General features: G+C 33.5%; 4 protein-coding genes, 1 long non-coding RNA gene and 1 other non-coding gene across 11 annotated transcripts in view; 1 reads left to right on the top strand and 5 right to left on the bottom strand.

Moving 5' to 3' along the window:
- LOC110012285 (uncharacterized) overlaps window positions 1–1,074 on the bottom strand; it is a 3,149-nt gene extending 2,075 nt beyond the window's left edge. Inside the window, exon 1 of the long non-coding RNA XR_002287381.2 lies at window positions 1–1,074. This exon is cut by the window's left edge and continues 1,611 nt beyond it. This is a non-coding gene — a long non-coding RNA (uncharacterized LOC110012285).
- A 9,562-nt stretch (window positions 1,075–10,636) lies between these two features.
- LOC148787561 (U6 spliceosomal RNA) lies at window positions 10,637–10,744 on the top strand. The gene has a single exon (XR_016066549.1). It is a non-coding gene; the product is annotated as a U6 spliceosomal RNA (small nuclear RNA).
- Window positions 10,745–25,757: 15,013 nt separating this feature from the next.
- Window positions 25,758–30,906, bottom strand: LOC105166455 (putative galactinol--sucrose galactosyltransferase 6). The gene is made up of 6 exons (XM_011085817.3): window positions 30,700–30,906; window positions 30,266–30,373; window positions 27,713–29,085; window positions 27,153–27,362; window positions 26,923–27,057; window positions 25,758–26,679 (listed from the first exon to the last, which is right to left on the bottom strand). Exons 3-6 carry the CDS (start codon window positions 29,035–29,037, stop codon window positions 26,076–26,078), a joined length of 2,274 nt encoding a protein of 757 aa, XP_011084119.1. The 5' UTR covers window positions 29,038–29,085; window positions 30,266–30,373; window positions 30,700–30,906; the 3' UTR covers window positions 25,758–26,075.
- Window positions 30,907–36,542: 5,636 nt separating this feature from the next.
- Window positions 36,543–42,805, bottom strand: PAP15 (purple acid phosphatase 15). Of its 6 annotated transcripts, none has more exons than XM_088882772.1 (9): window positions 41,801–42,805; window positions 41,215–41,406; window positions 40,272–40,605; window positions 39,608–39,825; window positions 39,305–39,495; window positions 38,230–38,514; window positions 37,553–37,669; window positions 36,795–36,882; window positions 36,543–36,691 (listed from the first exon to the last, which is right to left on the bottom strand). In XM_088882772.1, the coding sequence occupies exons 1-8, from the start codon at window positions 42,066–42,068 to the stop codon at window positions 36,838–36,840; spliced, it is 1,650 nt and encodes a 549-aa protein (XP_088738898.1). In that variant the 5' UTR covers window positions 42,069–42,805; the 3' UTR covers window positions 36,543–36,691; window positions 36,795–36,837. The 6 variants fall into 6 exon arrangements, with proteins under 6 accessions (XP_088738898.1, XP_088738899.1, XP_020551050.1 ...); XM_088882773.1 differs by having other exon boundaries at window positions 36,805–36,882; XM_020695391.2 differs by having other exon boundaries at window positions 36,795–36,847; window positions 41,801–42,804.
- A 10,932-nt stretch (window positions 42,806–53,737) lies between these two features.
- LOC105166453 (maltase-glucoamylase, intestinal protein) lies at window positions 53,738–57,402 on the bottom strand. The gene is made up of 5 exons (XM_011085809.3): window positions 57,166–57,402; window positions 56,065–56,170; window positions 55,661–55,913; window positions 55,366–55,421; window positions 53,738–54,061 (listed from the first exon to the last, which is right to left on the bottom strand). Exons 2-5 carry the CDS (start codon window positions 56,146–56,148, stop codon window positions 53,894–53,896), a joined length of 561 nt encoding a protein of 186 aa, XP_011084111.1. The 5' UTR covers window positions 56,149–56,170; window positions 57,166–57,402; the 3' UTR covers window positions 53,738–53,893.
- A 3,135-nt stretch (window positions 57,403–60,537) lies between these two features.
- LOC105166452 (putative galactinol--sucrose galactosyltransferase 6) lies at window positions 60,538–64,058 on the bottom strand. The gene is made up of 5 exons (XM_011085808.3): window positions 63,921–64,058; window positions 62,335–63,718; window positions 61,856–62,065; window positions 61,622–61,756; window positions 60,538–61,374 (listed from the first exon to the last, which is right to left on the bottom strand). The coding sequence occupies exons 2-5, from the start codon at window positions 63,657–63,659 to the stop codon at window positions 60,771–60,773; spliced, it is 2,274 nt and encodes a 757-aa protein (XP_011084110.1). The 5' UTR covers window positions 63,660–63,718; window positions 63,921–64,058; the 3' UTR covers window positions 60,538–60,770.
- Window positions 64,059–72,089: the final 8,031 nt, after the last annotated feature.

Here is a 72,089-nt window from a genome sequence, read left to right as displayed (position 1 = left end):
ATCTGTGATTTATCCAAAAAGTTGCATGCCTATAGGGAATCCCAAATATATCCCTACCTGACAATTACATATTTTTCCCCTCAAGGTTACGATGTAGGAACTTCAAACTCATGCTCCCCAGCCACTAAGAGGTGACATCTCCTTGACTCCTCCTGAATACTGTTCAATTCCTTCACTGCATTAGGTACAAGAATACAATCCTTTTTCCGCCCTTCTCTTTTTTTTTTTTTATACAATCTACACATTATTTTGGCCTTCAATCCATCCACCAATGCCAAGATTAGTTTAATTCTAAGTTCCCCCACCCAATAGTTAAAGAACACATTAAAAATTGGATTGTAAAAAGAAAGGAGTCAAAGTTCTAGTTTAGAAAGTTAAGATCGAAAAACAGAGCTCAAATGGATGAATGCACAAGTTAGTGATGTTGATACACAAGATCAAACTCTTCCACACATTTATACTGCAATTTACATTCAGTAACCAATCAAGATAAGTCATTTCACTTAAAAGGCACAATCTTTATACATATCAAAATTTTGCATTACTCCATCCTAAAAAATAGACAATATAAATCAATTTCTTTCATCAAATAAACTAACATTTGCATGTATGACGCACGAATCAAGATACTACACATGAAAAACAAGATTTGTTTCTTAATTTTGTACAAAAAAAATCATCCACATCGATACAAAAGAAACCAAAAAACTTAAAACTCTCAAATTTGGACGTCATGTTTGGTTTCAAAGTACACAAATAATATGATTTTTATCGTAAAATGCAGAAATCCTACTCGAATAAATTGAAACCTCTACAAAGATAAGAAAAACCGAGATGAGAGAATGGGAGAGGAGCATACATACCTTTTTTTCGATTAAGTCGTCGAAATTCACTTCTCCTGTCTTCAAACACCTTTTCCACTGCAAAATATAAGATTAGGAACAGAATCAAATCGGATTTGAAGAGATTTAGAAGTTTTGATTGGAGATAAAACTAGTGCAACACTAGGGTTTGTTACAAATGGAGAAGAGAAGAAGAGAAGACCCGGGAGAAAGGCAATATAAATATTTTACATCGAGGGGCAATAATATTATTTTGCCTAGCCTAATTTTTTATAACATTTTTTTTTTAAAAAAAAGGGATAAAAAAGACAATTCCAAACCTCTGGTAAAAAATTACAAACGTTAGAGGGTATTTACAATTTTTTAAAAAGCAAAAAAATATTTAAAATTATACCAAATTTTAATAGAGATCACTATAATTTACCCAAATTTTAATAAAATGTATATCATTATCTATTTAACTCCATGTAACAAAATAATAACAACAAAAAAGCGCATAACAATTTATGTAATTAAATAGATTGGAGTTACACGTACGTAGGGAGGTGCATCGTAGATATAGAAAGGGTGTCCGCAACAAGCATACCCGACAGGGAGACCTCACTCCGGGAAAAACGGGGTGTATGTCATCTTTCACACTGTGGGTCACCCTCACATGCCACCCCGTGTGTGGATCCTATGTTTCTCTCTTTTCTTACACTAAAACAAACATTGCACTATAAACTATTCTTTGTTATAATGGGATTCAAATGACTTTTTTAATTGAATTAAATGCAATGTGTTACTCACGAAAGAATGAGTTTTTTTTTGTTTTTTTATAAAAAAACTAATATTTAGGGCTAATTTTGCTGTGTTTTCTTTAAGGCTTTGGCTATGGACAAAGAGAGTATTAGCAAGAAAAAATTAATTTATAATATTAAAATTGTTATTAATTATATATATATTGAGGGGTTAAGTTCATTTTGACTTCATGTGATATATAAAAAACTCCTACGAAATTTTAATATAAAAAAATAATCCATATGTTATGAATAAATAATCACATTACCCCCTGGTCAATTTGAGCCTATTGTTTTGAAAACGATAACTAAAATACACCTCATAGTCAAACGGTCAAATTAGACTTATTAATTATAATTATTTTAAATTATAATACATATAATTTATAATTATTAAAATATACTTATAATATATAATTACAATTTATAAAAAAAATTTAAACTAATAATTATAACCAACCCCCACTCCACCCCAACTGCTTCGCCTCCACCAATCTCCACCTCCCCGAGAACTTTGGCCCGATGATCAGGGTAGTGGGAGGCGTGAGGGAGATACCAACTATTGGAATAGAATCAGAGTAGGAGCCTCTAGAATCATAGGCGAAAGAGAACTCAGAAGGGACGGAATTAAAGGTGGAAGACTCAGCCAATGCCTTAACGATGAGTTGTCAACGGTGTTGGATGGTTTTGTTGGAGCTACCGTCGGCGCCATCTCTATGTATTTCTGTGTGTGTGTGTGGACAGAAGAGGAAGAAGATGAATGAGGAAGAGAGATGATAAGGAATGAGGCGCCAATCCCCGCCTCCCCCCCCCCCCCCCCCTCCTTCCCACCGCCCGTCTCAAATAGAAAAGGAGGGTGACTGCCGTTGCCCAGGGGTGGCGCGCCTTCCTCTTCAGTAGCAGCGGCGAACTGCATTTCTTAAAATATATAAATTAATTTTTAATTAATTTAATTAAAATAATATTTTATTATATTAATCAAATAATATTTTATTCTTAATAAATATATATTATTTTAATTAAATAATAATTATATAAAATAATATTTTATTATTAACAAATATATACAATATTATATACATTAGATGTGAGAAAAGGACAAAAATATTAAAAAAAAAAGATACTTTCATAATCAATTTGCAGTTGTGTAGCCCAATTTCTGTATTAAGGGATTTTTTTAACTTCAATTTATATTAAAGGTGGGGGGGGGGTGGTGTATTTGATATTTTGATTTTCAAAGAGGATTTTTTGAATATTCCTATTATCACAGGGGTTCTCTAGATTTTTGAATATTTAGTTCTTAGTGAATCATTTCTTGTTCCGACGGTAGGGATGGTCCGAGGGAGGAACTGTTTGTGGTAGTCAAAGTAGCACACTCTCCTACCATTCTATAAGTAGAATGCACATGTGTCTTTCATATAAACTGAACAACCCATAACACTAGCGGAACTCCATCCAGACGCCATCCCATAAGCGGGTAGGTCGTTCAAAGTCCACATCAACGCGACGCGCATTGAAAATGTCTTGTTCTTCGCACTTTTCTCATCAGTACACCCTCATCAATCAGCGGCTCCAAGTAAACAACGATGAGATATTTCGAATTAAAGGGACCTGGGATCAGCATCGTCAGGAATATATACTTAGAACTCATGCACATCTCCGGGGGATAATTGTATGGTGTAAGTATAACAGTCCAACACGAGTACGTACCACCATACTGCCCTTGCGGTGTAAACCTATCTCTGCTGCAAAATCGAGATATGTCTGGTCAAAATGCCTCCATGCCTCTGCATTAGACGGATGACACATGGACTCTTCCTCCATCTGATGGTTGGCATGCCATGTCATTTGCTCGGCAGCCACTTTCGAAGCATACAACCTTTGCAGGTAAGGGGTAATTGGTAAGTACCTAAGAATGGCATACGGTGTCTTCTTGCGATTAGGATTTTGCTTCCTGGTCGACTTATAAGCTTCTCTACAAAACTTACAGTAGTCCAGATCAATGTCCTCCTTTCAGTACAACATGCAACCATTCTTACACGCATCAATCTTCTCAACATGTAAGCCCAATTGTCTTATCAATTTCTTTGTACTATAGTAATTCTGGTACAGGGTGTGGTCGCCTGGCAATATATGATTAGCCCACTGCGATATTCGATCATATATATGCTGAGAAATATAGTTCTCGACTTTGATATTTACCAACTCCGCTACAGCCCCCAATTGAGATTGAATGCAATCATTCCACAACGGCTACTCGGCGGATGTACTACATTGTGAAATCGATCTGCCAAGTAGATACATAATCGTAGGGGCCCCCACCGTAATATGAACTAGGCCCTGCATCAGTGGGACATAACTTCGTACCATCATCAGATACACCATCCTAAGTATAATTAGAAGACCAAACAGCCGGCCCTGACTGCATCAACTACGGGACCCAACATCACATGTTGGGTAGTCGACCATTCCCCCCATCAATCACCGCTCCCCTAGCCCGTCCTACGTGCAACCACCACCACCATCAATTTTGAGTGCATATGTTACCCTCTTCGACGCGTGGGTAAGGAAAATAAATTTCTTGCACGGGAGACACGACTAGGTAGTCCACCAAAGAAGATGAAACTCTTCTCCAAATGTTATAAGCAGAAAGCCAAGGGTAACAAGCGGGCTGAGGGCAGAACAGGTAGCGGTAAGTACATCAAATAAATAATATGCTTATTATATGTTTGATCAAGTAGGAAAGGTTCCCTAGGTCAGATCATGAGACATTTAGAGTACGAACAATAATTGCCCAGTCAAATATGGGAACCAACATCCAATTTTTATGCCCTAGACTAAGGCAGAAGACGATCAACGAAAGAACCATACCTGTATGGAACTCGAAGTCTAAATGTTTACACCGACATTCACATTGTCTCTAATACCATGAATTGTTGCTAGATGGCCACCCATGGTAATGAACATTTCTTGTTATGGGATAATTGAAAATAATTAAGTTACATTTAATCAATTTTATTGATCACAAGCTCAAATCTAGTTAACGGTGAATCTAAAGAGTCACACACAAATTATTGTGGAAGTGATGGAATTAATTTATAATTAATTCCGAAAAAATAAATTAATTTGATTTGATTAAATTTATTCATGAAGAAAAATAAATAATTGGATAATTTATTTGGAATAATCTATTAGATAGATGGCCCAAACATTTAATTAATTGGATCAATGAAATTATAGCATAGCTTGTTTAAATTAATTGAATTAATGTAATAAGGCCTGGACTAATTAATTAGTAGATGAGTTTATCTAATTAATGAATTAGACTAATTAATTAGTGGAGATTGGCCAAAAATAAATAGTTGGACAAATTATGTGTTTGGGCTTGATTGAATAAATTTGATTTATTAATTAAGTATATTTGCACTTGTGTATATTTAATTAAATTAAATATTCACATGGGCTTGATTTAATTAGTATTTTATTTAATACGAGTAAGTATGAAACTCAATAGATCAATTATCGGGCTTGATTTAATTTATTGGATAAATTAAAATAAATTAAATCCAAATAATCAAACTCTAGCCAATTTAGGAAAGAGACCTAGTCAAGGGAAGTTGCACTTTCCTGTTTGGTGGAAGAGGGGCCGAGTGGTACTCTTAGGAAGAGCCCCACATAATAGTTTTAGGATTATTTCACTTTTCATACCCAATATATGCCTCTTTCTCAATTTTAGTACCCCAAATTTTCAAGTCATCAAACTTAGTACCTAAAGTACTTAACTTTCTCTGTCTGAGTTCTTTCATTAAGTTAACCGTTAAAACAAATGGTCAACCTAATTTTAGAGGGAAAATTAGGTGGGAATTTGTCTATATAAGGGCATATTTGGCTTCCATTTTATTCACATACAAAAAAATTCTATTTTAATTCATTTTGATTTCAATTTCACAATTGAGGATAATAATTTTTTAAAAAAATATTTAATCCAATTTTTGTCAACATATACCAATTTTACTGAGAAAAAGCACATTTGTTTTCTTTTTTTCTTTTTTTCTTGGCGACAGTGCAAATGTTATCATACTCTATTTATCGAGGGTTTTGCTATAATTTTCTTAATTTTTAATATATTTATAAATAAAATTCTCTCAACCAAAAGAAAAATTGAAATGTGTTTTTTATTTTGTGCACAAACGACGAAATAATAAATCAAAGTATGGATATGTAATTTTATTTGACTCACAAGTACATTGACACCCTTTCAGTGACTTATTTGATTTTTCTCTATTTATTTTTCAAGAACAATGCGAATGGTGATTGAACAGAAGACTTCTGTTAGTTTTCTTGAATTATTACTAGGCAATTATCTCTATATTACTCCGCATGTAGCATGTATTTTTATTTTCATAATGATTTGAATTGGGAGAAAATATTTGAATTGGTATTTCCATAACAATTTGATTTTTTAATAGAAATTGGGTGAAAAGATTCTTTTTTTAATATTATTGTCCGTAACTATAAAATTGAAATCAAAATAGAATTTCTTTTTGTGCTGAATAAAATGGTAGCCAGACATGCTCTTATATAGACAAGGTCATGCCTAATTTTTCTCCAACATTGGGTTGACCTTTGTTATAACGGTCAACCTAACGGAAGGTACACAGGCATATGAAAGTTAAAAACTTTGGGTACCAAGTATGATGACTTGGATACCTGGATACTAAAATTGAAAAAACAATATACTTTAGGTACCAAAAATAAAATTATTCCTAATAGTTTCCTACTAGAGTTGTGTGTATACGAACTGTCTTGGGTATAGTTAGTAAGATACAAGTTTGAAAATTAGATTTTCCAACACAACAACTTTCCCTATAACCTAGGACTCTTGGCTCTCTCCTTTTTCATCCATAGGCCACAAAATTTCCTCTCCAATTATCCATGTTTGAGTTCTCCTTGAAGGATATCCAAGTAGAAAACAAGAAAAAATCGTTTAAACTACTTAATACTACCAAACGGTTCCGTTTTCTTCCATCGATCAAGTTCTTACTAACAAGAGAATTAGATTTACTTACATGGGTGTGGTATGAACTAGTTTTAGAGGGATTATACGTTTAGTCCTCTTGTGGACCAGTAGAGTAGATACTGGAATCAACACTTGAAGCCGAATAGAAAAACTAGAATATGTATTTTTCGTGGTTATTTTTCTGTCCTTGTATTTTGCTCCTTAGCCACTCTTTCAAAGCATATTATTTTATGTTGTTCTGCATTTTAATATGTATCGAATGGTTGAGAACGAATGATCTGATTATTTTACATTATTTCTTTTAATTACCTTTTCCATGCTTGCACCTGGTTCCTCAACAGGTCCACAACCTTTCACTAGTGACGTGTCCACCACCAGCGCGCCACAGGAGCTGTGGTTGACTGTAGCAGGTGGATAGAAGAAGGGTCGAGTACCTGGGATGGGTTCCGAGACCCATTCCATATTCATGAGCCACTCGAGAATGTAAACTATTATAAATGTCGACTCCAAGTCCGAGCATAGGGTTGACTATCGGGTCGATGAGCTGCGATCGCTCATTAATCATATGATGGAACAACTGGGGATCCTGGAACCACCAACCACAACTGCTACACCACCAGGGGAGTTGCCGTCAGCCTTGGTGAAAAAGGTGGACGCAATAGACTACAAAGGACCCAACACTGTAGTCTCTTAATGACAATAAAGAGGCCACATGCCTAGATAAGGATTATTTTAAATTTAACATTTATTGTATTGTTTATTAAATTTCTTACTAACTGTCATTTATAATTGCATTTAAAAAATTAAGAAAATATTGCAATTTAAGCATAATAAAAAAAAATAAAAAAACTTTTTGGGCGGAATTGGGAAGGTCAAAGAAAGTCGCACAAGAAAATGCAATTCTAGTTGAGATCATTATAAAATAATAATCAGTTGCAAACATCCCATTTTTGCTACGGGTCTTTCCATTGTTACATAAACAACAACCACTCGCACAATTTTGTAATCTCCGAAGTCGCAAATTCTGTCATATGACTTGCACAACCCAAAAAAATGTAATTTTAATTTTGTAAATTATAAATATGGTAATTTTTATTCTTTTTTATCAATTTGGCAAAAAATTTCACGTTATCAGTCATATTAACACCTAAATTGAGTCTTTTGGTGACGTGGCAATCCAGCATGTTTTTTTTAAATTATAACTTGGTAAAATTAAAGAAAATTACCACTTGATGATATAATTGATGATGTGGAATGTACTGAAAATGCTAGACTACCATGCCATTAAGTTCACTAGAAGTCTAAATACATGTGCTGAAATGACTGATTATATGAAATTTTTCGGCCAAATTGATTGAAAAAGACTAAAAATTGCTACAATTTTTAACATTACAAGACCAAATTATGAATTTTAATTGAGCAGGACGAAAACTATCATTCCTTAACTTACAGGACTATAATTATAATTTTTCCTGCACAAACATCACCATTTTGCAACAAATCCGTCCCAAAACTTCAATGTCATTACGACAAAAAACACATCCAAAGCCCGTTGTAAAAAAATTGGGTGTTTGCAACAGTTTCGCACCTATTGCAAAACTGCAACTGAATCATTTGGCCATTGCAAATAGTTTGCAACAGGGTCTCCCATGAGTTCCATTTAACTGTCGCTTTGTCCGTCATAAATTTATTATGATGGAATTTTTATGTAATCCATCACAACTATCCGTCACAGAGACTTTTTCTGTATTTTGGTAGTGATGGCCAGTACAAAAAAGAATGCGGAATTTGTACCGGATTTAGGAACAATTCTTTTACCTTTTGAAACGGTTCAAAATCGAAGAAATTAATTTGAATTAAAATTTGGAACGGTTTACGTTCCGTCATTATAGAAGACGTTCCTAAAATATAGGAATGGTTGGTGTAGGACTGTTTCCAACGTGGAACGGGTATTGTACCACATTGTTCTTAACTGTTCATAATAGTATACTTGAATATTAAAATTTGATTTATTTGATTGGAACACATTGGATAAGTTTTGGAATGGTTATATAAATAAATTTGGGATAATTTTGGAACAGTTTCTAGAAAATGCTTGGCTGAAATATTGACCTGTTGTTATTTATGATGGTGACACATTTAAGAACGATCATTGAAATTGTATGGTGCATATTTTTTGGAGTACTTTTAGGCATGATTTATTATATATTTGGAACGCTCTCTTGTAATTGTTTTAGAATTATTATTTGGAACACATTAAGGTGTATGCATTAGTTTGAGTTGGGTTATATTTATGAACGATTAATCCGTTTTAGGAATACTTTTTTAGAACTATTTCCGCAATGATGTGTGGAACGGTGGTGTTATTGAAATTTTTAATATTTTATTTACAATTACTAAAATCCTTCTTAATTTTTTTAATTATATAATTTTAAATAATAATTGAATATTTGCAATTAATTATTAAATTTAATTATATGTATGAAGTTTTGACTAAATTCAACCGAATTGCAACTAATTTATATATGCAATTTGCCCCTAATTTTTTTGTTTTAAATCTTAGACTAATTTTATTTGAAGGGTTAATTGTATTTAGACCCCTGCTAAAAATATAAAAATATTTTTCTCCCGAAAACTTCTAAAATTTAGCTTACATTCCCTCCAAAAATTTACCATTTATACCTGATTCCTTTTATTATTGTTGGGATGAGAACTGCTACTTTTAGCAAAAAGAAAAAAAGATACATCAATTTTTAATTTTATCCTCATTTAATATTTTTATGTTATAATTTTGTATTTATAAGAAAAAAATATAAATATTACATTTATCCCCTTACAAGTACAAAAATATATATTGAAATATTGAATGAGGGGCAAAAAATGGATGATTTTATGTAATTTTATTTGTTATTAATGTTAGCATATTTTGTCTAAACCCTAAAAAAGGGGTTCAAGTATAAATAGAGAATTTTTAGAGGGGTATAAATAAATATAATTTTGTAACTTCTTCAAAAAAAAAATTTAATTTTTCATTTTCAGATGAAGTTTCAGTATAACTAGCCCTATTTGATGAATTATCCAACCAATTATCATTTGATTAATCAAAATCTACCATATAGACCTGATCAATTTCTTATAATATTTCTCATTTTATCAATATTTGTCATTTGATTAAAAATAACAATATGATATATATTATTAGCTAGATAAACAGTATTTTTGGTCCCTTAAATTAGACTTGTCGCACTTTCGATCCTACTCATTACGGTACTAACAATTTTAATCTTATAACTTACAAAAAATAATATAATTTTTTGTCCTCATCCACTTGTTTCTTATTTTTTAAATGGTGACAGCCACGTGCTCAGTATTGGGCCATTAATTATTTTTGGCTGGGGAAAGATTGACTTAATAGTTGTGTTTAGGATTAGAAACCTCTAATTTGACCTAAATCAAATACAACCCCAATTCTCAAAAGTTTCAAACTCAAAATTACCTAAAAAATAATCCACAATGAAAATCTTGAAGAAAGGCAAAATTCCTACATTGGAGAAGTAGAAAGCAGCAAGGATAGTTGAAGAGATGTGCTAGCGAGACCCCAAGTTCAACGGAAATCCCCCTCCATTCAACCCGGTTGGTTCACTTTGGAAGACATGATTCTTTATTAGCTTCTATTTCTCTTAAGGATACAACAATATGAGAGGGGTGGGATTGAATTTTTATGATAGACAAGAGAAATCCTCTTTTCTTACCCTAATTTATTTAAATCTTAATTCTTTGCCCTCAATGGTAGTTATATTTCCTCCCAATAATGTTACCAAATTAGAAAAGATGCTAATTTTCCTTCCAAAAAAAGAAAAGTTATAGTCATATGCCGAGCACATGGCTATCGACTTTAAAGACTAACAGAAAAGTGGAAAAAGATCAACAGTAGTATTTTTATAAATTATGGGATTAAAATTACCAATCTCATAATAAATAAGATCAAAAGTGAAGTGGATCTAAGGACAACATATATAAAATTGGAACGTTACAGAGAAGATTAACTTCATGATCCTTGCACGAGAATAACACGCATAAATCGAAAAATAATCGTTATTAGCTATATATATATCTACCATAACTTCTACGAATGTTTATAGAAATATGCACGATTTTTTTCATTTTAAAGTCTCATCCAACGTCTTGAATAGAGTGAAAATATATATATCTCTATACCTTATAATAATTAAAAAGCACCGTATTGGTGTCTCAACTTTTTTTATATGTCGTTTGTTTATTTTTTAAATTAGAGTGAAATACATTGTATTTATTTGAACTATTCTTTATATAATATTTACCCACCTAAACTAATAAATATAACACTTACATTCTTGGTTGGACAAAAATGCCTCTCATACTTTGAATAATTATATTGTTCTCAATATATTTTAGTATTTTACACATTAATATATATAGTAGATACACAATAAATATAATATAACTAACATCTCATATATCCTTTTCAAAAGAAATTGACAAATCTATATACTTAACCAAAAGTTAAATATTTTTAGAAAAAATGAATAAATATAAATATTTTATCATATTTTTAAAGAAAAATATATCAAAAAAATCAATATGTAATTACTCATTTTTATCTAAAAGAATAAATAGTTAATAACTTAATTTTACTACCAAATTAATAAAATCTTTTTCATAATTTTTTTTATGTATTTATTTTATTGATCATTCACTACTTAACTTTGAGTCGATAAAATATAAAAAAATGCAAATCATTTAACTCACTAATTATATTCAAATAAATGCTAACTTTGAGTGCACCCAGAAATAAACCTTCCATGTTAAATAATTGAACTATCAAATCACATCATTTGATATTCAATTGGACTTCAATATTTGCTCAAACTTAGAGTTGTAAATGATTTGGGTTGAGATAAATATATTATTGTTTGAGCTTATTTCAACTAATATCAAGCTTGAAAATTTTTATTTGAATTTATTTTGATTATTTCTCTAATCAAGTTCAAAACAGTCTTATTTGAATTAAACTTTAGTCGAGTTTGAGTAGTTTTATATATTTAAGTATATTTTATTATTTTTAGATTAATTTAATCAAATTTAAAAACTTATTGAATACATCTTTTTATTTAAATTTTAATTTTACTAAATTTAATAAATATAAACGAATTTATATCTATTGATTTTAATTAAGTTTCGTGTATTTAGTTTAGTTTTCAGCCGTATTGGATACTGTTATAACTAGGGTCTAGATCATCGAAGTCATTACATCAACATTTTTCTAGAAAATTAAAATGTGTATTTACCAAATTGCATTCCTAGCTATCTAGGAAGGGACAGATCTAGGTAGGGACTCTCCTAATGTACCCTATAATGGCCAACACCACCGTTGGATCCGCTAGATTGCATCCTAACCGCACGTAATATAATGATGATGCATATATGTGCTCCAAAATTTTGCACTACTTATGATGCTCATATTTTTACCATAGTTTGATATGTTAATTGGATCAAATGCAGTCAGTCTTTTTAATAGGCCAATATTCTTCTCGGGATTGGTGGAAAAGACTTCCAATCTTCCTATAAATATTGCCCTCTCTTCTACACTTAAACCTACACTTGCTATTCTCTCTCTCCTCCCCTTCCTCTCTCTCTCTCTCTCATATGTATATATATGTGTATGTATTTGTTTCAAGAAACCCTATTTAGGGTTGCAGCAGATGATGCTTTTGAAGGGCCTTCAGAAATGGCTCTTTTCGTGTTCTTCCACAGCTTTCTTGAACAGCAAACTGCAGATAACTGTACGTATGGCCTCCTACCGGAGATGATTGATGCCTTTTGCGGTTCAATAAAGCTGTGGGAGGATATGGGGAGGGCCAGGGAGAAATTCAAACTCTTAACAGTGTTTGGCTTTTACTATTGAATTATCTTCTTTTATTTACCATCCTCGCTGTTTATTATTTTATTTTCTTAACCTTTTGAAACTGCATTTGATCGGACGGATGAAATTCATAGTTGTGCTGTTGGAAGACTAGATCTGGTGAGGACCCTTTTGAATTTACTTCATATTTTTCAGTAAAACCAAGAGAAATTTCATTTCTGCTGTATGGATCGATCAACTGAGAATTTTCCCATTTTTTTTTTTTTTTGATCAATTTAATATTTTTGTTTAGAGATATGATGTCCGGTCTCCAATCCCCTTCCTCAACCACAGGCAGAGGATAAGAAGAGATTGGTTTGCTATTTTGTTTCAGATCTTTTGATTCACAAAATACAAAAAAAGAATGTGTAAATGGAAGGAAGAACAGTTGTTTTACCCACCATGATTGGTGGGGACTGATATAATTCCCTGATAATTATAGTATATATATAAACATATATATATATATTTTGTGTTCTAAGGTTTTCCGTACATACATATAACCCTCAACCAATTTAATCTACAGATCTATATATACAATAACGTCATGTTTGGATTAACGGATTTGAACTTATAAATTTCATCAAGTGAAAAATTTCAAATCTTGCGTCTTTCTAACTACAATTTCTTTTTAAATATCAATCAATTCCGCATACTTTCGACATAGAGTCGTTTGAATTTTGTAATTATTGCTTCGAATTTAAAATTTTCGATCCAAATGTAGACATTTCTGATAATGAATTGCATGAATGAAGTGGTGTACATACATACATATATTTAGTATGGTAAATTTGTAATGTGTATTGATTGTTTATAAAGGCTGTATTTTGCATAATTAATATAGGGGTTGGAATTGCTTATTTAAATAGGAGGAAATTGAAGTATATATAATAAGGTTGCATAAATAGTCCATAATTGCTTTGGGTGGAATGTAGATGGACCACATAGTTTGCATTGCCTTTTGTGATATGCAACCACCCCACAAAGCCATTTATATAGATTAGGTGAAGCATGTTTCTGAAAGAGGATGCAGGAAGGGAATTTGTTAGCAAGCCTTTTTACCACTGTGATTTCACCTAGGGAAAGAGGGACAAAAATACATCATTCATTATTGCATTTTTCTTTTTTCTTTTTCTTTTTTTGGAACGCTCAACTCTTATTAATTGAAATAATTTGATTACGATGATTCTTGTCAAATATCAATAGTTAATAGTTATAACAATCATAATTTGATCAACAATACTTGTTAAATGAAATGTAAATAACGTCTACTAATATAGCTCAGTTTCGGTAATTGGGCTAAGTCTCATTGACTAACATTATAAGAAAATTCGATATTATTGACGAAATATCAAGTGATAATTTTAAAGTTCTCATTAAAGATATATATTAGGTGACAATAATTTTATTTTGTCACTAGATTGTCACTCTACGTGAGTCACTAATTGTATACATTGACAATTTTGTGCACATTGCTTTAATAACAATATTTATAAAATAATAGTAAGTATTAAAATAATGAAATTCATTAGTGTGACAAAATAAACATTCTTGTCACTTTAGGCCCTTTTTACTTAAAATTAGGTTTGAGTTTGATATCCCTGTCAATTAAAGTCTATTTTTTATTTACTTCATTTAGCCCAAGCTCGGTATTAATGTGGTTGGCCGTCATTAATTATGATAAAAGTATGATTCAAATAATAAAAATATCTGTCATCTTAATTCCATTGTACAAATTAAATATATTTAATTAGTGACAATACTAAAGTTGTCACTTGAATTTTCTTGTCACTGATTTTGTATCTTTTTGTAGTGTAATTGTTGCATGTTATTCCCTATAAATTTATTAATACCTGCTATCGGAGTACACTTAATGTGTATGTATAAATTTAAATTTTTGTTGTATTTATTTAATTTTGTAAAGGAGAATATGTTGATAAAATTATTAATTACTTAATTATCAAAATTATTGAAATATTTGAACTTTAAATGTGCTTGCGCAGAAAATTAATCTAGAGTAAAATCAAAGAGAATTTAGCTTGTGGAATATCAAAGTAAATGTATTTGAGGGTATTTTAGTCAATGCACATTTAGCTAATCAAAATTAATTACTTCAAGGCCCTCGCACTTGATAAATTGTACTAATATACGTAGCATATATACATGCTGGTATATAATCAAACTTTTTACTGTACTTACTGAATTAAATGAAAATGATTTAATAGGTGGGATTATTTTATGTGGAAAACAAAAAGTACCTGACCGTATTTTAGGTCAAATATATACTGCGAACAAAATTAATTTAATTAGGGTTCCTACTTCTGCTGCTTTTTTTTTTTTTTTAAGAAGTTCGGGGGTTGCCACATTTTATTTTTATTTTTTTCTTTTAATACTTTTATACAAGAATTTTATTATAAAAAAATATGATAATTTACTATGATTAATTATCATGGTTAAAAGTAAACAAAAAATATAACAGATACTAATTAACAATGGTTGCGTAACATCTATGAGTTGTTTTTGTAAGCAAATCATAATTTACGGCAAATATTTTGACTATAAATAAAATGATGCGAATGTTGATTAAATGTCTTGAAGTTTGAGTTTTCGTAACGATTTTATGTTATTATAATAGATAATATTGATTTGGTATAATTTTAAATTGTAATGATCTATAATATAGAAAATAATTGATTTTGTCGTAGTGCTGGTCGCATATAATATTTAAAAAGTTTTGCAGAAGAAAACGGAACAAATGCAGGAAAACTAGGGAGGGAGCCCCCCACCCCCCCTCCCCCACCTCAACCACCCCAGAGGTAAAAGACATTCTGGTAGGAAGAAACAGAACAATGTTGTTTTGTCTTTTTAAAGCTGTAACGCCTCAAGATGAGATCCTGATGTTCCTGCATGCCTCCTTTCTTTGGATGGTACGGCCAACATGTTATGTATTACTTTTTTATTTAATAATAATTAATACATAAGTGCTCAAGGTGGTTGCCTCCAATTCAAGACCACTCAGCTGCTCTGCATTAATTTTTATATATATATATATATGTATGTATATATATATAACACTAAGTTAAAGTAGCAAATTTGATTAACTTTTATTTATATATATTAAAATACCCCCTGCTTGTTAATCCTCTTCAATATTCTCTAGTGCATGTGCTCCTATCTTTCTTCTTTTGGATTTAATATTCTTGAATTTGCACCAAAATTTCTTACCTATTTCCTTGTAATTTGCAGCATTTTTTTGGTATTTTTTCCTTTGAAGTTCTTATTTGTAGTGGGATTATTTCTCTTTGTGCATTTATTTAATTTCACATTCAATTGTATTTTTAGTCCTATAATTATATATCTTTGACATTTTAATCATATAACTTGTTAGGATTGTAAAATAGTCCTTAACCCTTTTCTCTTTTTGCATTTTTTCCTTGATTTAGAGTTCTTATTTGTAGTGGGATTACTTCTCTTTGTGCATTTATTAAATTTAATATTTAATTGTATTTTTAGTCCTGTACATCCCTTTGATATTTTAATCCTGCGACTTGTTAAGATTGTAAAATAGCCCTCAACCCTTTTTCTTTTTTTGCCTTTATTCCTTGATTTTAAGTTCTTATTTGTTGTGGGATTAATTCTCTTTTTGCATTTATTAAATTTAATACTTAATTGTATTTTTGGTCCTGTAATTGTATTCCTTTGGCATTTTAGTCCTGTAGTTTGTTAGGATTGTGAAATGCCCACAACCCTTTTTAATTTCATAACTTTAGAATAAATTAAATTGGCAAAAAACTTCTAACATTGACCAGAAAGTGAAATCATAACTCCAAACAATTTTGTCCTAAAGTTGTGATATTGGAAAAGGTGAAGGATCATTTTATAATTCTAACAAATAACCGAACTCAAATGCCAAATAACTATAATTATAGAATTAAAAATGCAATTAAGTCTTAATTTAAATCAAGATCTCGAGATCTTTTTTTTTTAAATTTAAATCCATAAAATAAAAAACAGAAACATTAAAAAAAAACATATTATATTTTTATTTAAATTAAAATAAGTGCATCATTCTTTTATTTCAATTAACCAACTTATTTTATTTTTATTGGAGATAAATTAATTTCCTACTAAGTGGAATGAATTGATACCCAAATCAGACAACTCTAAAGCGATAATATTGAAAACCAGGTTGGCTTTGATGAAGTCAAAAAGGTATGAATATACAAACATATATGTATCAGCTGTGAAGCTTTCTGGCTATAAAGAGTGTTGAAAAGCAAATCCATCTTTGCTCTTTGTCCATTTATGGAGTAGGAAACCATTTAAAAAGTAGAAATTAAGAGACAAGAAAAAGCTATGATTTGATCCAAAGCTATCTGCTTCTTGATTTCGCTGTCCTTCATCCACTAATCAAAATTATTAATGTTATAATTAAATAACTCCATATACATAAACTACCCAAAAATATAATAATTATTTCCTACTTTATAAATAGGGAAAAAAGTGCAATTTTAATGCTGTAATTTACAGGGGTGGTAATTTTTATCCTGCACAAATTGATTTTTGCAATTAGTCTTGTAACTTAAAAATTTTGGCAGTTTTCATCATTTTTTGGCCAAATTTGGTCAGAAAATTGCATGTAATTTGCACACGATCCAATTAAATTACAATTTTAGTCCTCTAACTTAAGGGCGTTGGTATTTTTAGGCCTATAACTTAGAAGAGTTGGCAATTCTGGTCCTTCATGTATTTATTTACAGGACTAAAATTGCAAGTAAATTGCAATTTCAGATCAAATTAGCCAAAAGAATGACTAAATTGTCAAAATTATAAAGTTACATGACTAAATTGCCAAAATCAATTTGTACATGACTTAAAAATGCCACCCCCTAAGTTAAAGGCCATTATAAATAAGTACTGCTCAAAAATCATAATAAATCAATATCATTTACTATTGTCAGATAAAATCAATACGAAAAATTTAAGTTTTGACCATGATTAATCAAAAGTCTTTGTAGTTTACCTATAGCCAAAATATTTACAACAATTTTTACCTTATCAAATGTTTTAGCCTTGATTGTAGAAACAACGATCAATAGGCGTTACATAGCTGTGGTTAGTTAGTATTTGCCATAAGTTTTTAATTTTTTCATGGTATTTAGCCATAATTTATATTCATATTTCTGTTAGTATATATATACACTATGAAAAAAATTGAATTTGCGCTATATTATAAATAATCACCGCTTAAAAATCATTGTATATCACTACTATTAACCACAATTAAGCAAAATCAAAGTAAAAATTAATTTTTTTACCACGTCCAATCAATATTATATTCATCGTAGTTTTTAGCCATAGCCAAAACATTTGCTATGGTTTTGGCCATAACTAATGTTCTGGTCACGCTTGCAGAAATAATGATTAATACCCATTGCGAATCCTTAGTTAATTTGTATTTGTCATGATTATTTTCTTTTGACTATGGTAATTAATTGTTGCAAAAAATCATATTTTTTTCTATTGATATAAAAATAATCAATCCCACTGTTAAATGTGTGGCATCAAACTGTAATTTATCTTTGTCCATCTGTGATTACAATTTGTGAATTATTACTAGCTAAAAAGATCAAAAGTAAAGTTAAATTAAATTAAATCTTTTGACGTTACGTCTATAAATTAAATATATATATTTATTTAATTTTTGCGCATGCACATCAAATTTCACATCTATCAAATGGTCCACAACTTTCACATCAAAAACATATATATATATATAGATTTATGGTTGAAGTTTTCCAATGAGTAGATGCCAATAGCGACACGACGACGACTATTGCGATGTTCCATCTCATAGGGGGATGGCATTATTGCCTTGCTATTGGCGTTTCTCCCTCTTTCCCGGATGCTGCGCCCTTGCAGAGCTTTTAATTCTCCTCGGATTCATTTGTTTTGTACCATGTAAGACTCACCCAAGGCCACTACGGTGGACTACTCCTTTCTTCTAAAAATAAGTCCCTATGCTTTAAATTCCATTATTGTGGGTATATATATATATATATATATATATATATATATATATATATTTATTTATTTAATATTATTTATTAGTTATTGATAATTGATATGTTCATTATTGATGATTTAAATTTGTAATATAAATAGTAATACAAAAATATATTTTAATTCGACGTCCGACATTCATAGCTATTACTAATGGACTATTAGAAGGTTTTTAGACGGATATCATGTGATACCATAACATTGTGCTAAAACCATCGGAAAGTTGTTACAAAAAAGTAGGAACGGAATGTCTAGAACTTCAGTGCAAATTTGACGGGGGGGATATATGTATATAGAAGCGGGAAAAGAAGAGAAGTGAGAATGAGGGTTTTGATTGGTCAAAGTAGCGGGAAAAGTGAAGGGGAAGAGAGAGAAGAAATGACGAGAGGGAAAAGAGGGAGGAAAAGTAAAAAATAAATTAGAAAGTGAGGGAAATGTGGAGGGAGATACTGCGGTGTTAATTTTGATAGAAATTAAAAAAAATAATTTAATTTTTCCTTTCGATTAATATTGTTTTTATAAGTTTTTACGAAATTATTTTATCTTTTTAATTAATAGTTTTATTGCAAGGTTTTTTAAAAAATAATTTATCTCGGTATTCATATATTTTCTTTTACATGCACAATCAATACTTATGTTACTTAATTTATTTTTTTACATTATCAAAATAATTGTATTTTTTAAATAGATAAAATATATTTAAATAAGGAACATTGTAACAAAGCATTAAAAAAATATTAGATGAGACACGGTGTCTAATCAATCATATAAAAATCATAATAATTATCATTGGCTTTATAATTTTTAAAACTATCTTTTTCATATTCATCATTAGTAAATTTTTCGTCGTCTGCTCTAACTCGCACAGGGTTATATGAATTAATAAAAAAATATACCAAATAGAATCGACCTCATCCTCTTGAAATGTTGTCTCAGCCCACCTTGATTCAACAGTTTTGTCTAACTTCTATTCTACGTATAGTCATCGAATCTAGTTTATGTCTTCTTAAATAAGGATATTGGACGTAGTACATTTGGGTAGTTTGTTATGCTAGGATAATTGGTTCATTGTTTTTGGTACAAATGTTTCCGATTTACATGATACCGAGACTGCATCTTAACTTATTTGATAGGATCAATCCACCTACACTTAGAACACCATGCATATTCTAATGTTCAAATGCAAATTCAAATTGTATTTACCATATTGTTCATGAGGGACAAACCATCAACACAATGACTGCATATAAATATGTTAGCATAAGCTTTTGTACTAACCATAACGTAAGCTAGCTAAACTTGCAAATATGTGACATGTTTTACCGGCGTGATCACCAACAGTTGAATAGCAAAATAAAGATGAAAAATAAGTAGAGTAAAAGGAATTAAAGAGTAGTTAGAAGAGGTGTGAACGGATATAAAAATAAGAATGAAGTATGATGGAAGTATTCTTTCATTAATCGTTTGCTGTGTATTTTGCCATGAAATTTAAATTCGTTGCAAATTCTGTTGCAAAAAATAAATAAATAAAATAAAGTAACTTGAAGGTCGTTGCAAAAGCCATTGTGAAAAAAATTGTAAGAGTTGCAACGACTATATTCGTCTGCAATTGCCGTTGAAAAAATTATTAAATTGGAAGGCCTTTGGTTTGTTGTAGCTTTTGTTGAAAAATACTTGCAATGGATATAATTTTAAATTCTGTTGCGAAATTTGTCTCGAAATTGATGCGATGCAAAATGCATTGTAAATTTGCAACGGAAGTAGTCTGTGGCAAAATGTAGCAACGGATTTTGCAACGACCATCTTATTTAAAAAATATAATTTCAAAGTTGTTGCAAACCCATGGCAAAAGAATTTATTAAATTGCAACTGACTTTGTACTGTTGCAATATCCATTGCAAAACTTGCCGTGAAAATCATCTATTGCAAAATGCATTGGAAATTGCAATGGAATCATGCCATGACAAAATTTACCACTTGTGATGAAAGTGGACCACTCTAAAGTTGACCAACTTTCGCAACGAAACATTGCAACGGTTAGTCGTTGGAAAAGTTTTTCGCTGGTTTGTCATGAAATTTGAAAATCTATTGCAAAGTCATCGAAAATTTCATGGTAAATTTGCCATAGAAAATTCCATTGCTAAAAATCCATTGTTATGAGCTTGTTCTTTTGAAATGATGATTGGGTATATAAATTAAAATATTATTATAAAACTATTTTAAACCCCTATAATTAACAACATGAGAATAAGTAAGATATCTAGGCTACCACAAAATTAAAACATTATAATAAAAATGATATTATATGAAAATGTATAAATAAAATATTATTTAATTAATCACAACCCTAAAAGTTTTATCATAATATAATATCCAAAATTACAATGTATTAGTTTATAAATATGTTAACTTCTCAAATAAGTTAGCAACAGGGATAAATGCTTTTTTGGTCCTCAAATATAGTCATTAGTGCGATTTGGTCCTGAAACTTTAATTTTTTTGGCACTTTTGGCCATTCTATTAACTTTTTCGTTAAACTTATCGAAAATTTCATTTTAAAGTGAAAAAAATTGCTATTTTCCTTCCATTTTGTAGTGCTTTTCAAGTTGTAATCCAATACATCTATTTTTTCTATTTTTCTTCAGACTTCAAAAGCGAATAAACAAAAAGAAATAAATTTAAGCAATAAATTTTCTAAAATATGAACATCTTTTTGTTAAGATTATTTAGAAAATTTGTGGCTTAAATTTATTTATTTCTTCTCTTTTGAAGTTTAAAGAAAAATAGGAAATATGAGTGCATTGTATTACAACTTGAAAAACACCATAAAATTGGGGGGGAGGGGCGGGGGGAGAATTAATTGTTTTTCACTTTATATGAAATTTTCGTTATGTTTAACAGAAAAGTTAACGGAAGGACCAAAGTGCCAAAAAAATTAAAGTTTGAGAACCAAATTGTTTGAGATCCAAAATCCCGTTGGCAACCATAGATTCTTAATATTTTTTCTTCAATTTTTATCTTAGTGTTTATGATTGGGAGATATAATTTAAAACATATATATATAACTATATATTAAATTCCTTTAACCAACATGAGAATTAGTACATTAGTACATAATCATTCAAAAAAAAGTTTATGTATATCTTTTTCTCTACTAATTTAAATAAAGAAACACGACAACATCAAATTACAAATTATACTAGAAGAAAATTATATTAAAAAGATATCAACAACAAGTTATTAATTACTTTTTCTTTCTTTTCCTTTTATCATTTATCTTTTTTTATATTTTCTACACCTTATTGAATAGCCTAATCAAGATAAAATATGAAAAAGAAAATGTAATAGTACAAAACAATTACCTTTCTTGCTTTTCTCTTTGTTTTTTTTTTTTAAAAAGCTAAAGTTAAAATAAAGTAGTTTTATTTACTTTTTCAGGGATCATGAATATGTATTGTTACAAATTTAGTTAATATTAAATTAATTATTGAATTATTCAAGTAAATAAATATATAGTAAATAAAAGCTTCAACTAAACTAGTTTAATTTAGTTGATTCTCAAGTTAAAAGCTTCAACTAAATTAATTTAATTTAGTTATCTCTCAAGTTAAAAGTTTCAACTAAACTAATTTAACTGGCAAGTTAAAAGATTCAATCAAACTAATTTAATTTAGTTAACAATTACCAGGTTAAAAGATTCAATTAAACTAATTTGACTAATCTCAAGTTAAAAATTTCAACTAGACCAATTTTAATTTAATTTTAACGCAATATTGCAACTACTTTCGTTGCAAATATTGTTGCAAACAAAAAATGATTATGCAATAAAATTGTTATCAACTTTGTCGTGAATATACCATCATAAAAGTCCTTGCACAATATTAAAAAGTTAAATCTTTTAGCATTGCAATTTGTGACTAAAATTGGCACGAACTGAATCCGTGGCAAAATGTTGCAACATCCGAAAACAACTATTGCATTATATACCAGTGCACCTATAGCTACGAAAAATATTTTATCGCAAAATTGGTGGCTAATTAGTTTTGCAATAGATTTTTTTATGAAATCTGTTGCAAAATTCAGTTGCTATAAGCCTTTCATTTTAATGCACTAGCCGTTGTGGCATGTCGTTCTTACGTGTATATAATAAATAATCTTTCACGCTTTAAAATATATTATTAATAAAAGTAAAATATATATACATTAATGAAAAGAAAGAAAGAAAAAGAATAATAATTTATCAATTAATATAAAATTTGAAAAATTGAATAAGTTAGTTTTATCATGAATGATATTTTTTACTTCATAAAAAATCAAAGAGCCGATGTCATTAACCGCCATTTGTAAGTGTGGAAGGACTTTTCTTTTTATACTAGCCGTTGTCGCACATCGTTCGTACGTGCACATAATAAATAATCTTTTACGCTTTAAATCGACATTATACTAAAAAAAGAAATAAATGAAAAGAAAACTAACTTATTAGTTAATGTATGATTCGAAATTTTGAATAAGGTAGTTATCTTATTAGTTGAAGGGCATTTTTGACTTCACAAAAAATTGGTACAACAATGTCATAAACTGTCATTTGTGAGTATGGATGTCATTTTCTTTTTATATTAGTATAAATAAAAGACTATAATAAGGATTAATATGGAATTAAAAGGATAAATATGCCAAAGTAATGATATTATTGAGATGGCACGAATAACGTGCAATGCACGTGCTTCGGACTATTACAAAAAAATAAATAAATAAAATTAATAAGTAACCAAAATATTTTGTAGTGTGTATACAGTATGCAATGTGATGTGCATATAATGATATTATAAAATAAATAATAATATAAATTATATATACGACAACATGTTCATATGAAACTTGCAATTAATTACACATATAAATGTAGTATCAACAAAATTTTATAACTTACCTTACTTTTTCCTAACTCTTGTATACAAGGTCATTCTCTCTGTTTTACAGGTAATGTGTAGAAGTTCTGATAATGATGAGTACTAAATCTGACCTTTGGGCCTTGTCCCTTTTTTGGGCCATGGACCAAGGAGGCAAATGTTAATTTTGGCCCACGACCCAACTCAGCAAGGCCCCTCATTGGATGGCAGCCCACTTGCTACCGCCCATCACCCAACCCGACACGTTGACCTGACCCACTTCCATGACCTGGCTACTTAATTTCCTAACCGTAATCCTTTCTTCCAAAGCCCCTCATTTTCAGCCGATTGTTTCCTTTTTCTTTCTTCTTAAATTCTCTCTTCCTTGATTCTCTAAATTCCAATTTCCATGGCTTTGGAAAATCCTCCACCGCTTTCGTATTTAATGTCCGACCACTATAAAACTCTTACCCTCATTTCTGGTTTGTGAAGAACCAGACAAGAACAAGAAAAAAAGAAAACCTTCTTTGTGAAATTCTTTGTGAGAATATCTTCTTTGTGAAGAACAAAATACTTAGTATTTTCTGAGTGATTCTTAGTGAAGCCTAAGTGGATCTTTGTGGGTCTTAATGTCTTGGTGGCTTTGTGAATTTTGCAACCGTGAGGGTTGTTGGCCGGTGGTGGAGCTTGGGCATTCGATTGTCGGATCTGGCTCCTGAGCCATTTATTTTACTGCTTTCATATTGTATTATTTATCTATTATTTTGTTCGTTATTTATCTTTAAATTATTGTAAGAATTTTATGAATTCATCATTATTTCTGAAATTATCGATTAATTTGGGCTCATCATTTATTAATGTGATATCAACTCTCCCTACTTTAATTCGGACCTAATTTGTCTGATCTCAAAGAAAGAAAATTGTATTGAGGAAAAGGAGAAAGAAAGTACGCAGCCATAGCATCTGCTGTCTCAATTAACATGCACGGAAAGCTCTCTTTCCTATATATTGGAGTTCTGTACATGTCTCTGACTCTCTGTTAGTGCGTGCATGTGTGTCTGAGAGAGAGAGAGAGAGAGAGAGAGAGAGGTCATTTTGTGTTAGCTAGCTTGTATTAAAAGTACTATTACACTATATTTCGTCCATCAATTTAGTGACATGGAGGTCCTTGTCCTCTACATTTCTTGAGGTCGGCTATCCCTGAGGACATTTGTACAAGTTACTCCTTATTCATCATGGCAACAAGAATAGAATGGACTTGCCATGTTTGAGTTGTCATTTATCTTACCCTCTATGGAGGATTGATAGACAATAGCGACTTGGTTTTACATGGGGCAATTGGAAGTGATGCCCGAAACGTTGATGTAGGTGGAAGAGATGAGAACTAGAGATTGTCTCACAGAGCATGTCAAAATTTTACTTAGATAAATTTCGAGTCCGCTAAATATTATTACCTAAATAGAACATATGAACAAATTAAATTATGAATTTAATGTAAAATGGCTACATGTTTTCACCTAATTGTTTGATTTTTCTAATAAATCTCTGAAAACGTTTTGGAAAACAAAACTATCCCTATTTCTTCCATTTAAACTGCGACCTCAAGGTTGGACATATTCTTAAATCGTATGAGTAATCTTCTCTGAACGTGCGTGAGAAAAGTACAAGTTAGTTTAAAATTTTGTATCAATGCTTTCAAGAGCTTGATGTCAAGGAAGATGTAGAATAGCTCTTAGTTGTAGGCGAGAGCTTTGGATTTAATTCGTTGAGTGTGTCTTGACTTGACTTATGTTTTGACTTGACTTATTGTTTATCTAACTGTTTGTTTTGTAAACCCTTTCATAAGCATAAGTTAGAGCTTAGGCGGCTTGGAGCTCACTTTTAGGGCACTTGGATACCATTAACTTTAATTCAAATTATTTACCTAATTAATAGTTGATATTCAGACATGCTCGGTTCAATTAACCAATTTAGATTAAAAGAATTGTATTTTATTTTGGATTACTCCATTTAAAAGATTCATAATGACCAAGTTGGTATAAACTTCAATGTGAGACCTAATTAATAATCAATTTTGGTGGCATTTTAATTGCTAATTTATCCCAAAATTTTGATATTAACAATACTCCAAAGAAAAGCTAAGTGCAGTGATGACTAACTATTTGGATCAATCTTAATATTAATTCAAGGGATACTCATAATTGATATGCTCTCACTACTGCATTGCAAAAAAAAGCCTAAATTTATTAATTCTTAATGATCATAACATATACCATCAAAGCACGTACATTACTCCCCATAAGAAGGGAGAACTATGATACACTCCACATCTGATCACCATAATTCATCTATATGAGCTTCCCAGAAAGAATATCAATTAAGGATACAACCAAGTTCGGAGTTCTATCCAGACGTGGGAAGACAACATCGTTAAAATGCTAATCATAAACCCATGGAGAGCAAAGGAAAGGTCGCCTCTGTAATATCTTGTTACCTTCACAACTCTACTTAATGCTCATATCTAGGCTTACAATATTAAATTCATAATTCAATCTCGACATTGTGAATCTTCTTATCATCAGGAGGCATCTCAGGTAAGTACAATGTCACCAAGCCAGAGGCTGAATTAAACTCAAAGTCAACTCCGGATGAACCCACCGTGCATCTTTTTGGCTTAGACGATGAGTAAGCGCCGAAACGCCCACATCCCTTTACCTCCATGGAAACGAGAGCCTTTAAGGTTGTTATGTCGTATTTGAGCCTTTCTATTGCTCCACCAGCATTAAACATGTCAATGAGGCCCAACGGAGCAAAGCTGAAGCCCGGTGCCAATGTCTTGATGGGTGTTACCGTGAAAATTTCATGCTCTAGGATCTTGAGGGACACCGGCAAGGCAACATTGTAGTGCAGAGTGTTAAGCTCACCAGTCATGCATGAGTAGAGAGCCACTTTCCCATCCCAGTTGGAGTCGGGGGAAACGTCTGCAATGAGATGAACATCACAACCCCTGATATAGCCGGTTATTGCTTCAGAATTAGTTTGGTGGAATGCGCTCTTCCTCTCAACACTATTCCATGCTGCACCTTGGCAGTTGTATACTCCAAGTACTCCAGTATACTTGTTCATGTTCCATATCTTCAACAGGCTGAAAAGAATAAAGAACACTCAACCAGTCTACTTGTAATTCTAATTGCACAATCAGTTTTCAAAAACGCATGGCTGACAGTGAATTACTACTTCAATTTAGCATATGCTGAACAAATATAAGAGATCATGCACTTTCGAAAGAATACCACCTCTGAAAATCACCTATTTTCTATACTTAGTCCGAAATTATACCAATACAAAACATTTGGACTATAGAAAAAGTGAATGAGAGAAAACTTGCCTGACACCGTCACGAGCAGGATCAGAAAACAGACAATCCTTAGTAGGTCGACCGGGCAAGCGGGCTCGTAGAATGGAACCATCTGGGAGAACAAGCTTCCTTAATATATCAAAATTGTGCTTTCCTGGTTCATCACTGTTAATGGACCCAACTATTAGTATATTATTGTACATGTACATGGATTACAAGGTAATCTGCCCATGAAAAGTTGACCAGGTGAGATTCAATACCTAACGTAGATAGGTCCACCACTTATGGCCCTGGCTGATCCATGGTATTCGGCAGCTGGGTGGAGAGAATGGAACATGTCCCAGTCAGGTAGCATGATTTCTCCTAGAAACAGACTGTTATATGCGACAGCAGCAATGTGGATAGTATGTGATACCGGATTCCGTGGGAAGAAATCATCAGATGCTCTCACAATAGCAGTTTGTTTTGAGCTGTTTCATCAAATCATCACAATAGCTACAACACATAAGAGCACTTCTAAATTAAAATAAAATTTCCCATGTAATTGAGAAAAAAATATCTTAACATCGCAAATCATCTCTACCAAACTAATCATATGATTTTTTGCATGGTGGCAACAATTTTCTACAAAATTAACAAAAATAATGCCTGAAGTATTCAATATATTTCCAATCATATGAACAAATTAATCTGAGTTAGAGTTAACAAATATTTATTTTCCCTTTGTGCAGAACAAACTTGGATCATATTCACTATATTTAAGTCAAAAAAGTTTCTCAAAATAATAATTTAAGAAAAGAAGAATTGAAGCAAATAATACCAGTAAAGTGAGTCAATGTTGTGGCTCATGCAAGCAATGCACCCATTATCAGGAAAATTCCTTGCAATAGATGCATCAAGAGCCTGATGATATTGTTTGGTCAGCTCCACTCTGCCTCCAAGACCTGCCCCAAGTGTCTCTAGTATGGTCTGAGCATCTACTTTAACTCCATCTACCCCAGCAAAACTCAAATAGCTATGCAACTCATTGTAAAACTTGTGCACCTTCTTAGGATTCACCAAACCCACCCCCTCCAGTGCAATTGGATCAGTTTTCCACCCTGGCTCGTGCTCCATCACTGCTTTACATACCTTTGGATACCGCAAAGTTGATTCATACTCCTCCATCTCCGTCACCCCTGGCCTTACACCACCCCAATACCCAATGATGGCGTGCCACATGTACACGTACTTCAATCCATACTTCTCTTTACAAATATTGACGATATTCTTGATCCCGATCGATGGGTCCTCCTTTCGAAATTTTGCATTCTCTTTAATTCCGGTCAGCCTCTGCAGTCGTGGCTGCTCCAGTTGTTGTTCTGGTTGTTCTTGTTGTTGGTGGTGTTCATCAGATGCAACGGACTGCCAACCGTCGTCAATGATGACAAATTTTGGAGGTGTGCCACCGGCCTTAAGGCTCTTAAGGCCAGCTTCTACCCCTTCTTGACTCACCTCTCGATAAAAAGCATCCCATGTGCACCAACCAAAGTAATCCACGAACCCAGGCAATTTCTTCTCATTCCTCAACTTAAAGCTCCCAAGATGCAGTTTAACTGCCTTAACCGCCTCATGTATCGTCTCGAATGGATCTACCCCCGAGCTAATGTACACTGAATGGGTAAAAGTCGATCCAAGAGTATCACTATCTCCACTTTCTAAACAAAGTTCTAGCTCATCGCCATCGTTGCCCTGAAGACAAGCTCTAAAGGGCCCTTCTACCAAAGGCAAAAATACCGTGTAAACAATCTTATTCTCCTCCTGTCCATTGATATCCGATTCTAACAGGGATCCATCTTGTGTTTTCACCAACAAAAATTGAGTTTCCTGTGGGACATCATGGCCCTTATCCCCCATTTTTTGAGCCATCCACCACAACATGATCCTAAAACAAGCCAAGAACCGCACATCACGCAATGTGCCGAGCGGCACCACGTGACGACTGCTGTCTTGGTTCAGCACAGCTCCTAAAAACACCCCTTCCACCTGTCCCCCTGCCGCCGCGACAGAGGTGGCCACCACATTTTCCGGCACGTTGATGAGTATAGTCCGTTCCCTCACCACTAGTTTCCTTTCTGGAATCCGAAGTGCTGGTTTGATCGTCATGGTTAATTCCTACTATGAGTTTTCTTATTTATTGTCTACCTCACTAATCTGCACCAAAATCAACAAAACACATCAAAAATCAAACTACCAATGAAAAGAAATCCTAAGATCTACATCTTCCAGTCCCATTAATTTAGCAAGTTATGTCACTAAAACCAAAAGAAACAAGAAAGATTGAGACTTATCAAGAAATGTTGCCAAGAAAGCATACCCTCTACTCAAGTTAAATGGGTTTAATGCAATTTACCTTGTCATATTTCAAATAAGCAAATTATTTCCTATGAAAAAATAATAGCAATTTATTTCCTGTACTCTTTAAAATCAAGCAATTTATTCCCCGTATAGAAAGGTAAATTGCTATATTTTAAAAATTACAGGAGGTAAATTGCTAATTATTTTTTATAGAGGAGTAATTTGCACATTTACAATATCAAGGGGGACTAAAATGCATTTTTTCCCAAGTTAAATCCAATAATAGAGTGTTTTGAAAGACAACAAACAAACCCAAACCACATCCCTCAACAAATAAGACGTCGAATACTTTCAGAGACTCTAAAAAACAATACAAGACACACCTTACGTTCTCCATTACATATTTCTAAACCATTAACACAAAACCTCTCATTTCGTTCAAATTCAAACAGGGGGTAACATGCAATTTTTTCTATTTTATATTATTATCCTAAAAAGTGCAACTAAAAGTTATTGGTCTTACATTGCTATTTTATAAATACCAAATTTTAAAAACAAAAAAGCTCATTTGAGTAATATAGTATTGCGTTCAGGTATCCACGGTAATAACAATCTCAAATCTAGAAAACAAAACTGAATGACTATATACTACAACCTACTTTAGTAAAAATGGTCAGTTATGTATTTTACTTAGTTTTAACAATACAACCATTAAATATAATAAATAACAATATTACAAATCCGCCTGATAAAAAGTATAAGATTGTTTGAATAATTGATGGTTCATTGAGATCTCATCAACCACCCCCCCCCCCCCCCAACCCAAGGTCCTTGGCCAATCGAGTGAAGACAAAAGCCCACTGATCAGATCCCAATCTATCTTGTCTTGTTATTTGAATGTAATTGGCCATACAAAAGCTGTCTTTGTATTCATCTCATTGAATGGAAATGGTTCAAATTTACAGGCAAGAATTTGGAGTTGAGGGATTGGAACGCAAGTTGCCCTCACATCAACAAATGGTCAGTATCCAAATACCTTTTTGTGACTACAGTCCTCTCCTTCACCTTCCTTTTCGCAATCTCAACTGCTGGTTAGATGGCTAATTATTGTTCCGAGTTTCCTTCTTTACTCTCTACCTCACCTCTCTGCAACGAAAATCAGCAGGAACACATCAAAAAATAGATTACTAATACTTGTGATATTACAAACGATCAAATAACCACTCTATTAAAAAAAAATAGCAATTTAACCCCTGTGTTTTTTAAAATGAAGCAATTTTAAAAAACATAGAGAGGTAAATTGTTGTATTTTAAAAAACGCAAGTTTCAACTCAATTATTACATATTTACAATATCACAAGAAATCTTGCAGTCCCATCACAAAATCTAGAAAATTATGTCACTGAAACACGAGTAAACAAAACAGATTGAAACATTATGAAGAAATGCTGTGAAGGAAGCAAAGCATACCTGCTAAGCCAAGGACTTGTAAAATGAAAGAATGACTCGTTTGTCTGATAAGAAAGGAGAAGTGAGTTTTGAACAAGTGTTGAGAAGCAGAGGTATTTATAGAGGTAGGGAGACTTGGAACTAAGAATGTATGTATGGTAGCATGGATGATGATGCTGGTGAGCTGCTGTTTTTGTTCGTTTTTCTACAATTTTTTCAGTCAGGATCGCGAACAAAAGTGAAATCCAACGGTAGAAAAGAGGATTCAACCTTGATTTAGTTGATATCCTGACAGTCGATGAACTGCCACGTCGGATCCAGCACATTCTTGAAAACCTCCCTTACCAGAAAACTTATCATAATGCTATTACAAATTATTAATTTTATTTAGTATTATGGATGTTGTTTGATATGTATTTTAAATAATTGATTATAAGAATTAGGTTTTTTTTTTTTTTTGGTTTTGTTTTCGTTTTTAAATTTTAGTTTTCAGTATAATATGTGCGTTTTTATTTTTATATAGATTGTTGTGTGAAAAAAATATATATATTTAGATTAGTTGATGAGATTGTGTGTTTTGTTATTAATGGTGTCAAATCAAATATTATTTTTTAATTAAAGAAAATTGATAAGTTTTATTGATTTAGAATTATTAGCGATGTATCAAAGCATTATAAAAAAAATACATATTATTAGTTTATAAAATTAGTAATTGAAAATTTTTATATGCATGTAAATACATATAACACCAAAAGTACATATAAATAGATTTATTTTACTTTCATCAGTACTATATTAAAAATTAAAAATTGAAAACAAGCAAGGCACTAAATTGGAACTTTCAAAAAATCCATATTATTATGGTTGATAAATCAAAGGCTAATTATACCTTAAATTACCGCTAACAAGACTTAGTTTAATTGACGAAATTGAGGTCATGTAACTTTAGAGGTCATGTGTTTAAACCTCATTATGTGTGTGGGACGTTCTACTGCATAGTAGGTCTTGTTTATTGTAATAGTATGTTTTGTTTTAGATTTAATTTATTTGATATTATTGATCAGAATATAATTGTATTGTTGTAATTGTCTTTGTTAAATATTGATATTCAATAGAAATAATTTAATCGATTTATTTCAATTAATAATAATTTATTAGTACACTCATTTCTGATACACGATCTGCTTTTGTTCCTGGTCGCTTGATCACTGATAATGTGCTTCTTGCTATGAGCTCAAAAACTTTCTTCTCCATAAAAACTAGGGGCAAGTTGGTCATGTATCTTTAAAGCTTGATATCAGTAAGGCGTACAATCAAGTGGAATGAGTTTTCCTTCAGAGTGTATTACGTAGACTAGGCTTTCACCCAAAATTTGTTGAATTAATTATGCTTTGTGTTACCACTGTATCGACTTAGAGCCTGTTTGTTTGGGGTAAAAAGTGGGAGTATAAGAATAGTGGAAATAAAATCGAATATAAAAGAGATAGTTTGCTGTTTGGTTAAAAGGAAGAAATGAAGGTGTCCAGGTGGTGTCTAAACACATAAAGTACCTAGGCCTTCCAGCAATGATGGGGAGATTTAAACGGGAGGTGTTTGAGGAGATGAACGAGCGAATGTGGAAACGTCTACGGGGTTGGGCGACCAAATAGTTGTCCCAAGTTGATTGCATGGGATTGTTTGTGGGATCGCACGGTGGAGGTGAAGGCACGGTCCAGTTGATTGGCGGGGATCGTTTGTGTAATAGGACGAAGGAGGGCATTTTTGGCTTCCCGCGCATGAAGGAGTACAACATCGCAATGCTAGCTAAGCTTGCTTGGCGTGTCGCGACTAAAGAAAAACAGAGTAAGCACAAAATAGTGCAGTCATGGAAGAGTATTTCGGAGAAAAAATAGTGTTATTCACATTCAGTAAAAATAGTAGTAATATATAGAGAATGAGCAGTATATATACAATAAGCAAAAGAAAGAGAGAAACTAACTACTCTAACAACCTGTCCACGTAGATAACCGTGAAACAAACTAACTGACTAGTTATAACAAGAATGCAACAGACTGACTAATTACAAAAACAAGAATGTAAAAACACTAAGGATAAATAGGTCGCTAGGTGGGGAAATCGTTGTGTGTGGAGTTCGCTGTCTGCATACTGCTGCATCTAGTAGAACCCACAGCTCGCTAGAACCCCCCCCCCCCTCCAAGAAGAAGCCCAGGAAACAAGGCCCAGCTTGCAAAGGAAACGGCTGAAATCAGCAACAGGATGAGATTTGGTGAAGAGGTCAGCGACCTAATCAGAACCACGAATGTGAGAGGGGGAGATGAAGGCAAGCTTGAGCTAATCACGAACAATATGGCAATCAATGTCGAGGTGCTTGGTGTGTTCATAAAAGACGGGATTGGCGGTGATGCGGAGGACAGCGTTGTTGTCACACTAGAAAGAGAGAGGTAGTGGAACGGACGAATGGAGGTCGCGCAGCACATAGGAGATTGAAAGGAGTTCGCAAACAGTAGAGGCCATACTGCTATACTCGGCTTCAACAGACAATCTGGATACGATGGCCTGCTTCTTGGTCTTCCAAGATAAGAGACGACCCAAGGAAGACGCAGAAACCAGTGATGGAACGGCAAGAATCAGGGAGAGATGCACAGGACGCATCAGAGTATGTACTGAGAGTTGAGGAATTGGTGGAGGAGAAGAAGAGACTAGTGGATGGCGATCCCTTCAAATGACGAAGGATGTGAAGGGTAGCATCCCAGTGAGAAGAGTGAAGTGCCTGGACGAACTGGTTGAGCTGCTGGACAACAAAGCAAATGTCTGGACGTGTAAAACCGATGTACAGTAGGCGTGCAACAAGATGTCGAAAGCGATCTAGATCAGGAGCAGGGAGCCATCATTCAGCACTAATTTGAGACCTGGTGGCGATGGGGTAGAGGCAAGTTTGGCATCAAGCATTGAGGTGTCAGCGAGATGTTTGAGGAGATGAATGAGCCAATGTGGAAACGTCTACAGGGTTGGGCGACGAAATAGTTGTCCCAAGCCAGCGGATGGTCCTCATCCAGACGGTCCTGCAAGTGCTATCGGCCTATATGATGGCCTGTTTTGAGCTACCGATGGAAGGGATGATGACCATGCGTACGGGGAGGTTTTCGTGAGTAGCGCATACAAGCTAGTGTGGAACAAAATTGGGGTGTCTAGCTTAGTTTGATTGTCCAGGACTAGTCTTTCCTTTGGGGGGCACGGGTTCCTCCCAAGGTCCGACTATTTGCATGGAAGGTCTGTAAAAATGCACTCGCTGCATTGTTCAATTTGAGGAAACGAGGGGTGGGGGTCAAGGATGGTTGTGCATTCTGTGACGCGGAGGAGGACACTGTGCTACATGCCTTGGTTTTGTGTTCGTTTGCTAGACTAGTTTGGGCGTTGTCCAATTTGCAATTAATGGCTGGTCATTTTTAGACATGAGCGTGGGCTTGAAGAATGGATGCGGGGCGTCCGGGGAGAGCTGGACCGTTAGGATTTCAAACTCTTCCTACTCATTTGATGGAGCTTATGGCGTAATCGCAATAAACGAATCTTTGAGGGCAGGAGAATGCAGGCGCATGGGGTTCTGAGTATGGCCAAACGACAGTTTCTAGTAGTGAGAGATCATCTTATTTTGGAGCCAAGATGAGCAAATTAGTTGGTCGGGAATTCAATTTTTCAGTTCATTTGGTATTTGTGTTTTCTTTTCCTTGGTTTTTGACTGTTTTGTTAGTTTGAGTGCTGAATTCTGATTGTCAAATACCAATATTATAATCTTAATCCAATTTCAAAATAATTTTGAGAGATTCAATCGCTACCTCAAACTTATAATCTCAATCGAACTGCACCATATTAATTTGTCTAGACTTTTCTGATTGTCCATGTCATGTTGAATTGATTATATAGTTCCTAAGTTGAAACAGAATTATTAAGATAATAGCCACATGGATCTTGAATAGCTACAAGCATTATTACTCGACAAGATTAGAAATAATTAAGTAGCACAATTATATGGTATATGTTGGCACTTATCATCATGGTTTATATATTATGACATGAGTGGGCCTAAGCTGCCTCCACTCAATTATTGATTGAGTGCAGGTACTAGCATTTGAGTACATTCAGGAGTGTGGAAAATTTTAAAAATAAAATTTATATATTTTATTAGATGTAACTATAAAAAAAATATTAATCAGAATATTTACATTTTTAAATTTTAGCTATAATTTTTTTGTAATTAAATATTATAAAAATGTATTGTAACAAGAAGAAGGAAAGAAAGAAAAAAAGGGGAAAAAATATAGTAAGAACGTGTCTGATTATGTTGTCGGAATTTAGTATGATATGATCGAATGAGATAGGAAATCGATAAATTAATTTTTTGATCAATTATCTTGTATTTGGTCGTATATTGAGCAGTCTGATATCTGCGTAACATTCGGATCTTTTGTATGATTTTATTGATGTGATTAGAAAATTGAAAGATGAATAGTTTCTTGCTACATTATTTTGTGTTTTGGTTGCGTAAATTATCTATTTATAAAAATATGGGCACTTCTTCCCATTGTATTCACTACAAAACAAATTAAGTATTCTCCATATTATAATTTGCTATTGTTTAAAAAACGTAGTAAATCAGTACTATTTATTATGATTACACAAAATCAATATAAAAATACAAGTTTGACCATAATTGATCAACATTCCTTATGATTTTATCTGTGGCCAGAAAATTTGTTACAGCTAAAAATCTTTGGCAAATGCTTTAACCTCGCTTACAGAAACAATGGGTAATAATTGTTGCGCAGTCATAGTTACTTAGTGTCGACTATATTTTTTTAAATTTAACCATAATAATTAATTTTAAAGAAAAATCATATTTCTTCTAGTGAACATACCTCATTGCATACTATCTCTTGTATATTGTATCCCACTAAAAGATGGGATACACTATCACCCGTTCCATAATTCGTAATGTCGGGCCTTAGTTCATACCGATTTAAAATCCACCAACCAAATGATAATTATGCATGATAGAAAACCTTATAATACATAAAACTAAACAAAAGTATTTTAGGTAGGATAACTTATTTTTTAGGATAAATTACATTATCACCCCTGATATTAGGTTTAATTACACAAATAATCCTTACTTTTGGTAAGATTATAGATATACCTCCTAAGTGCGTGTTGTTGCTCAACTAATAATTTAAATATGAATCAAGGAGAGTAAACAAAAATTACTATTTTATTTGAACGTCTAATCGGGTTACTATTTTTCTTTCTATATCAATGCATGTTAGTGTAATATAATTCAAAAGATGTTTGTGTAAAATTTAATCACTGCATAAAAAATGTACATTCAATTATAATCACATCATTAAGGGGTGTGTTTGTAATTTTTTTAAATAATAGAGAGTGTTTGAATAATTAAAACCAATTTTAGGGAATGTAATGTAATTACCAGTGATTTACTTTTCTTTGTTTGTCACCACTACTAATATAAAGACATTAGGACAATTAATGTAAAGAAATAAAATCACGGGTTAATAAAGTACAAACGCTGTCGTCTCCTGTCCCAAAATATTCTAATAGAAAGTCGTGTGACTGGTGTCATATTTTCTTGTGCTAATTACTCTACCGACGTTTGCCGTCTTGTACAAAAATGACAAGTCCCATATGACCCAGGTACCAAGATTACAGTGAAAAATGGACTCAAATTCAACTTAGATGTAAAATTATGTGAATTGTATAGTAGTTATAATAGCCATTACTTATTTTGACATGGATGCAGCGTGAGGTATTGAACTAGTGCCTACATCTTTAGTTTTCAGACGAGGCGCTTGAAATGGACAAAATGATATTATAGCCTTCATTCATTCCAAACCAACAGTTCAATTTCACAAGCACAGATAGTCCAAGAAAAATGTGCATAATCCTTCCCTTTCTGCTTCATCAGTCCTTGGGATGTCAACACTTTTGCCCCTTAAAGCAAAACCTTGACATTTCAAAGACAAGGCAGATAAAAATGGATTAAATTCCTTGGAATTCAAATAAATTATGGGGTAAATTATAACGAATTTCTTTAGAGTTAAACATACTTCTAAGTACCTCCTCATTGTTCCCACAATACTCCTAATGAAGTTATGAAATCCTGGATGGAGGTCTCAAATTATAACTTTGTCCTTGCTATAATTTATTAAAGGAAAAATTCAAAAAAAAATTGTACAAAAAACAAACAAGAATGAGGAAAATATTTGGAAAATTGTAAAAATTGGAAAATAAGAAAAATTATAATTCATAATGCACAAGAGCATTTTAGTTAGTTCAATACAAAAAATGAAAACCTCACAAAGACTAACAATTGGACTAGTTATTGACAGCTGAACGGCCATCAAAATTAGAGGGGCTATTAGTCATTTTCCAAACAATGACGGGGTTATAATTATGTTAAACTTCAGAGAAATTCGTTGTAATTTACCCAAAACCATAACTATCATTCATAAATAATAGAGAAATACCTTCCAGCCACAGAGTTCTTGGAGAGATTTTAACATGTTTAACATTGAAAATAAACTTGTATTCTCTAAAGTGAATACTACTCAACCATAAGGCCACAGCATCTGTAATTTTGCGCAGAAAAAACTGGATCAGCAGTCTCCTGTTTTTCATGGTTTTTTCTATTTTCAGTTTGTATACAACGACATCAATTTTCTCTCTTTTCGTAAAAAGGAGGCTAGGATGATCAAACAAACTATACATGTTATAACTGGTGTCGAGCACCTCCACCTTTTACTAATTCAGTCACGAGAAACTGAGAGACGTAAATTTTTCAAAATGCGCCCCAAAGTTTAATTACCTTTGGTCGAACTAGACATCTCTCTGGCTGCCTTACAATATAAATCTGATCTCCGGCTTTATTGTACATGTCTTGATTGCGATGCCATGTCCAGAGAGCATGTGTCTCATTCTTCACCTGCAAATGGCATTCGGACTAAGCTGAACGTGATAATTTAAAGGAAACCAATGGGATTTCAAAATCTCAACTTTTAGGAATATATTTCCTTTTCCAAATTTGAGTTAATGTTATCAAACAAAATAATATAAGACCCTGTAATTAAATTCCTGTAAAGTATGTCATTTGCTGAAAACAAACGTCTCCCAAAAGTCTTGTTGTGTGCTGTTCCTGCATTGATTCCATCTTAGATTGAGGGAGGATGTTAGACACACCGGCTTTTAGTTACTTCTAAATTTTGTATAGGAAGTTGTAATTTTAGTTGTATTGAAAATTGCGAGTGTTTTTGGAAAGAAAAAAGCAAAGTTGAAATAAGGTGCAAATATTCGTGGAGAGAAGTTTACAACTTTGACTTAAATGAGCTTAACTTAAGTTGTTGAAAAGCATAAGTAAAAACACATTCTTCGCTCATTTTCAACAAAAAGCTTATAAGTACTTGGAATAAGTTTTTGAAAATACCCCTTTCATGTAAGAGAAGGAAAGAAACACCAAAGAAAAGCAAAGGTAAGAAGGGAAAGTACCTCCAGAATTCCATGGCCGAAGCTGGTTTCCCTATATGCACTATATTCAGGTTGTCTATCCCAACAAAACTTACCAGCAGCTGAGCCCGACGTAAAATTGTATGCGCAGAATCCACCCATAAACTGGTCAGGTGTGGCGGATGGTTCTGGGCAGTTACCTGGATCATCAGTATGTGTGATTGCCATCTTCTCTCTATTGCCGCCATCACCGATTGCTATGTGGACAGGACCACAGGGATCAAGGGTATAGTTATACACTCTGTTTGACCTCTCGTAGGCATGAACCTGAAATTTTTAGTGAGTTTTCATTATTCTATTGATTCGCGTACGGATGACCACTGAATAGTTATGGCAGCAATCGAAGGAAGCTGTTGATTTTCTTTGACTGAAACTTCGAATATGGGTTAAAACAATTCCCTCTTCTAACCCTTCATGGTTATGAGCATGAATGTATAGGATAAGAAACAATTGAGAATTGAGAATTGAGAAACAATCTAAATCTCTCCTCAAACTGACGATTGTGTGAAAAGTACTCCTTTTGAGATCTTCTTCAATCATAGGTGATTAAAGGGAGCTGCAGTAAGGCCTTGAGAGGGACCTTATAAGAGCATCAAAACATGGGAATAACAAGAAATACTGACATTTACTACATTACCAAAAATAGGAATATGGATGTTTCTAACTAACTTATTACTGAAAAAGAACAGAAATGGACTCACTTTTTGTCACTAGTTGTACATGCCCATAAGTTATCTTATCAATCATTAAGCAATGGATTAGCTAATTGTTTGCTGGTATTAACGAGAAGTAGTTCTTAACTATAAGTCTGTTCATCTTAGAAGCAACGGGCAGAATTTGTCTATTGAATAACATGTATGACACTCAGAATTCGTCTTTTAAATAACATATACATCACTACCTTCCACAGTAGAGAAAATTGTCAAAATCAAATTATTGGATGTAGCAGAAGACTAGCTATGAGGATTTTTGCAGGAACATAAAAATAGAAAGTCAACCCTGAGAAGAGACATTTTTGTACATAATTTGCATGGGATTCGAATTAACAAACACTTACGTGTCCGTTAAAGACTATGTCGACGCCATACTGGTATAGTAAATCTTCCATAGCGACTTTCATACATTCAGCTTCACGGTAGTGTGCCCTGTAAGTGGTATACCAGGGGGGATGCCATGTAGCTATCAACCATGGAGTAACTTCTCTGTTAACCTTAGCTAGATCTTTCTGCAACCATTTGTATTGATCATCTACAGCAAAAAAGTCACAGAATAAAGGGACAACCATACAACTATCAGACATTGGCTAAACAACATTGTTTCTGCTTTATGCATAATAATGAAGGCTTCTTTTTTCCTCCACCTGATTTATTGTAAGCAACATATCCGCCTAGGACTATGAAATGTATGCCCCCTGTATTGAACGAATAGTAGAATGCAGAAGAAGATCCACTTTCTTTAGATGGGAATGCAAATCGAGAAGTGTACGATGCAAAAGTCCGATTCTGAGCTTGTTCTTCTATTTCATGGTTCCCTTGCACCATCATTATTGGAACTTTAGATATCAGTGGCTGCATAAATCTGTACAGCAGAAAGAAATGGTACTCTAAAGTAGTTGTATGTGAAGGAGAAAATTCAATGGACAATAAGGCGATAAAGAAACTTAAGCAAATAAACATCAAGAAATTCTGAGGCATGATAGGACTTAAAGAACTCACAAATTTTTGGAATTTCACTGCAAATGCTTGAGGAAACAGTTGTACAGGGAAATTTGTGACGTGCAAGTAATTAATTAGACAACTACATGAAATATAGTGCAACCAGACTCTAAGATCAACAAAATCATATTGCAGAGGAATTTAAAACGACTTGATGGCAATGGTTTCAGGTTATGGTAGGAAAATATAAAAGATTTTCATATTTTTATATGCAAGAATCTAATTCAACCAGAGAGTGCTCCTAATGATAATCACAGTTCAACTGAAGAAAACAGTTCAGATAGAGATATAACTATTTCCAGCTTTTACCTTCCCCAATAATCCCAACGTGGCTGGTAAGTCTCGTGAATTGGAGTATCTGGAAAAGAACAAGAATAGCAGTCTGAGCTAGTCCCATTCGTAAGATATAAGTTAGCATAGCATACATCTCCAACCATCAGAACCAGATCGGGCCTGTTGCTGGTCAAATGTTCAATTGTCGAACTGGAATTGTATGTCAGACCCAGGTCTCCCACAACAGCTATTCTACTCGGATAACTTTTCGGGGTAGAAATTGGCATGGTCTTGAAATAATAGATCTCACTCATTGCAGGTATTGAAGGATCTCCACACCTGTAGTAGTATATTGTATTGGGCTCCAATGCTGCAGAACAAGGAAACATACTCCAACCGCTCAACTACTATTACAGTTGATGAATGTGAAAGTTATCGTCTCGATTATGCTCTCAAATTGTTCAGCTCACTCATCAAATGTAGCAGTTAACGCTATAAGTACAGAAATTTAGCTACAAAGACCGGCTTCCTTCCAATCTGACTCATGCTTCTTGGAAATTACTAGATATAAGATATAATTAGATTAGTATGGAAAGGAATTCCTGTTCTGTACACACCAGTACATTTGATTGAGTCATTTGTGTAACTATGAAAACAAAAAGTAGACATGTACCAGATGTAGATATTTTTCAAATCTGATTATAGACATAACTGATGATTTTTCAAAATTTGAAGGAAACCCGTGATTGAGGTACATTTCCCCTTGCTTTGCCCACTGGAAAAAGATATTCCAACAGCAAAGAAAAAGAGCTCGTGGGAAGGACAATTAAAAAGCATATTGGTAGAAGCATCAACTAGGAGAATGAGATGCACTTTTCAATTAAAATCATTTGGCATCCAGAAGCTTCAGAATGTAACAAAACGGGATTTTAAACAGCAAAAATAAGGAAATAGAATAGCAAAAACTCTTTTAGCATACCTGCGAGACGGACATGATGAATAATTCCAGAAGTATAATTCCGGAGGCCTTCGAAAGGATAAAGTTGACTGTAGATGAGCGATTCTCCAGTAGCTTTGTGAATCATAGGAAATCTCAACTTGCCATAGTGCACTATACTGGCAATGCTTTGCGGGTTCAATGGTTTTATGCTCTTACCAATTTGAAATTCTCCTGGACATATAGGTAGCATCATCAACAGTCTAAAAAGTCAGCTGGCAAAAGAATAGCTTAGAACAAAGCTAATCTAGGTACCTCTTGTACACAGTACTCATCCTATGCTCAGGATTCCAACAAATTCATAAAATTGTCTACCTTAAGAACAGAATCAACTAAACTTGGTTGCTGCAAGAATTCAAGCAAGAGACTTCCATACACTAACGTGAAGAAATTACAGATTACCTTACTCCTAACTTCATAATACAAACAGCTGATATCCACCTCATCTTGGATGACCATAAAACTAATACTAAAGCATATCTCAGCATTTACCTCAATTGATCCCAAAGAAGTACCAAATATAAAACAAACACAAGTAAATTTAGATAAGAAAATAAGAAATTTGAACCTGTAATCCAAGAAATCCAGACTGAATCATAATTGTAAGAAAGGGAGACTGAAATTTGTTCAGGCTCAAACCCTGAAACCTTCCTTTGCACTCTGGGATCAGAATCAGGCAAATCTATTGCATTTCCCCTGAAACTCTCATCCAATGGAACAGTCACAGGCTTAAAGGGTCCTTCAAGGGTTGTAGGAATTCCACCGTATACTTGAAATAAATCCAGAATACGCATAATAAATACTCCCACCACAATTTTCCCCAAGTGCAAAGCCATGCCCTCAAAGATACTAAACCAAACTACACCCACGAAGAAAACGAAAGCACAATTGACTAATATCAGAAGGAGAGAGCAAGAGAAGGTGGCGAGAACTCTTAAAAGCTCTTGCTAACTACAACAATACAAGATTATTAACATCTAATAATCTTCTCCTGAAATACAAACGATCTTGTATCAAGAACTTGTGGGGTTTTTTCTCTGGATAACATATGTAAGTGCATGTGTATGTTGTGTGTCCACACACACACACACACATACACGCAGATATATATATATATATATATATATGAGCAGTGTGTAGATTAAGATAGAGATGACCGAATCTTGAAGAGGGGAGTCGGGGGATGGGAGGTCGAGGTATGGCGCAAGCTTTGGATGGTAGCGAGCAATTGGACAGGCAAAAGGTTCAGACATACATATATGAGTATTCTGGAGATTAAGATTGAGATGACCGAATCTTGAAGAGGGACGTCGAGCGATGAGAGGTTGAGGTATGGTGCAAGCTTTGGATGGTAGTGAGCAATTGGACAGGCAAAAGGGTCAGCAGGGAAGAGGAAAGAGGCAGAAAAAACAAGGTAAAATTTTGGAGGTGGAAAAGGGGAGAGCACCACTAGCAGGGATGGCAGCGTGAGAACTTTGCAGCAACAGTTATGTCAGTTAGAAACCGAGCTGGCAAAGCAACAAAATGGGGACCAAAAGCCAAAACCATGATTGTCAAGCGAGAATCCTCGTGGGGAGTAAACATATGTACGCCACCTCTGCCTGAATGATTTGCCTTCCCAAAGGCGTCACTTCGTTTCTGTGTTACTTTGTTGACGAGACAATTATCATAGGTAAATTGAGTGTAAAAAAAAAATGACAAAAAAGCTCCATTCTGCAAAAACAAGAAGAAAAAAGAAAAATCTCATTTACTTCCTTAAATTTTTAAAAAATATTTAATATACTCCATTCTACAAGCGAGAATTATTTTTAATTTTGATATTTGTATTTTTGTTTCACAACTATCAGGTTTTATTTAAAAATGAATCATGGTCATATCAAATCTTATGAAAATCTACAGTTATGATGCAAGTAAAATATTGCTCGTTAGATCGATTGAATGACTCTCATTCATGGACTCTCCTAACTCTCCTCTCACAGACACTCCTACACCTCCAAACACACACTCAACGCGCGGACAGCATGGTGGCGAGGATGGCGCCTCGGCGGTGGAGGAAGAGGATCACGAGGAGGTTGTTGTCGATCACCATGGAGAGGGTGATCTGTTGATTGATGGTGCGGTTGGCGACTCCATTACCGTGTGAATTCGAGTAGAGTTTAACCTTGCAGAATTTTTTGACTTTGCGAAAAGGGTGATTGACGATGGCGATCAGGAATCAAAGGCGGCACTCGCTGCAGAAGTTTGTCCTTGTGCCTATGTCAAAAAAGGATAGTTCGAGGAGTGAAACTGGGACGGAGGAGCCCGCGGCAATTAGGGTTTTAGACGCGCCTATGACGGCGCTGTGCAATATTGCGGCGCATAACTCACCGTGTGCTGATCTGTTGCAGGTTCAGGATGATCCAGGATTAATGATGGTGAAGTGCCAAATAGAGCCAACGATCACAAAATAGATGTTGCCAGCGAAATCTGGTACTTTTTCGACAGATTCTACTCTGATGATTGTCTCGCCACCGGCGGACCATAGGAGGGAGGTTGTGATGTCGCCACTGCCACCGCAAATACCAGTGGTGAGTCTCGACCTCAATTCGCCGAAGATGCCATCTGTTACAGCAGGTACAACGATTGTAACTGCTGCTGCAGTTTTTGTTTTAGCTGCTACAGTTTTTGTTCCAGCTGTCGCGATTGCTACTGCCACCAGCCCACTGCTGCCAACGCCGACACCACTTGCTGCTGGTGCTGCTAATACTGAAGGTGGAGATGATAAGTTCCGGTTGCCATCTTCCTCACCCACTGAAATATTTGTGGGTAATGTGCCTCTACAATCGGGTTTAAATTTTTTGAATTCTGTTGAAAAAATTACCGATGCATTCCATAATTTAAAACGAAAAGTATTATCGTACGTACCTCCCACAATGCAAAATGGGAAAATCATTGTTTGTCCCACGTTAGATACAATTAGAGAGGGATTTCGTTGATGGAATGCAACGCGGTAGGTTATTTCTTGGGAAAACGTCTATATTTTCATCATTTCAAATATTATATTAAATCTTTGTGGCCATTATTGAGTGAAGTCGCGGCCACGTCAAATGGGTTCTTCTTTTTCCAATTTAAGACGGTGGTGGTGATGGAAGAAGTAATCGAGGAGGACCGTGGTTGTTTCAAGGACAACCAATTGTCCTACAAAAATGGGAGTCGGGCATGGTTCTTTGAAAACTGAAACACACACAGGTTCCGGTATGGGTTAAATTTCGACACTTGCCGGTGGAACTGTGGACCAATGATGGATTGAGCACGATGGCCAGTAGTATTGGGAGACCTCTCTACCCGAATGCAATCACTCGAGCATGCAAGACTGGATTTCGCTCGTGTATGCGTCATGCTGGATGTTAATTCTAAACTCCCAAAGCACTTGATTATTATGTCACCAACGGAAGAGGGAGGTGGAATTGCGGGTAAGGTCAATGTAGAATATGAATGGCTACCTCTTAAATGTACCACTTGCATGAGTTTGGGACATGCTACGAAGGATTGTCTCACTACGAAACCTCCCAAACCACCAGTCAATGTTTATGTACCACAAGTACGGCCTCCAGCTGTACTTGCTGCTCCACCACCCACGGAGCAATTCTCCACGGCTGCTACTCTGGTGATGGAGGTGGCGGATTGCACCGCTTCCATCTTACAGGAAAATCAAGGTAAAAAAATTATTGTTTATAATACCTTTGATGCACTGATGCTCCTTGAAGATGAAGTAGAGGAAATATCCCGAGTCCTAACAAATGCAGCCCCTCTACAAGTAATCCATGTTGAACGCAGCTGTTTAAACGTCCGGGGCCTGAACAAGAGGGATCATCAACTAGCTGTTACCAATATAGTTGAGGAGTTCAAGTTGCCTCCCTAGAATTTCTAGTAAAGGCATCAACAAGAAGTACTACTCCCTTAAATAGAGCAATAATAAATAAGGAGTACTATTCCCTTACAACAAAAGACCTGAACAAGTGTCCTTAGTCCTCCTATAGGAAATTCTTATGACCGAACCATTAGGTTGTTACCATCGAGATTTCCTAGTCTCCTATTTCAGCAATGCAAGTCTTGCACTACTAAAGTTGGGGGGGGAGGGGGGGAGGAGGGTGGATTGATGTTTCGTCCCTAATCATTTTTCTTAAAGCCCAAAAAAATGGAGTGGGCACCGATTGGTCAACCCAATAGGCCCACCCTTGAGTGGCCCAAACCAAAGGTTATAACCTTATTTTTTCCAAAGTCAAACTGATGTGGTACGAACCAAATTAGGGCTGACTTTAGTAAGATTGCTCAACGAATAGTAAGGATGACATAACATATAGATTCTACACATACAGGCTATGCCACCCTAATAAATCTCCATCTGACTCTCCCTGTATAAATGGAATTAGCTAAAACAAGCAACTAGTAACTACTTTCCAATTTGTTTGGTTGATTGGGCAATGACAATTCATACAGTAATAACTTTTCTAAGTTAAGGCCAATTCAGGTTTGGATACTTTTGTTAGTTAACTAACATTTTTAGGTTCCTACTAATAGTAGATTGCCCCAACCATCATTAATTTTTATTCTAATCCGTTTATAACTAGAGGTCATGTTGTAGTCAAAGAGATAACTTAAGCTATTCACACTCAACATACTTGTCTCTCAGGAAACAACATAGCTTTTCTGCACACTTTTTGTAGTCCACAATGGCGATTTTGAGCTCGACTCGAGCTCAATTCTCTCTGTTTATTAGCTCGCGAGCCGGCTCGTGTGCTTTTTCTATTTAACGGTTTGATTTGAATTTTTTTGGCCAAATTAACCCATATTATTCAATAATGTAAGATGATAGTTACATTAATGTAATACTAACATTTATATATATATAAATTTATTGCAGATTATAAACATATATTAATCTCAACTATAAAAATTTTTTATGTATTTAAATTGCATTATTCTAGATAATGGACACTTTTCTACAATTTCAATTGTTCTGTATGATTTTTTCCTGGTATATTTTACTAATTATATTACTATTAAACTAATCAGTAGTTTATATTTATAATAATAAATTAAAATTTCATACTATATTTTGATATATTTATAACATAATATATATTATGCAATCTATTTTATTACTTACAAATTTATGTAAAAATTTGGTGATTCCCATAATAATAATAATAAAAAAAAATCAACTCGAGCTCAAGGTCGTCTCAGGTGGAGCTAAATTTAGCTCAAGCTTGTCAAATCGAGCTCGAGCTCGAGCGCACCAAAAAAGGTCAAGCTCGACTCGTTTATACCCCTAGTCCACAAGCCTACTTTAGTCATTCTATGATGAAAAATAAGAAACAATCAACTTCAATTCCTCCTTCCATCTCGCTTTTCTTTCCTTCTAAGCGCTCCTTTCATCTGGCTTTCCTTGACCATTTCTGCAGACGCAAGGGAAAAGAAACAGGAAAAGAGGGGAAATAAACTGCACATCACATGTTACTTTACCACCCTCATATTTTCTTAACATAGTTCCAAAAAAATCTTTTTTAAAAAACAAATAATTAATTAAAGGTAATGTAGTAATTTTACCCTTATCATCGAGAGATTTTTCAATTATTTTCAGAAACAAGATAACAGGATAAGTATAATTATATCGGACAATAAGAAATAAGTACTTTATCGGACAATAAGCCCTTAGCAAGCCACGTCGATTGGAGAAAGTACTGAAGCTCCCCACAAGTATATTACCAGCAATTTATCGACCAATTTGTATCAAAATTGAGATTTTTTTAGTTTTAAGGAACTAAAATGGAACCCTAGTAAGTTACGGGATTAAAACGAGAATAGCCTGAAATTAGAGGACTAAAATTGCCTTTAATCCAAACTTGATACCTGTAAAAGTTCTCAGAACCCCCAATTTCCACTAGATAATATGCATTGGTGAGCTTCGAGAATACCCCAATTTCACAGTTATTCTTATATTGCAACCCTATCCAGAAAATAAAACTCCAATAACATCCTCATATCTATAGATTGATGAAGAGTACAGCTTAAACATAAATAATAACAATTATATTTGAATGAGTAATTGACAGCGGGTACGTATTTGTTGCCATGCTGAAACGAGAAGGCACCCAACAAAAAACCAAACACGATCAAAGATAAGTTTGATGAAACCAAACTGAACGAGTTGCCAAAGAAGGGGAAAAGCGACAGAAACCTGAATGGAAGAAACAATCGAGTAATCAACAATTTATAGAATAAAAGGAAGGGGAAGGAGAGAAAAAGAAGAAGAAGAAGAAGAAGAAAGAAAAGCTCTAAATCAACTGACTTCGGTCATTAATTGATCTTTGCATATTATCTTGTTAGTATTTTGGATTTGTTTTGGCACCAAAATTTGTGTAAAATGTTTTACTTAATTGGAATTTCGATCGGATATGTTGTATCTTTTATTTATTGAAAATTCAAAATATCGATAGAGAAATATATTAAAAATTACGATATATTGTAATTTATAAATAAACAACATGTCAACTATTTATATTACAAACATGTCCAAAAGTATTCATACAACAAAAAGAAACTCTATCTTTATTCTATTGTATTCATTACAAAATTCAGTATGTTGTTTCTATTGAATCGGTACTTTATCTGGCAATCTTGATCCATATTTGTGTCTTAAAGATGGGCTTAGCCACTCAAGATCCAGTTCCACGTCTCATGGTCACAAGTTAATACATCACCATTCCACTAATTCTCCATATTTTGATCCAAAGAATACGACTAAATAACGTATTGACGTCGATTTAAAGAGTTCTATTTCTCGTGCGACATATTTGTTTAGCATTCCTAGTGCTTCATTATATTTGACAGACATCGACTCTCAACTTACTCCTATGCATAAAAAACTGAAACTCATCAAGTCCAGCCTATGCATAGGCATTTATACAAACATATAGTATTTTACACTCAACACAATAATGCTCGTCAACATCCTCAACCCGCACAAGAAAACGAGGCAGCTTCATAATCGGTCCAAGTGTCATACTCTCCCGATATATCCATATCGTAATAACCGTTTCATCTCGCAAGTTGTTCCTATGTGCCAGTCTTCTCCATCCATCTCCTTTCAAAACATAGTCATGGCGTTTTTCCTGAACCAATACGTTAAATATTCGCCAACTCTCATCATATGTGGGCACCTCGAGTCCCAAACATGCCTCTAATTTTCATATTACTTATTTTATTCTCACTATAAATTTCACGATGAGACCTTGAGGAGAATGATTGGCAATGCAAATTCTCCATATTTTGATCCAAAGAATACGACTAAAGAACGTGCTAACATCGATTTAAAGAGTTCTATTTCCCGTGCGACATATTTGTTCAGCTACTATATAAATAGATATATAAATATATACATATATATACATAATTATATTAATTTATTATCGATTGACTTATTAGTATTTTGCTGTAAGTCAAATAAATTTACTCAAAATAATAATTTATTGCTTTTATTTTATTTTTTTTAAAAAAAAGAAAAACTCTAACTTAAGTGACTTCGGTAAAAGAAGTTGCATCGAACCTCTAACTTAAGCATAAATGAAAACATTTAACATCTATTTATAGTATCATTTGCACACATAGATGGTAGAAATTAACTATATCAAATGGTGGAGAGAGATTTTTCAGAATATTCTAAACGATATTTCTATATTCAGCAAAACTTGTATAATATTCTAAAACATTTTTCAGAAAATTGTATAACATTAATTTTTGAATTGGTTTGATTGGTTGGTGCAATTTTTGTGAAAATTCTTAATCAAATATAACCATACTAAGAAAAATCATATAATAAATGTTGTTTACTTCCCTAATGAATATTGATTACTTTTATTAAATTGTCCATCAATAAATTCGAGTTGATGCAAATTAATTTGAATTAAAATAATTTAAAAAACTAAGTTACAGTAATCTTTAGTCACATAGAATTATATATCTACAGTTTGAAGTTTGAGAAAATGCAAAACGATGAAAACATAAGAAAGGTAAATATATAAGTGAATAAAAGTATTATTGGACAATGAATGAATCTTAAAAATAGTATTACTCAAAATATAGTTTTTATAAATAGCGAGTGTTGTACGAGTCGTTTACCCAATAAGAAGCTAATAGCTTAAAAATAATGATATAGTTATCGTTAAATTTTTAGATACAATAATGAGTATTTAGTGAAAAAACATACGCCAAATTTAGAATAATAACAAAAGAAAGAAATTTTTGTGAAACATGAATAAATGCAATAAAAAATATAATAAAGAAGATAGAAATTCATTAGAACCCCGAACGTGGAGTAAATTAGAATAAAAAGGCTAGAGAAAAAAATTGCAAATAATATACAAAAATATAAATAATGATAAAGATAGTCAAAAACTAACTTATGTGCAGTGAAAAAGGTACGATATATTTAGGAAAAAAATTTCTAAATGAAAATTTTAAATTTATGCATAGGTTTAATAGTAAAATACAAAAGGAATTGTATATATGTTGTGTTTGCCTAGCTTTTAGCAATTACAATTCTCCAAATTACACAATAAATAATTCATATAATCCATTTCACAAAGTGTAAAACAATCAACTACCTTCCTTAAATTAAGTTATTTGTTTGCAAGATGTTGTTGGATATATTATATCTTTATTTATTGAAAATTTAAAATATCGATAAAGAAATTTATATAAAAGCTACGATATATTATAATTTATAAATAAATATTTTATAAAGCGGTGGCTACCAACATTGCCACCCAGTCTCTGGGAGACGGGGAGATTGCCAAGTCCTTGCAAGTAAAACAGGCGACGACTTTTGGGCGACCTCGCCATCGCACCCAAACGACCTACGTCACCCAGATCCATGGCAAGGCGGTGGCGCTAGTAAATTTGACGATATGGGGAAAACGATGCGTTTTTCTTTATTTTTTTTAGTTTTTAATTTATATAAATTTTGTAATATAAATATATAAATAAAATAAATTTGAATTTGAAATTTTTATTTTTTTAAAATAAGTAAAAATAATTTAATTTTTTAAAGTTCAAAATAATAAAAGAACTATTAAATTTTTATTTTTAAAATATGGTAATTATAGTTAAATATTATTTATAAATAATATAACTAAAAATAGTTTATACTTTTTTATAATTCATTAAAACATATTTAACTTAAATAATAATTTATATTTGTTATAGTTAATTTTTATTTATATTCATATAAACATTTAAACTGAAAAGTTAGTTTTAGTATATTAAATTTTGTAGTGTGATTTGTTAATTTAAATTTTGAAACTAAAAGTTATATATATGTTAGGCGTTTTAATATATAGTTAATATCTTTAATAAATAAATATAATTGATTAAATATATCAAAAGTAAATAATAAATTAAAATTAATCAATAAGATATAATTTATTAAAATAGTGATTTTCTCTTATATATCAAATAAAGGGATAAAATAGATATTTGCAAATATAAAATAATTTTAAAAAGTGTTAAAAAAAGAAATAGACTCTCATTTATGCACTATTCATTAATTTCTAACTGAGAGGGGTATTTTGTTGTCATTTAAATTATACAGAGGTTTTTTGCTTATAAACATAATACAGAGGGTTTCACTCTATTTTCCTAAAGTACAGGGGAGTGTTATAAAATTTACCCTAAAATTAATATAGGAGAAGGTCGCTTTATTTCACCAAAACATAGGGTTGTTATGCAGTTTACCCTTTTTTAATATTAATGATTGCAATTTTGGATCTTCTTCATTCTTAACACATTTATCACAAGTATACTAGTATATATTTTATTTGATCTTTATATTTCCTTTAGAATATTATTTTCTTGATTTTTCTGATCAGTTTTTGTTTATGAATTATATTTTTTAGGCATACTCATTATATATTTGTGATCACTTACAAATATAATGCTGAGAATTTTAAAATTTATCATCAATAATCTGTAAAGGACAAATCATCTTATATGCAAGTAAATATATAATTAAATTCTTATATTTGCTTCCTTTTAAACAATATAGGGACTTTTTTGCCTATAAAGGTAATATAGGGGTTTCGCGCTATTTTCCTAAAACACATAAAAGTGTTATGCAATTTACCCTTCTAGCTTGTATAGAATATTGATGCTCTTTATTGTAATTTTTTTAAGACTAGTTTAGAATTCATGTATAATTATATTTTAATTATATATCCATACTACTAAATTAGTTGGGAATTTGGATCATAACAAAAATAATGTATGTTTTTGTTTCACTCATCCATTTCCCTCTTCCATTTTTCTTCCCAATCTCGACTCATGATGCCCACATTAAAATGATTATGTGTAGTTAAAATTATTAGGGATAACTACACTGCATTATCTTGGGATTTGAGATTACTATAAGTAAATTTTCTACTATTCAGGATATTACAAATATTATTTTTTATGTTTGTTTCCATCCAATTATATGATATTTACATATTTTATGAGTTATATTTATTTGAGAAAAATGATTATCAATGGTGTGCGATAGCCTGCAGGTCTGGGCTGGCCCCCAACTCAGTTTTGTCCCACATCTTCGTGTCTATTTGGACATGCTTTGGCGCACTTGCTTCATTTGTCCATTGCGATGTTTAAATATGCTGTTGTGGGACGACGAGCATTGGCTTGTGTGCTTGAGCATTGCATATGTAATGAGCTTGTGAGTGGTAATTGGCGTGTATTGGCATATTGAATCACTGCTAGGGCAGCGATACATCTCTTCCAAACCACTTCAGTGGTCAGCTCATTCTATTATCGTGACACCATTCTATTATCTTGAAAGTCCCATTCCGCTTATGCTGCACTTCTTGGGACTGTGGTGCAGGATCTTTCTCATCTAGAAAGGCCCTGAAAATGAAAGAGCTATGAAGCTGGAGAGAACAAGAAACTATGTTTTAACTTTGGTTTTTTACTACAAAATCAATCCGTCTCAATATAAGTTGCTCTTATGTTATGGGTGCGTTTAATGTTGTCCACCTTATTAGGATTAGGAAAAAAACAGTTGTATAATATTGAGATCACAAGTAAAAGGATGCATCATTATCACACTGTCAACTATTTATATTACAAACAACATGTTCAAAGTATTCATACAATAGAAAGAAACTCTCCCTTTATTCTATTGTATTCATTACAAAATTCAGTACGTTGTTTCTATTGAATCGGTACTTTATCTGGCAATCTTGATCCATATTCGTGTCTTAAAGATGGGCTTAGCCACTCAAGATCCAATTCCACCTCTCCTGGTCACAAGTTAATTACATCACCATTCTATTAATTCTCCATATTTTGATTCAAAAAATACAACTAAAGAACGTGCTGACATCGATTTAAAGAGTTCTATTTCTCGTGTGACATATTTGTTCAGCAACACTAGTGCTTCATTTTATTTGACAGACATCGATTCTCAACTTACTCCTACATTGCAATGCAGTTTTCTTGCACACTTGGAAGTCAGACAACAATACATCAACCAGCTTGTTTAGGCAGCAGCTTGCTAAGAATAAATTGTGAGCCTTGCGGTCTAAATGTGCCTAAATCTCTATATCATCTCCTAGACTCTTCTAGTTATGAGGTGCAACTCTGTGGGGATTCTGAAATGTATGGACAACTGGTACAGTTAAAATGAGTGCGACAATGACAACAATCGGGAGTAAACAAGGCTGTGCTACAATGGTGTTCTAACAGAGACCTAACGGTGTTCCGAACTATGCAATTTCAGTTCCAGGGTGATGCGACTATGGAACTGACTGACAAAAACATATTTCAGCAAACTTATGAGGGAACTTTTTGCTTAGCACTCTTACCATCGGAGACTCTAGTAACCTCCATTAGCATTCTAGGTAGTTTGATGCAACATTACTTTTATATAGCCTACTATCTTAGAGAAAAGAAACTTTCTTTCCAGAGGATGGAATGCAATGCAGTGGATGATTATATTCATGACGAATTATAGACTAAGAGCATCACATCATTTCTAGCAAGCGTTTTTGCACTAAGTGTGCAGATATACTTTAAAACGTATAAACTTAGATATTTCAAAGTTCAGTCAACAATTAATTAATTCTAGCCATCCAGCTCTGTCCACATATTTAGGATTTCTCTTGGCACAAGAAACTTTTTCCATATCCATCGGGACCCTTTGAATCCCGATTGGAAAAATCGAAAAGCCTTTTTATGCAGAGATTTTTTTCAAGGAGTTCAGCTTTCTTACCCTCAAAGCTGTACAGGAACAACCAAACTGCCATAGATATTCATTTTTTTACCCCAATTTAAGGCTCTGTTCAGATCAAACTTTAGTTCTATGGCGTTCTGAACGTGTCCATAGATTACCTCCAGCTAATTCTACATTGTAACTTTTCTTCAACAGATTCCATCAGTGGTTGAGAATAGAGATCACAAGACAATAACGCAACGTGCATCTCTTAGTAAATCACCATGTATATTATTTGATAAGCACCACTTTGAATATATATTGGTGGCAGAAACCAATCATAAGAAAAATCAGCTATTCACAATGGTGGCAGAGTGGACATAAGAAAGAACCAGAAAACTTACATGGGAATTAAGTCAAAAATCATACAAATGAGTTGATATATAGGATTAATCGTGGAAGGTTTTCCAGAGCCAATGTGAAAACTGCACCAAACACGAATATCAGAAGAAAGGCTAGCAATATCTTTCCAATGTACAGAAAACTGATAGGCGACTGTGTTCTCCGCATAGAATGTGAGTCATCTGCCCCCTGCAAAAGCATCACCACTACATTAGACTAGCCTTTTGCGAATGCAGAATAACGGGGCAGTGTGGTATTCATAATAAGAAAACAACAGCGGAAACATTGGAAGCACAAGCAAACACAAGTGGAAATTAAGCTTCATGCAACTTATACTTTAAAAATTGCATGAAAAATGACAATCATACAAGAAATACAACCAAGGAATTAGTGGACTTTGAACAATAATGTTTACTTTGATGGCGGGTGTTCTGGTTAATTTACCATATGTTTTTTGAGAGTTCCAGCCCGGAAGCAAGACAAGAAAGTATAGTGATTAAGGACAATATATAGTACAGTATAGTCCCTTCTTTCGTGTGCAGTTCTTGAGAAAACCTATGTTAGCAGCTACTGTCAACTTAATCAGGTTTACCTTTTCCTAGAACTATAAGTTCCCTTCTAATATATAAGTTCCTTTCTTATCTTCATGTACTTCAACTATTGTACAAAGACCTATGAAAAACTAAAACAGAAGAAGGGATTTACAGGGCTATCTTTTGTCGAAGATCCAAATTGTCACTAGAGCACCATGGAATAGGATAGTGCCATTCTTGTGCGATGTCATTGATATAAAATCTCATGTTTCTTTTATTCTTTTCTTTTCAAGAGTTCAAAGACTGAATGCTTGATTTAATTTCATTTAGAGGAAGTTAACTGAAAAAGGACCCAGCATGAGGATTACAATATCAATCAAATGTCCATGTGATATGAGTGAAAGCTCAAAACTTCAAAATCTTACAAATAGTTCATTTATAATCAACTCAAAACTGACACTGATGGCGGCATGGAAGAAGTTTGCAATGACAACCTGAACATAGGACAACTATTACAACAACAAACTTACGCCAACACTTATCCCAAAAAAAAATACCCATGTAAATCAACATAAATAACGTCAAATTCTCACAAGCACTTCAATCGAGAGAGCTATGAAGAGAATTGGATACTTTATGAATGATAAGTTTTCATTTGGTTATTTCCAAATTAGCTACCCCTTATAATATCTCTTAGAAAATTTGCAGTCGTCAACAGCATATTAAATAGATTGCCATTATAACCATTCCCCAAGAAAACACTCAAAATCTACCACTATTCCATAATTGGATTTCACTTTTAAAGAACACATATAACCAATATCGTACTACGGAAATCCCAAATCCAAACACAAGAATACATGCTTCCCCAATTGGCCTTTTCATCCCTGCATTAGTATTAATAAAACTGATTTCAACCATCACAAATTTGAATAATTCAGAAAACAAAAAACCTCATACATTAGCAGAAGATTTCCGTACTCTCGTTGCTCCAATGTGCACGCCTCCTTTATCACCTTCGACAAGAAAAAGAAAGATATTAGCACAGCAAGTATGAATTACTTGCAAACAATTAGAAACACTAATCATTCATCAACTACTAAGAAACAGAAAAACACCCAAAAATAGAAATACCAAAGCCGACGCTTTTCGTCCCTAATCATTAAGATCAAATGCCTACGGAGAGGACATATATCTCGACCACAATAAATCTTGAAACAATGTCAAAACTTCACAAAAACAGAAAGTGATTCACCATGTGGTTCAATGACTGTTTGCAACTTCCAACCGCGCCCGTAATCCACGAGCAAAGAACTCGGGCCAAAACTAACAGGTTCTTCTTCTCCTTCCTTAACAGCCTCAATGTAGGATGCCAGTAAACCATTCCCACCACCACCACCATCATAATTAAGCAACTTCTTGTTTATCAACTTAACCGCAAAACCCGCTTCAGTTCCAACAGAAAAACGCCTAATTTTTCCGGAACTCTTGCACACTACCTCCAAGAACTATACAGTATTTGAATATCAGAAAACAGATGCAACTTAATCCAATTGAATCACACTCCTAATTTAAAGATACATGAATTAGACTTTAAAGGGGCATATTAATTAAACAGGGGCGGGGGGAGGAAGCGGATACAGGGAAGAGAGAGCTTACAGCTTGAGGTGGGTTTGGATGTTTGACTTCTGAACCCTCCTTGCCCTCAGCCATCAATGATTGATTGGTAGTTACCTCAGTCATCTTCTTTGAACCTTGTTGCGCCCTGACAAACAACAAAAGGAGAAATACAAGTCGGAGAGAGTAATTCTAACGGTGTGATCTAAAATCACATCATCACGTTTTGGCTTAAGAGGTCGTTGTTTTCGTTCGCCAATGAATGGCACAGATGTTGGAGTATCAAGTGCAATACCTACTTGGGAGATGGGATACATCAGTAGAAATTCATGGGAATTTTGTGAGTTTGAATTACAATGTAAAGGTGAAGTGATTGAAAGACCTGCTGTTACTCTATCCATCTCCACCTCCTTATTCCTTGCATATATAAACACCACTTACTTTAAACTCCACAAGGTTTAATCTATTTGAATTAGTGGAGCCAAAATATGTGTAAGACTCAGCATAAATTTAGAAGAATTTTACAGGCCATATTTACAACAAAGTAATATTTTCTGTCTCAAAGTTTAGATAGAGTAAATAGTTAAATTTGCTCCAAGCAGTCCAAACTCGTTATATTCAGCTGAATAATCACTCCTTCGTCGTAATCCTTGCTTTTCACAATTAACCAACCATCACTATATGAATTTGAATAATAACTTCCCCACACTTGCAATAGCAATTCTTCGTCCTAGACGTTTTTTCCAATATTTATTGGCAATTATGTGAGTCTTTCGCTCATCAACTTAAGCATCCAAGGGAAAATCTTTTGCTCGTGAAACCAACCCCAGAAACCACACAGTAAAATCAATTTATTCCACCAAAAGAGCTTGAATGCAGAAGGAGTTCGATAATGAACTGAGTTTGTGTTCAACCAACCGTACACAAGAACTCATAACTCATATACATAAACCAGAAACGCATTAAAAATCTGTTATAATCTATATATACACATTCAAACCTTGAAAATTTCTTCTATTACCAAAACCCAATTCTCTAGTCACCTCAAAATTGTCCTCTAGAATTAGAAAAAAAAAAAAGGATAAAGTGTGAAGAAGGTCAACGCATTGAATTTGAAATTGAAGCAGCAGTTTTAAACAATACCTTGATTTGATGAGCAGCTTTAAACTGGAATCTTGGTACGATTTCACACTTTACAAGAGAAATTGTTCGCCAATCAACAGCGGAAGAAGACAATAGAAGTGCGGAAGATTGGGTTTTCTTCAACTCGATGCCGAAATCAAGCTGAGCCACTCTCCCAAGTCGACCATGAAATGCTGCTCGCATATCGATTTTTAAGAGAAGTGTAGAAAATTCTCTTGACAGGATTCATTTTATGGACGTTTTGTGTAGCTAGACAAAGAAAAATAAAGAAAATAAGTATATGCGTAGGTTTGGATTTATTTTTATAAATAATTTAAAATAATTATGATATATTTGATGTTATGTTTTTAGAGATAAAAGTCAATCTCTATAAATTATGATATATCGATACGGACACGGCGTGTCCATTACGACACGAATACAGAGATACGAAAAATGTAAAAAAATTAGAATACGACACTTACACTGACACAACTATATATATTATATATTTTTATTACATATATTTTGTTATATATATTCTCAATTTTTTATAAAATTAAAATATGCAATATGAAAAATATTAAGATAAAATATAAAATAGGGATGTCTTACCGAATAATAATTATAAGTATATGAAAAAACCTTTTTTTTTCTAATTCCTATTATGCAATTGGAACTTATCGACAGAAACGAATCAATTTAGACAGTCCTTTGTGGCTTGGTGGCGACTAGATCAACGCGTTATTGCTTCAAGAGAAACTCCCATCGAAGTTCACTATGAATCTTTAGGCATTTATTATGAGATTTATTGACACTATCTAACAGTAAAAAGTATAAAGAAAGAAATTCTTTTTATATACATTCGAACCACTATTGGTCATATTTTTCTTTATCGAGAGATCGAAAAAGCCATATAGGGGTTTTCTCATGCTCTTCAGTTTGCTGCTATTCTGGATGATCTTCTTCACATTCCAAGAGCGGGAACTCGGCTGCACGCCTGTTTGCTACTATGTCTGATTCTCATGTACATCAAGGGTGTGACCCTCCTTCTTGCTTGCTCCCTTCTTTCTCTGATCATTCTATTAATATAATCTAATTTCGTTTGTTTCAAAAAGAAAAAAAAATTAAAAAAAAAAAGAATACAAGTTTCCGTCGCATCAACAGATAGTCATTATGAGGCGGAAGCATTTCACGCATGGGACATTATTGGTCATAAAAATTTATTCATTATGTATGATTTTGTTTTTAACTTGTTTTTGGGGTTTACGGAGATAGAGAGAGAAAAATAAAAATAAATAAGTATAAGTTACATGTATATGTTTGGATGTGTTTTTGGACATAATATAAAATAAGTATGATATGTTTGATATTGGTTAGTGAGAAACAAAAAGTACTGTTCATTGTCAAATCATCTACAAGGTGGTGCAACATACGGCATATTGAAAAGGTGGATGAAAATTGAATCCAAAAGTGTCGAATATTCGCCTTGATGAGGGGAGTTGATGGGTGTATATCTCGGCCGGTGGGTCATCGAAACAGCGACGGTGGCGGCGAAATAGAGGTTGAGAAATGTCGTTCTTTTGCACAGAAAAATATCGAAATGAAAAAGACTATAACAGCTATTATACAGTTGCACTATAGATACACAAAATCAACTAAAACACTTAAAAACAAGTTTGAAAATTACAAAATAAACTGACCCAAACATACAAATGTTTTGACCCATCTTTGAGATGGGCCAAAAACAAAAACAAACATAATAATTGTTTTTAAGATGACTTCCAAAGCATACTTATTTTTCAGTTGAATATAGTTAATTTTTTGTAATTTTCTTTTGGACTTCATATTTTATTAGAGTATTTAAAGGAAGATAGGGTACTTTTGAGTTGAGTTTTTTTAGTTTTTTAAAATAGTTCAAAATTCGGCGTGTTTGAGCCACCTAGAACATATTTTTTGTTTAAATATATGTAAATTCAAAATTTATTAAAAAAAATAAATTATATTATTTTTGTGATTTTGAGTTCTTAGAATATTGAAGACGAATTCATCAAATATTAATTTAATTTTTTTATTGCTTCCACTAAATCACAATGGTATTTTAAGAAGTTCGTAAGAAATGATGATGGGCTTGTTGTCTTTCACTAATCATGTGTCAATGTTTGTTCAATGAATTCTTAGATTTAATGGGATGATTGGAAGTGATTGAGGTAGGAGAAAGAAATGAGGGCAAATATTGTCTCATTAAGCATGTTAGAAATTTGTTCAAAATTGTTTAAGTGTGTTAAAAACTAGGGATAATTGCATGCCCCTCCTACGAGGTTTGGTATAATTACACGTAAACTTTCTGTAATTTGAAAAATTATATTTAGCACCCTTTAGGTTTGGCTTCGTCTAACAAATAAGTTCCTCTATTAGTCAAAATTCATTAAATTTGTGGAAATTAACAGAAAAATTGAATGAAAATTGATATTTATTCTTAATTGACTTATTATTGATTTATTGTAAGTCAAATAATTTTTTTCGGACTATACTACCCTTATAACGGTGAAATATACCTCCTCACATGCATTAACGCGTAAAAACGTATGAAGGTAATTTGATCATAAAAAAATTTATTGAACTTGTAATAAGTCAGCAATAAGTCAATCGGGGTATATATAGATTTTTTTTGTTAACATCAGCAAATTCGGTAATTTTGTCTAACGGAGGGACTTATTTGTTAGATGGAAGCAAACCTCAGGGGTGCTAGATGTAGTTTCTCAAACTATAGGGGGTTTACGTGTAATTACACCAAACCTCATAATAGGGGAGTGTAATTATCCCTAAAAATTTTTGACGACTAGAAAATATGTACGTTAATTTATGAATTTAAAGGAGAAGGGTTAAAATCTCTGCAAAAGAAAATGGATGATAAAACTACCCTCGACTCTTCCATTCAAACTGTGATTCAATGGTTGGGTTCTTAATAATGCACGAATAATCTATTTTAGAATTATGGAAAAAAATTAGCACTTAGAATTTGGTATTAATGCCTTGAGTACTGATGCTAAGGAAAATGTAGAACTTTTGCGGTTCTTGTGCTTCGCGTAGTCGCGAGCTTTAGACATGAGAGCTTTGAATTTGATTTATTGTGTATATGTTAATTGGACTTGTTAGGTTTTCACTTGACTTAGATGGTTTGGAGCTCACTTTTAGTCCTCGCAGATGCTGTGGATTAGTTTCTTAATGGGCCATACACAAACATATCTTAGCCCAATTAGTCCACTAAAAAAAAAGATATTATTTTGTATTTTAGTTTTAACCAATCCATTTAAAAAAAATTAAAGTCCAAATTTAGTACGTGCATATTATGGGCTCAACTTGATATGAACTTAAAAAAGAGAAGTATCATACATTCCACATGGGATCAACATAATTCATCTGTATAAACTTTCTTGTAAGAATATGAATAGACAATACAAGCAAGTTGGAAGAGTTCTCGGCAGACATGGAAAGAAAAGTTATTTAAACATATAATTGTTGATTATGAACCCACAGAGAGCAAAGGGAAGGTCACCGTTGTAAGAATCTTAATAGCTCATAATTCTTGTTCATGCTCATAGTCTAGGATTAACATGATAAATTCATAGTTCAATCTCGACAATGTGAATTTTTTGATCCTCAGGAGGCATTTCATGCAAGTACAATGTCACCAAGCCAGAGGTCGGATTGTACTCAAACTCGACTGCAGATGATCCGACTGTGCACTTTCTAGGCTTAGTCGATGAATAAGCACCAAAACGTCCACACCCCTTTACCTCCATGGAAACGAGAGCCTTTAAGCCTGTTACGTCATATTTGAGCCCTTCTATTGCTCCACCAGCATTAAACATGTCAATGAGGCCTAATGGGGCAAAGCTAAACCCCGGTACCAATGTCTTAATGGGTGTTACTGTGAAAATGTCATGCTCTAGGACCTTGAGGGACACCGGCAAGGCAACATTATAGGTTGGAGTGTTAAGCTCACCAGTCCTGTAGGAGTAGAGAGCCACTTTCCCATCCCAATTGGAGTCGAAGGAAACGTCTGCAATGAGATGAACATCACGACCCCTGATATAGCCGGTTATTGCTTCAGAATCAGTTTGGTGGAATGTGTTCTTCCTCTCAACACTGTTCCATGCTGCACCCTGGCAGTTGTATACTCCAAGTACTCCAGTATGCTTGTTCATGTTCCATATCTTCAACAGGCTGAGTAGAACAAATAATACTAAAAAAAATACACAATCTACTTATAATTCTAATTGCATACTATGTTTTTAAAGACTGAAGATTGACAGAGAATTACTGTATCAATTTAGCATACGGTGAACAAACATGGGAGATCATGCACCTTTGGAAAAATATAAGTTTTGAAAAATCACTCGGCTTCTTAGTTCCAAATTGCACAAATACAAAGTACATGGACTAATACGAGATTGAATAAGAGAAGGCTTGCCTAACACCATCACGAGCAGGATCAGAAAACAGACAATCCTTAGTAGGCCGACCAGGTAACCGAGCTCGTAGAATGGAACCATCTGGGAGAACAAGCTTCTTTAAGATATCAAAATTGTGCTTTCCTGGTTCATCACTGTTACACATGGACTCAACTTTTAGTATATTACTGCACATATACATCAATCATAAGGCCAATGTCCCCTTGAAAAGTTGACTAGGTGAGATTCGTTACCTAACGTAGACAGCTCCACCACTTATGGCCCGGGCTGATCCATGGTATTCAGCCGCTGAATGGACAGAATGGAACATGTCCCAATCAGGTAGCATGATTTCTCCTAGAAACACACTATTATACGCCACAGCAGCAATGTGGATTGTGTGTGATACCGGATCTCGTGGGAAGAAATCATCAGATGCTCTCACAATAGCAGTTTGTTTTGAGCTGTTTCAAATCATCATAATAGCTACAACACATGAGAGAAATCCTAACCTAAAAATAGAAATTTCTCATGTAATTAAGAAAAAAAAAGGATCTTATCATCCTAATCATCTCTAAATTAATCACAAGTTTATCGCAACGTCACACAATTTTCTACAAAATTGACAAAAAGTTTTCACTAGATATAATCACAAAGTTTCTATTTTAATAAAAGTATCGCAAAGTTTCTTGAAATAGAATTTTTGGAAAAGAAGAATTGAAACATATAATACCAGTAAAGCGACTCAAGGTTGTGGCTCATGCAAGCAATGCACCCATTATCAGGAAAATTCCTTGCAATAGATGCATCAAGAGCCTGATGATACTGTTTGGTCAGCTCCACTCTGCCACCATGACCTGCCCCAAGTGTCTCCAGTATGCATTGAGCATCTACTTTCACTCCATCTACACCAGCAGAAGTCAAATAGCTATGCAACTCATTGTAAAACTTGTACACATTCTTGGGATTCACCAAACCCAACCCCTGCAATGCAATTGCATCAGTTTTCCACCCTGGCTCATTGTGCATCACCCCTTTGCACAACTTTGGATACTGCATAGCTGATTCGTACTCCTCCATCTCCTTAACCCCAGGCTTTACACCACCCCAATACCCTGTGATGGCGTGCCACACGTACACATATTTCAATCCGTGTTTTTCTTTAGCTATGTTGACTATATTCTTGATCCCCTCCGATGGGTCTCCCTTTTGAAATTTTTCGTTTTCTTTAATCCCTATCAGCCTTAACAGTCGTGGTTGCCCAAGTTGTTGTTCTGGTTGCTCTTGTTGTTTGTGGTGGTGTTCATCAGATGCGACTGACTGCCAACCATCGTCAATAATGACGAATTTTGGAGGTGTGCCTCCGGCCTTAAGGCTCTCCAGGCCAGCTTCTACCCCTTCTTGAGTCACCTCCTGATAAAAAGCATCCCATGTGCACCAGCCAAAGTAATCCACGATCCCAGGCAACTTCTTCTCATTCCTCATCCTGAAGCTCCCAAGCTGCAGTTTAACTGCCTTCATCGCATCATATATCGTACCAAACGGATCAGTCCCCGAGCTAATATACACCGAATGGGTGAAAGTCGATCCAAGAGTATCACTATCCCCACTTTCTAAACAAAGTTCTAGCTCATCTCCATCATTCCCCTGAAGACATGCTTTAAAGGGCCCTTCAACTAAAGGCAAAAACACTGTGTAAACAATGTTATCCTCCTCCTGCCCATCAATATCCGATCCCAAATGGGATATGTCTTTTGTTTCCACCAATAAGAACTGAGTTTCTAGTGGAATATCACGACCCTTATCCCCCATTTTTTGAGCCATCCACCACAGCTTAAACCTAAAACAAGCCAAGAAACGCACATCACGCAGAGTGCCAAGTGACACCACGTGACGGTTGCTGTCTTGGTCGAACACTGCTCCCAAAAACACCCCTTCCACTTGCCCTGCCGCTGCATTGGAGGTGGCCACCACATTCTCCGACACGTTAGTAAGGATAGTCCGCTCCTTCACCACCAGCTTCCTTTCTACAATCCGAACGACTGGCTTGATTGTCATGGCTAAATCTTAGCTAATTCTTGTACTGGATTACGTTCTTTATTGCCTACCCTACTACTCTGCAATGAATATCAGCAAAAACACATTAAAAAACAAACTACCAAAAAAAAACCGAAATCCGAAAATTTACAAAATTTTGAAACCAGAAAATTCCACATGGAATCTTCTAATCCGATCACAAAACAAGCAAATTATGTCAGTAGAAATCAATAAACAAGAAAGATTGAAACTTTATCAAGAAATACTGAGAACGAAGCATACTCTGTAAACAAGAACGTGATTAGGCCAAGGAAATGCAGAAAGAAAGAATGTCTCTTTTTCCTAATGAGAAAGAAGAAATGAATGTTGAAAAAGTGTTCAGAAGTGGAGGTATTTATAGTAAGGAGGATTGGGACTAAGAATGAGTGTGTGTTACCATGCATGATGATCATGATGATGATGTTGACCTGCAGCTTTCCAATAGTTTTTTTGTTAAAATTGCATAAAACTTGAATCAACGGTAGAAATCTAAAAATAGACATTAAAGTGTTTGACTTACGCTACAAAAAATACAATATTTAATTTGGTTAATTGTCATGGTTAAAAATAAATAGTCGTAGCAAATAGTTATTAACTATGGACATGCAACGGTTGTTGGCCGTAGTATCAACAAGAGGGTGGCTTTTAACCATGGCAAATAATGTTATCTTGGTGGAAAATTTATATTTTTGCATTTGTTTTATTTAACCGTGGTTAATAAAAATTATTTATCAAAATTTTTAGTCCATAACTACTAAAAAACAGTATGAGACACCCATCGCCATCTCCATTACACATTTCCAACTCTTTCAAATGTAAACATTTCTATTTGATTGAACTATAAATTAAGACACAGTTAAAATATGAAATGTGATATATTTTACATAATTATTCTTCAAATTAGTGACTAAAAGTTAAAGTTTTTGTTAAACACAATATTGCTTTTAATATCCTAGTACGAATATCAAATCTAGAAAACAAAATTAAATGAGTATTAAACACAACATACTTTCTTCAAAATGGTTAATCAGTATTAGTTACTTACTTATATTTAAGAAAAATGCAAGCAACCTCTTGTGATATCACAATAAGCAAATTATCCCCTTATGGAAAAATAAATAGCGACCCTGTAATTTTTAAAATACAACAATTTACCTCTCTATGTTTTTCAAAATGAAGCAATTTACCACCCTATATAAGGAGGTAAATTGCTTAATTTTAAAAAGTATAGGAGGGTAAATTACTATAGTTTTTTCATAATGGGATAATATGTTCTTTTTCAATATCACATGGGGATAAATTGCTATTGAGCCCTTATATTTATACAATATTACAATGAATGAATATGATGAATAAATGTAACAAATCCGCCTAATAAAAAGTGCAAGATTGTTTGAATTGATGGTTCGTTGAAATCCCATCTTCCAGCTTATGTTTAGATAGAGAAGTTGATCTCATCCCCTTCCCCACTTCCACGTAAAGACGAGTCTTTAACGTGACTTTATTTCAAGCATCCCCCCCCCCCCACCCCCCACCCCCCTCTCCAAGGTTCTTGGCCAATTGAGTGAAGACAAAAAGCCCACTGATGAGATCCCAACCTATCTTGTTTCATTATTTGAGTGTAGTTGGCCATACTTAAGCTGTTTTGTATTCATCTCCTTGATTGGTAATGCTTCAACATTGATACTCCTATCCAAACTGTTACAACCACTTAATTTGCATGCAAGAACTTTGAGTTCGGGGATATGAATGCAAGTTGCCTTCCTATCAACAAATGGTCACTTTCCAAGTAATTTTGTGATGTAAAATAAGAGAAGGAAGCATATTGGGAACATTTATATCTATCAAAGTTAAAATTACAGTGCTTTAAGTGCGTGGTTTGCCGGTGAAATTGCAAACGGCATAACTTTTGCTTCGGGAGGACTATCTACCCGTCTATCTACAAAATTTTCTATTTTTCAGTTAATTTTAATATCTTTTTGTAGTAATCGTTTGTTTGCCTCATTTTTAATAGACTATTGCTGGATGTTAAGGTATTTTCGGGTAGGATCTCTTAATTTTTTGAAATAGTTCAAAATTTGATCCGTTTGAGTCCTATTTAGTGTATGTTATACTAAGTCGTAGGAAAGAGGAGCGTAATTATTCTTTCTTTTTCTTTTTTTAAGTATTTACAAATTCTATTTTGGAATTCGTTCAAAAGTGAACTCTCTTTCTTTCGATTTCGAGTTTTTACAATTGGAGATGAATTCTTCAATTATTCTCTAAGTTTTTATTACTCCCACTTCATCATAGTGGTACTTCAAAAAGTATTGCGGAAAATAGTGATTCTAGAGTATGAAAGAAACGAGCATGAAACTTATGCAATGAACGAAAGTTTATAAATTTGGGTTAAATGTAATTTATTCCCTATGATATGTGAAATGAGTAAATATTTTTTTTGTGAAAAAAATTAACAGAAAACTCACTTTTTTTTTTAGTGATATCACCACCCTATATATAAACGTTACTGAAAATGTCACCGCTTAAATTGCAGAACTAAAACTTAACCTCAATGTATATACATTATTCTTAGATTTTATGTCAATATGAAGAGTCTATTTTTCTTTTTGGCTTCATGTGAATTACTGATCCTTTCAGTCATCTTCAATGGAAAAATGGATCTTATATGATATACCTAAGACAAGTACAACATTTCAACCAAACTAAAACCCTTTAAGTTTCGACCACTTAAGTTGCGATTTCCGATCAAAAAGGAAAAGAAAAGCGCAATTATAAAGACAGAAAGCGTAACTGCATTTTGTCAGGTCAAAAATCACAGAACAAAAAGCAAAATATGTGATCAATTAATGGTCTGGTCTGTCTATTTGATTTGGCATGTAGGCAGAGATAAAGGGTTGTCCTATTCTATTGCTTGGTCTCATTGTTGCATTTATATTTATGAAACTTACATTTATTCCAAAAATATATATATATATATATTAGTCCCCTAAACAAAAAATTTGAAAAAAATACGTGATCTCGTTTTTACAAACGGTATCAAATAATTTGATGTGTGCTTATATATCGTGATCGAGATGCTATTTGATATATTGTCTGTTAGGATAAAAACCATACGTTTGTTTTTTTTAAAGGCACCTCACATGGGAGAGAAGTTCTTGAACTTAAAAACCATACAAGTTCCTCGTTTGCTACCAACGTGGGACAAGAGTCAGTATTGTCCAATATTAGCACTACAAACTCATCGGAAAGAATCTTTCAGGAATTTCCCACACAAAAGTGAACCTGAAATTAAAGAAATTGGAAGAGATATTCTCAGTGTATTGTACTCTAGTATAGCAACACTAGATCTTCTACACATTGGTGGATCTTGCCAAATAAAAAAATCACACCCACCTACAATTCCCCACAATTGTAAAATCTTCTACCTAGATTATTGTTTGTTCATGAAGTCCTCAAATACGTCCTTCACCAATAATAACATGTGGGTTCTTCATTCACCCGACTTCTTCTGCTCTTAATTGTTAAGGGCTCCTTTGCAGCTTTTAAAATTAATATTCTGGGTGCAAAAATATTAGTTTGAGCATCAAATTTCATTTCTAATAAAGCCATTTTCTCCCAACCAAAACCCAGCTTCAATGCATTTACAAATGGTCATATGACTTTTTTATTCAATTTTTAACGAAAAAATCACATGGGACTAACATTGAGAATTTTTTTTACTATACAGAATGCAATTTGAGAACATATGAGATTAAATTGAAAATAAAATTATTATATGGGACCAAACATACAATTTTCCTGCGAATTATTCTCATCTTAATACTAAATATGAATAAAAGTGCTCAGAAAAAAAAAATGAATATGAATAAAGATGAAAAGGACTAACATTTTGTAATTTGTCATCATGATTGGCTGTAGATGGAAAACGTTTCCTGGAAACCAGTATCCCGATGCATCTCCCTCCAATGATCAGGAGCTGGAAAATAAAATTTTTTGTTCCGTCATTTTATTTTTAATTCTATCGATTATGTGATTTTTATTTTTATTATTAAAATTTTTAAAAATTAGTAGTATCGATCCGCTAACACCTTATCTTAAATATTTAATAAAAAAAATCACATAATCATTAAATATATGAGACTAGAAGTATTACTTTTTGAAAATTATAAATCAAAAGTGATAATTTTGTAACTCGTGCCACCAAATATATAAATACCCTATCAAAAATATGTGGAGCACGTGATATTTTCTTTAAAGTATCTAACAGAAAGATATTATTGCACCAAAATACTACCTTTTAAAATTTACGAAATTAAAAGTGAGAGTCTCATAATCAATCAAAATCAAAACAAAAAAATGAAAAAAAAGGCCCAAGATACGAAACAAAAAGATATTATTTCCCCCAAATAGTATGTACCCACAACTAATAGGCATACATTATTAAGTGGGATTAAATGCAATTTTGATCCTCTAACTATAGCCAAATTCCGTTTTAATCCTTTAACTTATTAGGGTTTGGATTTGATCCTCTATGTATTTTAATTGCTCAATTTTAGTACTTTTTTCGCTGAAAAAATATCAATTTTTGCTCTAATTTTACCGACACCTTCTTTCTAAAAATTTGCCGCCATCACTCAAGATTGCCGAGAGCCACATACCGTTCGACTCCCCAGCTCAAGACGAACAAAACCACTCAATCAATATCAGGTTTCGATCACCACAAAGACTGGACTTTCACCTTTACCGCCGCAGCCTTTTTGCGTCAATTCGCCGCGGTCCATACGAACGGTTGTCGCGGACCACCACAGTTCAACTCGCCTCTTCCTTACGAGTCTAACGAGATAAGTCCCAGTCATTTTCATCAACGTGGTGCGGAGATCCAAGGATTTGAAGTTCAAGGCCACCGTCCGAATGATTCTTGATCGCACCCCTCTTTTTCTGCCACCTTCTTTCTAAAAATCTGCCACAGTCACTCAAAATTGCCGAAAGCCACATATACCGTTCGACTCCGTAGCTCAAGACGAACAAAACCCCTCAATCAATTTTAGGTTTCGATCACCACAAAGACTGGGCTTTCACCTTCACCACCGCAGCCTCTTCTCGTCGATTCCCTTCGATCCGTACGAACAGCGGTCGCGGACCACCACAGTTCGACTCGCCTCTTCCGTGTAACTCTAACGAGACAAGTCCCAGTCATTTTCATCAACGTGGTGCGGAGATCCAAAAATTTGAACGGCCACCGTCCGACAGATTGAATATTCTTCCGGCAAAAAAAGTCTTAAAATTGAGCAATTAAAATACATAGAAGACCAAATCCAAACTCTAACAAGTTAAAGGACTAAAACGGAATTTAACTATAGTTAGAGGATCAAAATTGCATTTAATCCTTATTAAGTGGGCCTTATTTGTCTTTTTAGAATGTATTTGATCAACTCATTGATCTTATATCTATAATATTATAAAAAAAAAAAACTTATTGTATTAATATTTGAATACTTAAATTTACTCTTAAATTAACTTCTTTTCTTTAACACAAGTTTGATCAAAATAGTAATATTAAAAAAGTTTAATAGTCTCACAAATTTGATGAAAACAGTAATATTAAAAAATTTTAACAGTCTTACAAATTTTATAAATTTTTTTCTTACACCACTACTCTATGTTTCTCTCTCTACAACCTTCTCCATATTTATTTTTCTTATGAATTTTTATATTTTTAATAAACTCTCCACTCACATCATAATATTTTTTTATATGTTCGTGAGAATCGCGTGTAACAACAACTAGTAAAAAAAAAAAAAAAGCTAGCGGTATTATTTGTTGACAAATTCAATTCTGAGATTAATATTTGATCCCACCATTCGAACCTTTCCCATAGCTATAACTACTGAAAAAAAGATACTATTTTTTACTAGTTAATTATTATGATGATAAACGAAAAAATTATAATGAATAAAAATTAATGACGGTTATGCATTGGTCATTAATTATTGTTTTTACAAGTAAAACTAAAATCTAATTATAGCTAAAATCGTGGAACATCATATTTTGATCCTAACTAAAAATCATAGCAACAATTAATTAATGCTGGTAAAATGATGGAGACAAAACCTATTACTTTCCCGATTTTGAGGAGTGAGGAAGAAGGGAATATTCTACTGAATCCAAATCTGATTGCCTTTTCCAACAACGTTAATACATTGTCTGCATCATGTGATCTATCTGCCACGATTGGTTCTAATACTTCTGAGCTTAATAACATACTAGTTTTAGTAATAATAATTCCTAAACTTGATGGGCTTTGAAGTTGTGCGTTTGGGCCTGCCTGGAATTGTATTCAACAAAATATTTTTGATAAGTTTAGATTTTATGTGCTTGTACAAGGGAATATGTTCTCTTTTGTGTCGTTTTGAGCATAATCGCTTGTGATTTATATATTTTTTAGATTTTTAATTTTTATATGGGATACTGTTTTTGATATTTTTTCTTTTACAGGCTTGATTTGAGAACAAATTGGACCAACAGTGTTAAAGTTCACTAATTCAGTTGAGAAACGATCGTGTCCTAGATGCAATGCCTGGCTCAACTACCAAGGAGAACATGGCTACATTGTGTTCCGTTGCATGGCCGTGTTGGAGTCCTACAAATCAAATGACCAACATGGCCTGACGTGTTCCCTATACACGGGCGTGTTCTCCATTTAAAAACTGAATCCGGCGAAATTTCTTCTCTTAAATCCACCACGACTGTAAAAGGAGAAACGACACACGTTGATCAGAGAGAGCCGGACGTAGAGACAGGCCTTGAGAGGATTTGAAGAAGTGGTGGAAGCATCAACCCGACCAAGAAGCTCGGGTTATAGTTCTTTCTAATCATTTTCTCTTTTTAACACTTTTCTTGATGTGTTCCTTAGAATATATATTCCTCTTGTTTTTAACTCTGAGTAGAGTTTTTATTCCCAAATCATGGTGAACCATTTGGTAGATTAATGAAACTATTCTAGTCTTTTTTTCTTTTTTTTTTCTATGTTGTCTGAATCAATCCGATTTATTTCTTAAGCATTTATCTGTCTTATCAATACATTGGTCGCATATTTGCATGTTTTAGACATCGGCAAAATACTGAGAGGTGAAGCTCCATGTTAGAAAGTTAGGACTTAGACATAGAGATTAACCACGAAAATAGACTTAATTTCTATGAGGACGGCATAAATTGTCATACTCTTAATGGATTCAATTTAACTCAATCTCCATGAAAATAGGTAGATTAGTTAATTGAATACGGTTTTCCACATAATTGAAAGAGGCGTAATAACATTGTGACAATTTCCTGCAGATAGATTGCACTGAGTAGAAAAGGAGTCTTGATAAGTTCATTAATAGACCATCATGGGGATACTCAATTCTAGGTTGTCATTGTTTATAGTATAGCCAAAAATCATTTCGTAGAACTATAAATATGTAGTTCGATTAAAAAAAACTCTTATGTGGGCGTATGCGAGCTAGTATAATTAAGATAACCATGTGAAGAATTAAAACCACATGTGTTGAAGAAATATTTCAATAATCACATAAATAATTCTCTACTTATTTAGTAATCCACCACATAATCCAAAAGGAATAGCAGCTAGCATCCAAGTTCCACGTTCTTGAGCATATTTCTGAACATTCTCCTGTTTTAATTTTTTCTATCTAGTATTTTGTGTGTGATTCTTATAGATCGATCCTCAATTAGACTGAGTCTTGTATTTCTTATATAATTTAATTCGACCACTAACTTATTCTAAATTAATTAAATCATATTTAATTAGTCACTCTTTGATTAACTCATCAATTCAAGAGTACCTGTTATCATGGGTTGCCATCTAGCAATGGTCATGTACTAGTTAATGTACTTTCCTCCGGCGGGGTAGTGCTGGATTGATTTCATTGGTTTGAATATGACTACGTCCACAATCCCGAGTTGGGGAAAGGACTTTGTCAATTCTTGTAGATCTGATAGATCTGCTCTCGTCACCTTCATTATTTTATACATTTGATAGATGTGATGATGAGATCTTCTCTAGACTTCGGCTTTGGAATCTCCGTGGCCTTCCCTTTCTGGTGTAGAAGAGGTATTATTCCAAGGGTGTTCCTGATTCTATCTTGTCTAGATTTAGATGTATCAGGGTTCTCCTTTTAGTTTCTCTTTATATCTACAATTTCTGCCTTCAGATCTATAAGGTCCTTGTGTAGATTGGGAAAGATTTTAAGGATCTCGTCCACCTTCTGACTCAATGTTTCTATTTTCATAGGTATCTGAATTAGCCTATGTCCATAGTCTTCAACTATGTTTTGTATCTCCATCAAATCATGGGAGATCTTCGATGTATCCGGCTCAAGTTCTTTCCAGTCAGTTCCTTTAACCATGATT

Source organism: Sesamum indicum, linkage group LG7 (genome assembly GCF_026168435.1).
Source record: "Sesamum indicum cultivar Baizhima isolate 11 linkage group LG7, ASM2616843v1, whole genome shotgun sequence".
In the NCBI taxonomy this organism is placed as follows: Eukaryota; Viridiplantae; Streptophyta; class Magnoliopsida; order Lamiales; family Pedaliaceae; genus Sesamum; species Sesamum indicum.
The sequence above is the reverse complement of the archived record's forward strand: the minus strand, read 5'-3'. Positions and strand labels throughout refer to the sequence as shown.

Coding starts and splice junctions, on each gene's coding strand:
- LOC105166452 (XM_011085808.3), bottom strand. CDS start 63,659: ATGACAATCAAGCCAGTCGTTCGGATTGTAGAAAGGAAGCTGGTGGTG. Junction 62,066..62,334: donor AACCTTGAGTCGCTTTACTG/GTATTATATGTT, acceptor GATTTGAAACAG/CTCAAAACAAACTGCTATTG. Junction 61,375..61,621: donor CCTGCTCGTGATGGTGTTAG/GCAAGCCTTCTC, acceptor TGTTCTACTCAG/CCTGTTGAAGATATGGAACA.
- LOC105166453 (XM_011085809.3), bottom strand. CDS start 56,148: ATGACTGAGGTAACTACCAATCAATCATTGATGGCTGAGGGCAAGGAG. Junction 55,914..56,064: donor ATCCAAACCCACCTCAAGCT/GTAAGCTCTCTC, acceptor AATACTGTATAG/TTCTTGGAGGTAGTGTGCAA. Junction 54,062..55,365: donor TACGGAAATCTTCTGCTAAT/GTATGAGGTTTT, acceptor ATGCTTTTGCAG/GGGGCAGATGACTCACATTC.
- LOC105166455 (XM_011085817.3), bottom strand. CDS start 29,037: ATGACGATCAAACCAGCACTTCGGATTCCAGAAAGGAAACTAGTGGTG. Junction 27,058..27,152: donor GGTGGACCTATCTACGTTAG/GTATTGAATCTC, acceptor GTCCATTAACAG/TGATGAACCAGGAAAGCACA. Junction 26,680..26,922: donor CCTGCTCGTGACGGTGTCAG/GCAAGTTTTCTC, acceptor TATTCTTTTCAG/CCTGTTGAAGATATGGAACA.
- PAP15 (XM_088882772.1), bottom strand. CDS start 42,068: ATGGCTTTGCACTTGGGGAAAATTGTGGTGGGAGTATTTATTATGCGT. Junction 41,407..41,800: donor CTGGATTTCTTGGATTACAG/GTTCAAATTTCT, acceptor CTATATGTCCAG/GAGAATTTCAAATTGGTAAG. Junction 37,670..38,229: donor TCGGCCATGGAATTCTGGAG/GTACTTTCCCTT, acceptor TGCCATTTGCAG/GTGAAGAATGAGACACATGC.